Source organism: Lithobates pipiens, unplaced genomic scaffold (assembly GCF_037356315.1).
Source record: "Lithobates pipiens isolate NorthernLeopardFrog02 unplaced genomic scaffold, aLitPip1_a1.2 Scaffold_22, whole genome shotgun sequence".
In the NCBI taxonomy this organism is placed as follows: Eukaryota; Metazoa; Chordata; class Amphibia; order Anura; family Ranidae; genus Lithobates; species Lithobates pipiens.
Window position 1 is genome coordinate 43,650,002 of NW_027507784.1, and position 66,098 is coordinate 43,716,099.

At 43.9% G+C, this 66,098-nt stretch overlaps 1 protein-coding gene across 3 annotated transcripts; it reads left to right on the top strand.

The window, feature by feature from the left end:
* Positions 1 to 315: 315 nt before the first annotated feature.
* LOC143923704 (uncharacterized) lies at positions 316 to 48,939 on the top strand. 3 transcript variants are annotated; one of them, XM_077447506.1, is made up of 8 exons: positions 316 to 425; positions 2,343 to 2,672; positions 13,809 to 13,916; positions 16,069 to 16,431; positions 19,290 to 19,598; positions 30,753 to 31,091; positions 34,525 to 34,836; positions 46,318 to 48,939. In XM_077447506.1, exons 1-8 carry the CDS (start codon positions 383 to 385, stop codon positions 46,539 to 46,541), a joined length of 2,028 nt encoding a protein of 675 aa, XP_077303632.1. In that variant the 5' UTR covers positions 316 to 382; the 3' UTR covers positions 46,542 to 48,939. The 3 variants fall into 3 exon arrangements, with proteins under 3 accessions (XP_077303632.1, XP_077303634.1, XP_077303633.1); XM_077447508.1 differs by lacking the exon at positions 34,525 to 34,836; XM_077447507.1 differs by lacking the exon at positions 13,809 to 13,916.
* Positions 48,940 to 66,098: the final 17,159 nt, after the last annotated feature.

Genomic DNA, 66,098 nt, shown 5'->3' on the forward strand with positions numbered 1-66,098 from the left:
AGCAAAATGGTCCGGTCTGTAAGTGGTTAAGCTTATTTGTTTAAGAGTGCGGCGCTTTATTACCATTTTGTTTAGCAGAGGTGATGATGTCAGTGGGCCCAGGAACACTTCCTTATAGTCCATTGTGAGCGCAGACCAGTAGGGAGGTGGGGAGGGAGGGAGAATTCAACTCAGGTATGGTTCATTTTTAACTGGTTCCAGTGTGAGTGCCTCCTAGAGAAGGACAACTCAAGTTTGGATTTTATGACTTTGTTAGTCATTGTGGCTTTTATTGACTTCTCTTATTGACTTAACATTTTTATATATATTTTCCTTTCAGTTCTAGGCATGTGACGGGTGGATTTGGTGCAGATAAGGTTGCTGTGCTGCACAGGAAAGAGCCATGAAGTTTTCAGCTTTCTTTTTTCTACTGTTGCATTGTTCATGTAAGTAGAACTTGGCACGGCATTCATCGTTTGGCATTCCCAGGGCCACATTCACCATTAGGCTTTAGTAGGGACTTGGCTCATTTTTTATCATGTGTGATATCCTTGTTTTTAAAAAAAACTATGATAGCAAAACTGCAGATAAATACACTATATTGCCTAAAGTATTGGGACGCCTGCCTTTACACGCACATGAACTTTAATGGCACCCCAGTCTTAGTCCATAGGGTTCAATATTGAGTTGGCCCACCCTTTGCAGCTATAACAGCTTCAACTCTTCTGGGAAGGCCGTCCACAAGGTTTAGGAGTGTCTATGGGAATGTTTGACCATTCTTACAGAAGCGCATTTGTGAGGTCAGGCACTGATGTGGATGAGAAGGCCTGGCTTGCAGTTTTCGTTCTTATTAATCCCAAAAGTGTTGTTTCGGATTGAGGCCAGGACTCTGTGCAGGCCAGTCAAGTTCCTCCACCCCAAACTCGCTCATCCACGTCTTTATGGACTTTGCTTTGTGCACTGGTGCACAGTCATGTTGGAACAGGAAGGGGCCGTCCCCAAACTGTTCCCACCAAGTTGGGAGCATGAAATTGTTGAAAAATGTCTTGGTATGCTGACTTAAGAATTCTCTTCACTGGAACTAGGGGGCCAAGCCCAACCCCTGAAAAACAACCTCACACCATAATCCCCCCTCCACCAAATGATTTGGAGGGGTTTCCCAATATTTTTGGCAATATAGTGTAACTAAATGAGCGTTTGAAATCGATGTTTGATTCATGGTTAACCTGAATTGAAATCTTGTTTATCCAGTCTTGTGATTTACATGAATGTCAAGACTGTATTTATAGATATATTGGCATATTGCAAATATTAATAAGTGTATAATAATTGATTTGTACGAAAGTTATAGCATCTACAAACTATGGTATATTTACTGGAATTTACACAGATATGAACGCCGTACTGGTAATGGCAGTGATCAGCGACTTATAGTAGGACTTTGATAGTGTGGTGGGAAATCTGGGGCTAGCTGGTGCTGGCTAGGAGGCACACTAACTGACACTGACATTACTAGTGACAGTGCTAATACTGTACACTGTCACTGTACTGACACTGGGTGGGAAGGAGTTAACATCTAGGGGCAATCAAAATGTTAATTGTGTGTCTAACAATGTGTAATGTGTTTAATATGTGCTGCTTTTACTTTGCTATCTGGTTGTATTTTCTCCCTGTTTTGCAGAGAGAAAAAATGTTGGCAAACATGAGGGAACCATGTTGGCATTCATGGTTCCCTCAATGAACTGTAGCTCCCCAGTGCCGGCAGCACTCAAGCAATCCCAGAGCATGACACTCCCACCACCATGCTTGCCTATAGGCAAGACACACTTGTCTTTGTACTCCTCACCTGGTTGCCACCACACACGCTTGACACCATCTATACCAAATACGTTTATCTTGGTCTCATCAGACCACAGGGATGGTGGGAGCCCCTCGTAATCAGCATAATGAGTCAACTACTGCCATATTGAGAAAGGTATCTTTTGCTTTTTAAATTCATTATAACGAACATTCAAAATTGTTACGAAAAGTTAACGAAAATTCATATTTCGCACAAATCCAAATTGAATTTCGGACACGAATTATGAAATACGAATTAGCGGCTAATACGAAACGAAACAAAACAAATTTATTGATGGCGCACATGTCTAGTATGCAGGGTGGAAGACGACCACATTCACCTAAAGCACCTACAGGGGTACTACTACACATATAAATGAGACCTTACTGTCCCAGAGTGAAAATGCTCACTCCTCCACTGTAATTTAACTTTACATATTTGCTGCTAAAGTTTCTGTTTTGCTCAGAGTCATTCCAGTTTCCTTGGCAAGTCCAGTTTTGATTTTTCTCTTTTGTTGGTTCAGGTTCAGGACTGGATGTTGTGGCACCCAGAACTCACAATGCTTTGGTTGGATCCACCACTGTTATCCCCTGCTCATTCACAGTGAATAGTCCTCCCATAGACCCCCAATTCCTGACCATCTTGTGGCAGTATGAAGAGAAAGAATTAGTAAGATATGACAACAAGGAGATATCTGACACCTTGAGGATTTCCATCGATGAGGAGGAGGCCAGACAGGGTAATGTTTCACTGACCATCCACAATGTGACCATCGATGACCAGGGGACCTACAAGTGTTTAGTCATCTACAGTTCCAACAAGGGGGTGAAGGAGATTCAGTTAAATATTCAAGGTAAGTTAATAAGCATTTTTTTGAAAAGTAAACTCAAGGGAAATGTTCAGTTTTTACATCTCTCCATGTGGGTTTTGACAGGCTGATAGTTAGGACTGTGATTGTACTAGTTGGTTCTGGGACACGGCTAGAATTTTTTATTTTTTTTTGGAACACTGTAATGTACCTGTATATAGCCTTGTAAATAACACAAATAAACACACCATTGGTTGTTACTGTATCACTGGACTGGTATCTGTGCCTGAGTTGCTCATCCCAGGGAGCATTTTACCTGCTACTTGGCCCCAGCTCACATGGGGTGGAGGATGCGGGCAGTAAGAGCAATAAACTAAAGGGCCAGTATCAGGAGTGACTGAACATGGAGGAGTTTATAAAAAACAGTTGGTGTTGTCTAATACTGCACAACACTGCACAACAGCAAGCAAAAGCTGTACAGCAACAAACAAACACTGTACTACAGCAGCAGGTTAGTGCAGTGCAGTTGTAGGCAGATGCAGTCTACAGTTTCCACTGAAGGTGGCGCTCATCCTTACTGGCATTGCAACTGAAGGAGAAAGTCAAGACTTTTTTTCTCTATGGTTTCCTTGGTTTCCAGTGATTCGGTTGGATGTGCTGGATCCAAGTGACCCTGGGAGTCATCTTGGGGCATGCAGAGTCTTTTTAAGTCTCTGCCCCCCCAGTTTTGGTACACATTTTGCAAGGGGCTAGTGAAGGGACAAGATACCCATCTGTCAGGGACAGCACTAGCAGTAGGGAGAGCTTCCAGAGGACTGGAAGAAGAGTAGGGCCTACGTCTGCATCGTCAGGAAGCTCCCTTTGACAGACGCAGTTGGCAGCTCAGGCTTATATGTACCTATCCAACACAGGAACAAACACAGGTGTTGATTCAGCAGATTCAACAGCAGATCAAGGCTGTACAAGAACAAAAACACATGTTGTTTTAAAAGTTAGCAAGTAGTGTGGGAACAGAAAGGCATTCACAGAGGTGGTGCAAACACTTGCACCGGTCTCCTACTAAAGCTGCAGGTGTTCTTGACAGCTCCTCAGCCATCCATAATGGTCGCTTTCTGTTTAAGATGACTGCTGATGAAGACCCTTTCTGGTTAATATGAAACAGCTGCCAAGAGGGAAGAAGCAAGAATGGTGGCCCCTATGCTAACTAGAGAATCACAAAAAAACTATTATGATTTGGAGTTTGGAGCCCTCACACCACTCCTGCGGCTGCACAGCATCCCCCTCATCTCCGTTCTCAACTTGTCTCAGCAGTTGGCGGCAGAGAGGAGGAAAGAACTCAACCAGATCCTGCACTTCTCTGTGTAGCCACAGTACCCCCTGGTCTCAGTATTCAGCAGATTACAGAAGCTGACTCCAGCCCTCCTCTGATCCTCCTCCAGACAATCCACTTTCTGCTTCCCTGCTCTGACCCCAGCTTCTTCCTGGCAGCAGAACAAGATAAAAGGGGATGCATTGTGATGTAAGGAATGTTGGGACTCTTGACATCTGATGGCATGGGAGCTCTGGACATCTAGTCATACAGATACAACTGGCCCTTTGAGGGCAACCATAAAACTGATGTGGCCTGCAATGAAATTGAGTTTGACAACTTTATTCTAGATTATGACAAGGTCAAGTGGGTAATGCTGGCAAAGCTGAATGTTACCTTGTGGGAATGAGTACAGTGGGTCCAGCTGGTCCTTTAACCACTTAAGCCCCGGACCAATTTGCAGCCAAAGGACCAAGCCCCTTTTTGCGATTCGGCACTGCGTTGCTTTAACTGACAATTGCGCGGTCGTGCGACGTGGCTACCAAACAAAATTGGCGTCCTTTTTTTCCCACAAATAGAGCTTTCTTTTGGTGGTATTTGATCACCGCGGTTTTTATTTTATGCGCTATAAACAAAAATAGAGCGACAATTTTGAAAAAATGCAATATTTTTTACATTTTGCTATAATAAATATCCCCAAAAAATATATAAAAAAACATTTTTTCCTCAGTTTACATATTCTTCTACATATTCTTGGTAAAAAAAAAAAATCTTCAATAAGCGATTATTGATTGGTTTGCGCAAAAGTTATAGCGTTTACAAAATAGGGGATAGTTTTATAGCATTTTTATTAATATTTTTTTTTTACTAGTAATGGTGGCGATCAGCGATTTTTACTGTGACTGTGACATTATGGCGGACACATCGGACATTTTTGGGACCATTGTCATTTATACAGCAATCAGTGCTATTTAAATGCACTGATTCCTGTGTAAATGACACTAGCAGTGAAGGAGTTAACCACTAGGGGGCAGTGTAGGTGTTATGTATGACGTTATGTGTTTTTTTTTATTGTAGGGGGCATGGCCTGGCATGTGATGTCACTGATCGTTTTTCCCTATAAAAGGGAAGAGAGGATCAGTGACAGCCACACAGGGAAGCATGGGGAGAGGTTTGTTTACACAGACCTCTCCATGTTTTTCAGCTCTGTGACCTGATCACAGGACACCAGTGGCGATCAGGTCCGCTGGTCCCACGGTCACGGAGCTTAGGACTGGGTCGGGGGCGCCGCCGGCGGCGCGCTCCCGACCCACGGCTGGGCACTTAAAAAGCAGCGTACAGGTACGTGCTTGTGCCCGGCCGTGCCATTCTGCTGAGGTATATGTGAAGGAGGCGGTCCTTAAAGTGGTTGTAAACCCTTACAAACCACTTTGACCTACAGGTAAGCCTAGATTAAGGCTTACCTGTAGGTCCAAGAAATATCTCCTAAACCTATACTGTTTAGGAGATATTTGCCTGAAGACAGGCACCGCTGTCTACGGCGCATGCACCGTAGACAGTGACGCGCAGGCGCACTGAGCGCGGCATTTCCAACAATGGATCTGCCGCGCGTGTCGGCTCCCGTGCGCATGCGCGGGAGTGACGTCATCGCGGCTCCACCGAATGACAGCGGCGGAGCTGCGAGACGCCACCAGCAAGATGGATGCGTCGGACTACAGGGGACAGCGGTGACATCGCTGGCTCCTGTGTCAGGTAAGTGACACATAATGGGCTACTATGCGATTCATAGTAGTCCATTATGCTTTGCCTTTGCAGGGAATGAAAGAGGAAGTAAACTCATCAGGGTTTACTTCCTTTTTAAGTGGTTACATTTGGAACAAATACAGCTGTTCACATTCCAACAGACAACAATGGATATGTTAAAACAGTTGACAATAAAAATAATTATAATAGGATTGCGCTGGAAACTAACATAAAAGTAACCAAATAACAAACCAAATGTATTTTAAATTAGCTAGATCAATGATTGAACTAACACACCAAGTAATCTGGAACACTTTACATAATTATTTAATTCTTTAAAAAACTATTTAAATCAACATCTATGTTTAGACCAGCAGGTTGTAAAGTATCTAAATGATATAGCCATTTAGTTTCATTTTAGGATACTGCTTAAGGATCGTCTCCTGCACATATATGTCGGCAGAATGGCACGGCTGGGCACAAGCACGTACCTGTATGTTGCTCTTTAACCACTTCCCCACCAGCGCACGACAATGTACGTCGACAGAATGGCACGGGCAGGCATATTGGCGTACAGGTACGTCCAATATTCTATGCCGCCCGCGCTGGTCGGGACCCCCGTCAGTCCGGTCGCGGGACCCGCGGACTCGATCGCCGAGGGCATCCCCGCGATCGTCTCACGGAGCGGCCGAATGGAGGAAATGCTGTGTAAACAACATTTCTCCATTCCGCCTAGCAACTAGTGACGCTGATCTCTGCTCCATGTGATTGGAGCAGAGATCAGTGTTCACTAAATGAAAGCCCAACCCCCCCACAGTTAGTAACACACCCCTAGGAACACTTAACCCCTACACTGCCACCCACTGGTTAACCCTTTCACTGCCAGTGTCATTTACACAGGAATCACTGCATTTATATAGCAGTGATTACTGTATAAATGACAATGGTCCCAAAAATGTGTCAAAAAGTCCGACGGGTCCCCCACAATGTCGCAGTCACAATAAAAATCGCTGATCGCCGCCATTACTAGTAAAAAAAATACAAAATTATTAATAAAAATGCTATAAAACTATCCCTATTTTGTAAACGCTATAACTTTTGCGCAAACCAAATCAATAATCGCTTATTGCGATTTTTTTTACCAAAAATATGTAGAAGAATACGTATCCGCCTAAACCGAGGGAAAAAATTTTTTTTTATATATATTTTTTGAGGATATTTATTATAACAAAAAGTAAAAAATAATGCGTTTTTTTCAAAATTGTCGCTCTATTTTTGTTTATAGCGCAAAAAATAAAAACTGCAGGGGTGATCAAATACCACCAAAAGAAAGCTCTATTTGTGGGAAAAAAAGGACGCCAATTTTGTTTGGGAGCCACGTCGCACGACCGCGCAATTGTCAGTTAAAGCGACGCAGTGCCGAATCGCAAAAAGTGGTCTGGTCTTTGACCAGCAAAATGGTCCGGTCTGAAAGTGGTTAAGTGCTCAGCCATGGGTCGGGAGCACGCCACTGGCGGCACGCTCCCGACCCGGTCGTAAGCATCCTAAGCGTAAACAAACCTCTCCTCGTGCTTCCTACTGAGCCTGTCACTGATTGTCTGTTGCCTGTTATAGGGAAAGACGATCAGTGACATCACATGCCAGGCCATGCTCCCCTACAGTTAAAAAAAAACCACACACGCTTAATCCCTCCCCGCCCCCTAGTGGTAAACCCCTTCACTGCCAGTGTCATTTACACTGGAATCAGTGCATTTAAATAGCAGTGATTGCTGTATAAATGACAATGGTCCCAAAAATGTGTCAAAAATGTCTGATGTGTCCGCCATATTGTAGCAGTCACAAGAAAAATCGCTGATTGCCGCCATTACTAGTAAAAAAAAAATATTAATAAAAATGCTATAAAACTATCCCCTATTTTGTAAATGCTATAACTTTTGCACAAGCCAAGCAATAATCGCTAAGTGTGATTTTTTATTTTTTTTTTATACCAAAAATATGTAAAAGATATGTATCGGCCTAAACTGAGGAAAAAAAATGTTTTTTATATATTTTTTGGGGCTATATATTATAGCAAAAAGTAAAAAATATAAAAAAAAATTCAAAATTGTCGCTCTATTTTTGTTTATAGCGCAAAAAATAAAAACCGCAGGGGTGATCAAATACCACCAAAAGAAAGCTCTATTTGTGGGAAAAAAGGGACGCCAATTTTGCTTGGGAGCCACGTCACATGACCACGCCAAATTGGTCCGGGGCTTAAGTGGTTAAAATGGGTCCCTTTCCAGTGTTTTTTTTTCACTTTATCTATTCCAAAGAAGATTGCTAAGGTGGGGGTTACTATTATGGAGTAACCTGAAATGATTCGAAAGGCTATGCTTCGAGGAGCGATTTTTTAATGTTGGCTAAAGGTTCGTTGATTCTAATACGTAATACGTAATACCTACATACTGTTTTGGGCACGGGCATTCTATTACATATGTAACATTTTCTGAATTGTAGGTGATTAATGGTTTAATTTTAAATGATTTAAATAATTTTATTATTAGTTACTACTGAATGGAAACTATAAATTTTTCTTTTTGTCCTCTTAATGGTTTTGCATGCTTTGCACCTAGTGCAATAATGAAAACCTTCCCTGTTAAGGAGGGGGGGGAGGGTGGTTGGAATATTGGGTGCAATTCTGTTTTGTAAAAGCCTGGGGCTCGCTTGTAAATAAATTGTGGTTTTGCAGGCAGTACCTGTTTTAAATCTTTATCTTTTAAAAGAATGGGCCAGAATTGTTTAAAAATCTTTTCTACTTCTCTGTATTGGCGGTTAAAGCCTGTCAAAAAAAGCTAGATCTGCTCTGAAAGGTGCCTTGTGCTTTTTTATTAGAAGATTTTCTCTGTTCATATTGAGAACTTGCGCTTGCCATTTATGTAGTGCATGCAGTGAATAGCCTTTTTCTACAAATCTGTCTGTGAGGATGGAGAATTGTGCTTTGTAGTTCTCTACATTGTCACAATTCCATCTAAGGAATATATACTGGTCCTTGGGGATTGCTGTGAGCCATTTGGGGTGGTGACAATTTTAGACTGGAACATAGCCGTTCCAGTGTTCCGTGTCTTTAAAGAACGTATGTGTAGTAATTTTGTTCGCTGTGATTATTGATACCAAATCTAAATAATTGATGGACGTAGTGTCCCATGTGGCTGAAAACATCAGTCCATATCTGTTGATATTCATCATTTCTAGGAACTTTGTTAGACTGGTGAAAGGACCCTTCCACATTTTTACAATATCATTTACCGTATATACTCGAGTATAGGTCGATCCGAATATAAGCCGAGGCCCCTAATTTACCACAAAAAAACTGGGAAAACTTATTGACTCGTGTATAAGCCGAGGGTGAGACATCCCTGTGTCCATCCCTGTGTCCCGTCCATCCCTGTGTCCATCCCTGTGTCCCGTCCATCCCTGTGTCCCGTCCATCCCTGTGTCCATCCCTGTGTCCCGTCCATCCCTGTGTCCATCCCTGTCTCCCGTCCATCCCTGTGTCCATCCCTGTGTCCATCCCTGTGTCCCGTCCATCCCTGTGTCCATCCCTGTGTCCCGTCCATCCCTGTGTCCATCCCTGTGTCCATCCCTGTGTCCCGTCCATCCCTGTGTCCCGTCCATCCCTGTGTCCATCCCTGTGTCCCGTCCATCCCTGTGTCCATCCCTGTGTCTCGTCCGTCGCTGTGTCCCGTCCGTCGCTGTGTCCCGTCTGTCGCTGTGTCCATCCCTGCCTACCTGTGCCAATCTGCAGCCTCTGTGTGCAGTGCCGCACCTCTCCTCCTCATCTGACAGATGGCGGCCATTCCTCTGTTCAAAAGCCGCGCCTCTCTGTCTGTGATAGGCGGAACACTCAATTTCCCAGCAGTCAGTGTTCCGCCTATCACTGACATCCTCTCATCCTCATCCGTAGTATGACAATGAGCGGATGTCCGTGATAGGCGGAACACTGACTGCTGGGAAATTGAGTGTTCGGCCTATCACAGACAGGGAGGCGCGGCTTTTGAATAGTGGAATGGCCGCCGTCTGTCTGCTCGACACGCTGATCGGGCAGGCAGACGGCGGTGACTCGAGTATAAGCCGAGGGGGGCACTTTCAGCCTAAAAAAAGGGGGTGAAAATCTCGGCTTATACTCGAGTATATACGGTATGTACCTATATATATAATTTGAGGCTAATCCACTGTTGTCCATAGATGTTCTTTTGCTCCCATTTATTTAATACAAATTTTGCCACTCTGGGAGCATAACAAGCTCCCATTGTGACTCTCTTAATTTGGTTGCAGTATGTCCCTTGATACCAAAAATAATTATTCACATAGCTAGTTTTACAGCTAGCTGCAAGACCATCTTTTTGTTTAATATTAGTATATAGGGATTCAACATCTACTGTAACTAATATGGTAACTGCATGAGTTTTTACTGTAGTTTTATGAATTTTTATAAGTTCTCTACTGTCCTTGAGATAAGATTCCCCCTTTAGAACTAGCGGTTGAGGGAATATATCTAAATATTCACCTACCCTAGAAAAAAGGGAACCAATCCCGCTCAGGATTGGCTGCCCTAAGGAATTGTCTATTGTTTTGTGGACTTTTTGGACAATGTAGAGGACAGGGAGTATGGGGGCATGTGGGACAAGGTATTTTGCCTCTTTCTTGTCTAAAAATGTTTCTGTGATGCCCTTTTTAACCCATTCTGTGAGTTCAGCTTTTAATTTTAAAGTGGGGTCACCCTTTGTGCACAAAAATGTTTTTTAATGTTTAGTTTTCTGGCATATTTTTCAATATCTATGTAGGTCTCAAACTTGTCCAGATATTTATCTGGAGAAAATTTGAGTCCCTGGGCTAAAACTTAGTGTGCTTAGCTGAGAAAGGCCCCCCTCCAGATGAAAGGAACAAAAATGTTTGTGAAGACTTCTGGGATGTATGACTTAATTTTGGCCTAGGCCAGAAACCAGAAAGCAACTGAAGAAATGAAACAAAAAAGTTTAAAACAAGTAAATATAATACACCTATACTTCACAAATGCACATCAAAACCTAGGGGCAGGGACTTAAACAGACTCTGCATGACCAAAGATGGCCACCATTCTCATCTGTCTGCAGTGTAGCCAACAAGAATGCTGCTCCAGGGGACCGAAGGAACCTTAGGCCGCGTACACACGGGCGGACTGTTCGCTCAACTTTGTCCGCTGAACAGTGTTTCAGCGGACAGTCCGCTCGTGTGTGGGGCTTCAGCGGACAGTTTCAGCGGACAGTTTGACGAACAAAGTTTTTCGGAAATTCCGAAAAACTGTCCGCTGAAACTTTGTTTGAGCGAACAGTCCGCCCGTGTGTAGGCCACTTTCGAAATGAGCAAACTGTTCCCGCTCGGAGGAAAGTCTGCTCATTTCGAGAGGGTCTCCAGGTAGGCGGGGCCCGCGAAGGAGACGTCGCGGACCCCGCCGCCTGGTATGGACTTAAAGGGGAAACCCAACGGCGAAAAAAATCGGCGTGGGGGTCCCCCCAAAGTCCACAACAGACCCTTGTCCGAGCACGCTACCCGGACGGCCAGGAAAGGGGGGCGAGCGAGCGCGCCCCCCCTCCCGAGCCGTACCAGGCCGCGTGCCCTCAACATGGGGGGTGCCTTGGGGAAGGGGGGGCCGCGCGGCCCCCCCACCCCAAAGCACCTTGTCCCCATGTTGATGAGGACAAGGGCCTCTTCCCGACAACCCTGGCCGTTGGTTGTCGGGGTCTGCGGGCGGGGGGCTTATCGGAATCCGGGAGCCCCCTTTAATAAGGGGGCCCCCGGATACCGGCCCCCCACCCTATGTGAATGAGTATGGGGTACAATGTACCCCTACCCATTCACCTGTGAAATAAAGTACAAAAAAAAAACACAACACAGGGAAAAAATATTTTATTGCACAGCTCCGGGGGTCTTCCGTCTTCGGGGGTCTTCTCGCCAGACTCCTCCGCTATCTTCTTGTAGCTCTTTTGCTAGCGGAGGAGTCCGGCTTTCTTCCTCCCCGCCGCCGGCCTCTTCTCCCGACTTCGGGGGTCTTGTTCCCCTCTTCGGTTCTTCTGCCGGGCCACCGCGCCTTCTTGTAGCTCTTTTGCAGGCGGTGGCCCGGTCTTCTGTCGCCGCCGCCTTCCGTTCTTCGTCTTCGTCTTCTTCTTCTTCTTCTTCTTCTCCAGGAGATGTTGACACGTCGCTCTCTCTGGCCGGAATGCCAGAGCCGCCCTGCGCTGCCACTTATATAGTGACAATGGGGCGGTGTCACATGGTATATGTCACATGGGTTGGTCACATGGGTTGATGTCACATGGGGACTATGACATCGTAAGGGGGCGGGGTCACCATGTGACCAACCCATGTGACATATACCATGTGACACCGCCCCATTGTCACTATATAAGTGGCAGCGCAGGGCGGCTCTGGCATTCCGGCCGGAGAGAGCGACGTGTCAACATCTCCTGGAGAAGAAGAAGAAGAAGACAAAGACGAAGAACGGAAGGCGGCGGCGACAGAAGACCGGGCCACCGCCTGCAAAAGAGCTACAAGAAGGCGCGGTGGCCCGGCAGAAGAACCGAAGAGGGGGACAAGACCCCCGAAGTCGGGAGAAGAGGCCGGCGGCGGGGAGGAAGAAAGCCGGACTCCTCCGCTAGCAAAAGAGCTACAAGAAGATAGCGGAGGAGTCCGGCGAGAAGACCCCCGAAGACGGAAGACCCCCGGAGCTGTGCAATAAAATTTTTTTTCCCTGTGTTGTGTTTTTTTTTGTACTTTATTTCACAGGTGAATGGGTAGGGGTACATTGTACCCCATACTCATTCACATAGGGTGGGGGGCCGGTATCCGGGGGCCCCCTTATTAAAGGGGGCTCCCGGATTCCGATAAGCCCCCCGCCCGCAGACCCCGACAACCAACGGCCAGGGTTGTCGGGAAGAGGCCCTTGTCCTCATCAACATGGGGACAAGGTGCTTTGGGGTGGGGGGGCCGCGCGGCCCCCCTTTCCCCAAGGCACCCCCCATGTTGAGGGCACGCGGCCTGGTACGGCTCGGGAGGGGGGGCGCGCTCGCTCGCCCCCCTTTCCTGGCCGGCCGGGTAGCGTGCTCGGACAAGGGTCTGTTGTGGACTTTGGGGGGACCCCCACGCCGATTTTTTTCGCGTTGGGGTTCCCCTTTAAGTCCATTCCAGGCGGCGGAGCCCGCGACGTCTCCGTCGCGGGCCCCGCCTACCTTGACACGCGCTCGAAATGAGCGGACTGTTGCCTTGTGTGTGGGCGAGTCCGCTCATTTCAAAAGTTGCGCGGACTTAGTACGACGAACAAAGTTTGCCGTATTTGTCCGCTCAAAAAGTGCCGTGTGTGGGCGTGTTCGTTCATTCAAAAGTTTGAGCGGACTGTTTGACGAACTTAGTTTCGGCAAACAGTCCCCGCGTGTGTACGCCACCTTAGAGAAACCAAGTTTCTCTTGACTTCCCCTCTAGCTGCAGTACTGCTCTGGTCCAGCGCCACCTACAGTGGAGAAAAGAGACTGTATGTACCTACATATTTACTTAGGCTAGCAACACAAAGAAAAATAGTTCATGCTGATTGAGAAATTTTAGTTCCACTTTAATCCCCTTGATGTAGAAATGAAATGATTAATTGATGGGAATAGGATGGAGCTTTCCAGGAGGAAGTCAAATGGCACCTATAATAAATGGGACCGGAAATCAGAAGAGGCCAAATAACATCTCTTGTGTGGAGGGTCACAAGACTTTGAATAGTCCACTGATAAAAAAACGTAATAAAACTGGTAAAATCCCAGGTAATTAACAGTATGTAATACAACTACGGTATGTAATTTATCTATCTATCTATCTATCTATCTATCTATCTATCTATCTATCTATCTATCTATCTATTGTCTACATATCTACATGATCTATCACAATATACTGTATTTATTGGCGTATAACACTCACTTTTTCAGCATGAAAATCGGGTGCAAATAGCGTGTGCGTGTTATACGCCAATACAAAAATTTTATTTTTTTCCTGAAACGTCCCTCTTAAAATGAATGTGCGTGTTATACACCTGTGCGTGTTATACGCCGATAAATACGGTATTTTTTTTTCAGATGGGAAGGATTCCCAAACACTAACCATTGCAGCAATAGTAACATCAATACTATTAGTATCTGGGATTTCAGCAGCATTAATTCTCGTTTTCATCTTCAAGAAAAAATGTGAGTCAAGTACTTTTTGCAGAATTATTCTTGTAGATTATAAAGTGTCCTCTTGATAGAAAAATATCATTCGATAGATGGTAAGCTCATATTGGTTCAAGCCCAAGCTTGTTTTAAAGTGGACCTGTGCTTGGTCCACAGTAAAGATGATATAATTTTCTGTGGAACCTCCAGGGGGCCCAGAGTCAGAGTTGCATCATGGGAGAAATAGGGGACTTCAGATACCCCCCCTCCCTTAATTGTAAGTGTCAGGTAGTCAATTTGCACTCCAGTTGGTGAATGGAGGAGAAGGAGAGTAGATGTTTGGAGAACATAAGCACAGGCTCATTTTTTGGCGTGGTATCTTGAAAGCAGAACTGTGGCTAGACCATTGACATTCAAATATATATATACAAATTCTTAACAAACAGGAAAAACATTGTAAAATAGGTCCTCACTGTAGTTGTCAGCACTACAAATCATCCTCAAGCTTACAAGTCCTTCAAGTTTGGTTTTAAACACCTTACTTCTGCTTTGTTTTTTGAGTGATGTTTATACAGTCATAGCTCCCAACTGTCCCTGATTTGGAGGGACTGCCCCCGATTTGGAGCAATGTCCCCCTGTCCCTCTTTCCTCCTCATTTGTCCCTCATTTTGGTCTAATCTACAGAGTTGTATTTAAAATGCACTTTTTATCTATCAAAAAGGTTTCCAGCGCTAAACCTTTCATCTATATTACTGCATTTGTAAATCGCAAAGGCCAGTATAAAGGAATAGTAGTGGTAAAAAAAAAAGCACTTGTGGGTTTAACCAATCTTTCTTTTGTTCACGTCTCCTTTAAGGGGGCGTGGCAAGGGGTGTGTCCTATGCCTGCATACTTTTGCTGATAGATGTCCCTCATTCCTCATTCTCAAAAAGTTAGGAGGTATGATACAGTAAATGTCACTTCAGAAAAAAACCTTGGGCAGCAAGTGTGCTCCTTAATGTCTGTGAACTTGGATTGTAAGCTCTTAGGACCAGAAGCCTCCTAACCCTCTTGTATTGAATTGTATTGCGATTGTACTGTCTCTCTTTATATTGTAAAGCACTGCACAAATTGTTGGTACTATTTAAACAATAGGTTACCCAAACATTTTATACTCTGATGTGAACCGGTTATACCCTGCACTTGTGCTAAAAAAAAGGATCCTGTTCTCTTTGTATTTTTTCTTTTGGATCAAATCCCTGTTGTTCCTGCCAGTCCCTCTGCTCTCTTATTTCAACCTGACCATGCTAAGCATGAGAGAACATCCTATGTTGCATGGTCAGTATTCTAGCTGTGCTGGCCTGTCCTCCAATGATCACACTTGTGCTGACACGCCCCCTGTACAAACATTTTCTGGGAATCAGCTTACTGCTGTTTCTCCACCCCTAGCTACTTATTCAGCTGGGAACAGAGGTTATGCAATCATGGTAATCATATATTTATTGTTCCCTAATATGTATGGTGCAGTCATCTCTTTGTTATGTGTATCCCGTTGACTTCAATACAAAATCATGTCACATTGACTTCAATGCAAAATTGTGTCTCATTTACTTCAATGCAAAAATCGCATCCTATTGACTTCAATGCAAAAGCGCCTGCTAGTGACTTCAGTGCAAAAACATCCCCGAGCGACTTCAATGCAAAATCGAACCCATTCACTTTAATGCAAAAATGCCCCGGATCAATTCTCATCCCAGTCACAGGATGGGATGTCCCCAATGCACAGAAGTGAGCAAGTAGTGAGCACATTTGGTCTCCTGTACTATGTCCGCAGTCTCTGACCGTCTCCTTTAGCATGTCCGCAGTCTCTGACCGTCTCCTTTAGCATGTCCGCAGTCTCTGACTGTCTCCTTTAGCATTTTCACAGTCTCTAACCATCTCGACATGTTTCACTGAATGTTTATACAGCTTCTTCAGGAGTATATACTCCTGAAGAAGCTGTATTAACATCCAGCAAAACATGTCGAGTGAAAGCATTATTTTATTTCAATGAGAGTATGCATCTGTTGAAAAAGTGTTTTTATGAAATGACTTTTTATCAATTTATAATAAATTGTCTATAAATGTTTGTCTAATTAATGTGTGATGTAAAAACTGCAGGGGATGGAGCGTGATTGACTGATAATCCAATGTCCATCTTATTCTGTAGATAACCGAAGGTTCAAGCAACAATTTGAACGCATCTCGCTTGGAAGGGCTAGTAAAGGGTTGAATGTGTCTTGTGACAATTACAACTCCCGGGAAGAATTTCACCTCACCTGGACTGCGGTAGGTGAGAATGGAGAGAAGATCATGGCGACAGATCATCAGACACGGAATGAGAGAGAATGCGGCAAGTTGCTGGACGCTGATTATTTAGTAATCTCTTCCCTATCATTTGGAATACACTGCAAATTAACGTCACTCAACTTCCCACCGAATCCAGCAAAACACCGCAATACGAGGTTCATCTGCAATGTCAGCTCTGATAGTGAATCCAAAAAGGAACACAAGACGCGGAGCTTTGATGCTTGTAAGAAACCCATTAATTCAATTATTATACATGCGCTGTGTAACATATGTATTGTTTGCGATTTATAACCATTACATAAGTGAATTGTTCTCAGTAAATGTTTAACCACTTCCCTACGGGGCCAAATCTGGTACTTCTCACATACATTTATAAATCTACATTTCTTTGCCTGAGCCCTGATTCACATTGGTGCGATCTGACATGTCAAATCGCATGCCAGATTAGCAGCAATTGTCAGCAATGGCACCATCCCGCAGCGACTTCAAAAAGTCGTTTCTGTACTACTTTTTGCGATTTCCGTTGACATCTGTCCAGAATCCTGCACAGATGTCTCTGAAATCGCCGCCAAAATCGGGACAGACATACAGGAGGGAAATCATGTGAGTTCAGCTGAACCTGGGCTGAAACCTACTTAGAATTTACCTTCAAAAATATATATGTAGAGCACTGCTGCCTTGGGAGCTGCAAATGTTGTTCATTACTTTTATGTTAATAGGTCCCATTCTTCCTTCCCATGCAAATTTTCACAAACATCAGACAGTCTTTATATTCTGTAAAGCTTTATTCTTGAACTTGTATTGGTGGAACAAGTAAATAGAAGATATGAGATACCTCCATATTGGTTCTGGTTCCGGTATCTGATCCTGCGTACTCTCCTTTTATGAACCGACCAGCATCACTCTGAATAATGCTGAGGGTGTAGATTCCAAAGTCCCAGGCCTCATCGCCTAATTCCTTGACTCTTGAAATCAGCTCATGTCAGTTATGGGAAGTGTCTCTCACTAGGTCCTTGGACACATAGCAAGTTTAGGGATAAGCACCACTGGGTTGCGTTCCTTTTTCTCACTCCCAATTGACAGTCCATGTTTCCCACAGAAGGTCAATTCCCAGTTTCCTCAGTCCGCTTTACTCCTACTTCTTCCTCCTCATGGTCCGGTGTAACAACATATTCGGCGACCCATCGCAGTTTGCTACGGAAGTGACGTTCCTTCGCCATCATCTTGTCTCACCCCACACTCGTCCACAGTAAGGATACACTAAGAAGGGGGAAAGCGGACATGTTGTTGCACCCACCGGAGTTTTGTATTTTAGACGTATTTATAACAGTAAAGTGAGTTTCTATAGTAAAATACAGGACTTATGCCACGTACACACGATTGAATTGGTCCGGCAAACAATCCGCCGACTCTATAACGAACGGACTTGGCCACACACGGACCCTCTAAAAGTCCGGCGATTTCTAACGCGATGACGTACAGCACGTATGATGGGACTAGAAAAAGGAAGATCAATAGCCAGTAGCCAATAGCTTCAATCTCGTACTTGCTTCAGAGCATGCGTCGTTCTTAGTCCGCTGGACTAGCACACTGACGAACGGATTGTCCAATGAAAGCCAAGTCCGGAGGACAAATTTTGAGTCAAAACTTTCTAAGTCTGCCGTTGAAAAAGTCCACTGGAGCCCACACACGATCGAATTGTCCGGCGTACTGTTTCGATCGTGTGTACGCGGCATTAGAACTCCATCTGGCTGCTTAGAATTTCCGACAACAGATGTTTGAGATCTGGATCTCAAATTTTCCGACAACAAAATCCGTTGTTGTAAATTCCGAGCGTGTGTAGGCAATTCCAACGCACAAAATTTCACACGTGCTCGGAATCGAGCAGAAGAGCCGCACTGGCTATTGAACTTCATTTTTCTCGGCTCGCCGTACGTGTTGTACGCCACCGCGTTCTTGGCGATTGTAATTTCCGATAACATTTGTGTGACCGTGTATATGCAAGACAAGTTTGAGCCAACATCCGTCCGAAATAAATCCATGGTTTGGTTATCTGAAATTCCGAACGTATGTACGCGGCATAAAGCCCCATACACACTATCAGATTTTCTGCAGATTTTTTTCCTTCAGATTTACCAAAACCATATACTATGAGGTCAAACCTTAGGAGTTTCAATGTGTATGCAATCAGGCAGGTCCTTCTACTACATGGTTTTGGTAAATCTGAAGACAAAAATCAGCAGAAAATCTGATAGTGTGTATGGGGCTTTTAGATAACCAAACCGTGGATTTATTTCGGACGGATGTTGGCTCAAACTTGTCTTGCATACACACGGTCACACAAATGTTATCGGAAATTCCAATTGCCAAGAACGCGGTGGCGTACAACATGTACAGCGAGCTGAGAAAAATGAAGTTCAATAGCCAGTGTATATGGGGCTTAAGACTGTAACATTAAAAATTTTGAAAAAGTAAAGTGCTGGGAATACTTTCTGGATGCACTATAATTTAGGACTAATTAATTTTTTTTTTTTGCGCTTTTTCAATGTGAAATGTGTAAATAAATATATATATATATATCATAATTTGTGCACTCTATAACTTTCCCTACTAACTAAAGAATATATACTGATTTGGGTTATTTTCACCAAAGAAATGTAACGGAATACAAAGATTATTTATTTGCAAAATTGTATAGCAGAAATGAAGAAAAATTTGTATTTTTTTCAATTTTTTTCAATTTTTTATTTATTTTGAAAAAACAAAAAAAAAAAAACAGCAGTGTTTGAATATCAAGGAAAGAAAGCTATATTTGTGTGAAAAAATTATAAAAATGTCACGGATACAGTATTTTTCCAGGTACAGTGTAGCATGACCGCACAATTGTCATTCAAATGTGTGACAGATGAAAGCTGAAAATTGGCCTGGGCAGGAAGGGGGTAAAAGTGCCCAGTATGGAAGCGGTTAAGAAACAACAAATGCATTCATATTTTAAATCATATAAATATCCATCTATAAAGTTTGTGATGTGAACCAGGCCATTACATTGGTATATTTCTGCTAATTGTAATTTTCCACCAGCGAGACCTCCTCCCTCAGCCCCGAAGGTGTCGTCCCCGGATAACGCTGGAGAAGGTGTGTGTTCTCTGGTTCTGGAGAAGTTCTGTCCGGACCATAACCAGATAACATGGAACTGCGGAGTTGGAAATTACCAGGAGGCGGACAATGTTCAAACGGAAACATTTGAGAATGATTCGATAAGTACATCTAACTGCACAAGCGAATGTCAAGTTCCCAATCATCTCTTCCAGCTTCCCTTGTCAAAAGTACAACTCTTATGGGAAAATACTCCTCTGGACCAGCCAGAGATCCAGGAAGTGTCTTCAGAAGGTAATATCATTGAGAGCGTTTGATTCTCATTTATAACTTTTTATAGGTTGATCATACAGTGTACCGTACAATACAAATCAGACATGTGCAGAACAACAAAAATGTGTTTGGTTTCAGATCTATTCATTTGTTGCTCATTTTGTTTCATTGCATTCGTAATGAAATTCATTTTGTTTTGTTTTGTATATTCGTTTTGAACTGGATTAAAATGTTTCCAATGGATTCAAAGTATTCCAATCAAAAATATTGAAAGAAACTAAATTGATTATGAAGAATAGCTGGTTCTATTCTATTTGAAGTTCGAATTTCATAAAATGGTTATATTCTTTCTATTTTACTTTATTCTTTTTTATTCTATTCTTTTGCAATCTATTCCTTTATTTTCTATTCTATTTTATTCTATTCTTTTATTTTCTAGTCTATTCTGTGCTGTTCTCTTTTACTATATTATTTTCTATTATTTTTTAATCCATTCATTTATTTTCTATTTGATTTTATTAAATTATTTTATTCCTGTTTCTATTCTATTCTTTGATTTTCTATTCTATTCTATTATTTTCTAATCAATTCCTTTATTTTCTAGTCTATTCTATTCTCTTCTCTTTTAGGCTATTGTTTTCTATTCTATTTTATTCTATTCTATTCTATTATTATTTTTTAATCCATTCATTTATTTTTTAAATAATTTTATTTCCATTTCTATTCTATTTTTTGATTTTCTATTCTATTCTTTTCTAATCTATTCATTTATATTCTATTCGATTTAATTCTATTCTTTTATTTTCTAACCTATTCAATTCTCTTCTCTTTTACTCTATTATTTTCTATTTTATTCTATTCTATTATTATTTTTTAATCCATTCATTTATTTTCTATTTTATTTTATTAAATTATTTTATTTCCATTTCTATTCTATTCTTTGATTTTCTATTCTATTCTATTCCTCTATTTTTATCCTTAACTGTCTTGAAAAAGTATTCATACCCCTTGAAATGTTCCACATTTTGTCATGTTACAACCAAAAATATATATATATGTGTTTTATTGGGATTTTATGTGATAGACCATTCTATTCTATTATTTTTTTAATCCTTTCCTTTATTTTCTATTTAATTTTATTCAATTCTTTTATTTTCGTTTCTGTTCTATTCTTTTCTATTCGATTCTATGCTTTGATTTTCTATTCTATTCTATTCCTCTATTTTCTATTCTACAGTGCCTTGAAAAAGTATTCATACCCTTGAAATGTTCCACATTTTGTCATGTTACAACCAAAAACATAAATGTGTTTTATTGGGATTTTATGTGATAGACCATTCTATTCTATTTTTTAATCCATTCCTTTATTTTCTATTTTATTTTATTATTTTATTTACGTTTCTATTCTATTCTTTGATTTTCTATTCTATTCTTTTCTAATATATTCTTTTATTTTCTGGTCTATTCTATTCTCTTTTGCTTTATTATTTTCTATTCTATATTATTCTATTGTATTATTTTTAATCCATTCATTTATTTTCTATTTTATTGTATTACATTTTTTTATTTTCGTTTCTATTCTATTCTATTCTTTGATTTTCTCTTCTATTCTATTCCTCTATTTTTCTATTCTAAAGTGCCTTGAAAAAGTATTCATACCCCTTGAAATGTTCCACATTTTGTCATGTTACAACCAAAAAATGTTACATTTATTTTATTGGGATTTTATGATAGACCATCCTATTCTATTATTTTTTAATCCATTCCTTTATTTTCTATTTTATTTTATTCAATTATTTTATTTGTGTTTCTATTCTATTCTATGCTTTGAATTTCTATTCTATTCCTCTATTTTCTATTCTACAATGCCTTGGAAAAAGTATTCATACCCCATTGAAATGTTCCACATTTTGTCATGTTACAACCAAAAATGTAAATGTTTTTTATTGAGATTTTCCGTGATAGACCAACACAAAGTGGCACAGACAGTGAGTAGGGATGAGCCCGATGTTTGTGTCGAAATGTAAGTTCAACTCGAAAATCAGGTGTTCGCCAAATTTCTAATATTATGGGGCGTGTGCAGCAAATTTCAAGTGCCGCGGAACTCCCCATAAGGCACTGCGAGATCGCAGTGCAATAATGTCTGTTGATTGGCCAAAACATGCAGCTGACTAGCCAATCACAACATGCAGGGTGCCTTTGGCCAATCATGGCTCAGGGTGTTAAGTCCAGGCCCCCACACTATATAAGGCTGCTTAGATAGCGGCTGTATATAATGTTCTAATGTTAGCTAGATTAGGCAGGTTAGTAGACTTGTGCAATTCGTTTAGTTCCGAATTCATTTTTTAACAAATTTTGACAAATTCGTTAATTCCAAAATTTCAGAATTTGAAAATTTCTGAAATTTCAGAATTTCTGAATTTTCATTTCCACACTTCCGAAAATTCAAAATTTCGTAAATTCGAACTTCGGAAATTCAAAATTTTGGAAATTTGAATTTCGTAAATTTGAAATTTCATAAATTCGAAATTCAGACATTGAATAATCGAAATTTCATAAATTGAAAAATTTGGAAATTTGAAAATCCAAGAATAAGAATTAGAATCTGAAAATTCAAAAGAATGAAAATCTGAAAATTCAAAAACCCGAAAATCTGAAATAACTAACTAATAACAAATATTAAATTATAGGTATTGGAATTTCCTTTCAAATTTGGCTGTTAGTGAACGTAATGAATACGAATTTATCCGAAGTTACGAATTATCTGAAATAACGATATGCCGTATCTAAATGGAACGTATTAATCTAATAATAATAAACAACAATAATAATAATAAAAAAACCTTTTTATTATTATTATTTATTATTAATTTGTTCCATTCCATTTGTTTAGATGCGGCATTTGTTATTTTGAATCATTCGTAACTTCAGATAAATGTGTATTCGTTATGTTCACTAACAGCCAAATTTGAAAGGAAATTCCAATACCTATAATTTAATAGTTAGTTATTTTTTCTAATTTTACTGATTTCTTTTTTTTCAGATTTTTGGATTTTTAAATTTTTGAATTTCAGAAAATTGGGAAATTCGGAATTCAAAAATTTGGAAAGTCGGAAATCTGAAAATTTGAAATTCAGAAATTAGAATTTTCGGAAACCTGAAAATTTGAAATTCAAAAATTTGAAGATTTGAAAAGCAAAATTTTAGTTTTTCCGAATTTTCAAATTTCCAAAGCAAAAAAAACTAATGAAATGAAAACGAACAAATTTTTTGTCAGTGCACATGTCTACAGGTAAGTTAGTGGCGTGCAGGCAATTTAGTGCATATATATACCTACTTAAGGACCGCCTCATGTAGATATACGTCGGTACTTTGAAGAGGGATATCTCAGTAACGGCAGCAGCTGCTGCCACAACCGAGATCTCCCTCTTTACAAGAGGCAGTCCTGTGTGCGATATCGGTGGTCTCCGCAGCGGGTTCACCGCAAGATCACCGTTATCGACGGCGGGAGAGGTGCCACCCCACCCTGCGATTGGGTCCTGCACATTGCTGGGTATGGAGACGAGTGAGGCTAAGATGGCCCCCCACTCGTCTCTATACCATAGGAGGGCGGAAGCAACGTCAAAACGTCACTTCCACCCATACCTCTTAAAGGTATATTTTTTTCAATGTAATTTTTTCAATGACAATTTTTTTTTTTTTTTATTGCATTTAAGTCCAAATATGAGATATGAGGACTTTTTGACCCCCAAATCTCATATTTAAGAGGACCTGTCATGCTTTTTTCTATTACAAGGGATATTTACATTCCTTGTAATATGAATAAAAGTGATCCATTTTTTTTTTTAAACTGTAAAAATAAATAAAATCAAGTAAAATAAATAAGAATTTTTTTTTTAAAACACCCCGTCCCGACGAGCTTGCGCACAGAAGCGAACGCATACGTGAGTAGCGCCCGCATATGAACACGGCGGTCAAACCACACATGTGAGGTATTGCCGCGATCGGTAGAGCGAGAGCAATAATTCTAGCCCTAGGCCTCCTCTGTAACGCAAAACATGCAACCTGTGCAATTTTTAAAATGTCACTTATGGAGATTTTTGAGGGTAAATGTCATTCCACGAGCGGGCGCAATTTTGAAGCGTGACATGTTGGGTATCAACATAATATCTTTCACAATATAAAAAATTGGGCTAATTTTACTGTTGTCTTATTTTTTTATTCAAAAGGGTGCATTTTTTCCAAATAAAGTGCGCAAATACGGTGTGAAAAAAGTATTGCAATGACCGCCATTTTATTCTCTAGGGTGGCAGAAAAAAAACTAAAAAAAAAAAAATGTTTGGGAGTTCTAAGTAATTTTCTAGCAAAAAAATAAAAAAAAAACAGTTTTAAACATATAAACACCAAATCTGAAAAAGAGGCCTGGTCCTTAAGTGGTTAAAGTTGTGCTCAAAAGTTTGCATACCCTGGCAGAAATTGTGCAATTTTGGCATTTATATTGAAAATATGACTGATCATGCCAAAAAACTATTTTATTCAAGGATAGTGATCACATGAAGCCATTTATTATCACATCGTTTTTTGGCTCCTTTTAAATTCATAATGATAACAGATATCACCCAATGGCCCTGATAAAAAGTTTACATACCGTATATACTCGAGTATAGGCCGACCCGAATATAAGCCGAGGCCCCCAATTTACCCCCAAAAAAACTGGCAAACTTATTGACTCGTGTATAAGCCGAGGGTGAGACATGCCTGTCCATCCCTGTGTGTGTGTCCGTCCATCCCTGTGTGTGTGTGTGTCCATCCATCCATCCATCCCTGTGTGTGTGTGTGTCCATCCATCCATCCATCCCTGTGTGTGTGTGTGTCCATCCATCCATCCATCCCTGTGTGTGTGTGTCTCCATCCATCCATCCATCCCTGTGTGTGTGTGTCTCCATCCATCCATCCCTGTGTGTGTGTGTCCATGTGTGTGTGTCCGTGTGTGTGTGTGTGTGTGTGTGTGTGTGTGTGTGTGTGTGTGTGTGTGTGTCCAGCCTACCTGTGTCCCGAGCCTCCGTCCCGTGCCTTGCCTCCTTGCCTCCGTCCCGTGCCGTGCCTTGCCTCCTTGCCTCCGTCCCGTGTCGTGTCGTGCCGTGCCGTGCCTTGCCTTGCCTCCGTCCCGTCCCGTGCCGTGCCTTGCCTTGTCTCCGTCCCGTGCCTTGCCAGGATCGCCTCGGCGGCCATTCTAAAATTCAAAAGCCCCGCCTCCGCCTCCGCCTGTGATAGGCGGAACACTGAATTTCCCAGCAGCCTGTGTTCCGCCTATCACCGATATCGTCTCATCCTCGTACTACGGACGAGGATGAGACGATGTCCGTGATAGGCGGAACACAGGCTGCTGGGAAATTCAGTGTTCCGCCTATCACAGGCGGAGGCGGAGAAGGAGGCGCGGCTTTCAAATTGTAGTATGTCCGCCGTCTGTCTGCTCGATACGCTGATCGAGCAGTCAGACGGCGATGACTCGAGTATAAGCCGTATAAGTATAAGCACTTTCAGCCTCAAAAAAGAGGCTGAAAATCTCGGCTTATACTCGAGTATATACGGTACCCTGGAATGTTTGGCCTTGGTACAGACACAGAAGGTGGCACATGCAGGTTAAAATGGCAATTAAAGTTTCATTTCCCACATTTGTGGCTTTTTAAATCGCAATTAGTGTCTGTATATAAATAGTAGAGCTGCACGATTAATCGTCAAGAATCGTTATTGTGATTTTTTTTCCCCCGTTGCGATCTTGCCAAAAGTGTTTCACGATTCTTTCTATGCAGAGAATTCTCTCTGCTCTTCTGAAGCCAACCGCCATCAAAAGAAAGGAAGAAAAAAAAACGGGACAAGAATCAGAACATTCTTTAGCAGTGGAACTTAAGTATAAACATTGTAACGATTTGTCAAAGGAATAGACTTTGTGTGTAAATGAGGAAAGTTTAACCATTTAAAGAGGAAGTAAACCCTGATGGGTTTTGCTTCCTCTTTTGCTCGCTGCTGCAGCCTGCGAATGAAAAGCATAATGGGCTAGTATGCATCGCATACTAGCCCATTATGTGGCCCTTACCTGCAAAAGTATCCAGCGATGTCCCCTGTGTGGGCAGCGGCCATCTTCTGGCCCTCTTCCTTCTGGGCCACAGACTCCGGCTCAGTGATTTGCCGGAGCCGCGTGATGTCACTCCCACGAATGCGTAAGGGAGCCATGACTAAAGGCATAGGCTAGGGAAGAAGCGGCACTTAGTTTTGTTTCTTCCCCGTGCACGCACCGTTGTAATTTTTGGCGGCCTACAAGTGAAATATCTCCTAAAAAGCGCACCTTTAAGAGATATTTCCACTATCAATAGCAGGGTTTCTCAACTCCAGTCCTCAAGGCGCCCCAACAGGCCATGTTTTCAGGCTCTCCATTATTTTGCACAGGTGATTTGATCAGTTTCACTGCCTTAGTAATTATCACAGCTGTTTCATCTGAGGGAAATCCTGAAAACATGGCCTGTTGGGGCGCCTTGAGGGCTGGAGTTGAGAAACACTGATCTATAGGTAAGCTTTGTGCCCCATACACACGGCCGGACATTCCGACCACAAAATCCGTTGGCTTTTTTCCAACGTATTTTGGCCGAAACTAGTCTTGCATACACACGGTCGCACAAAGTTGTCGGAAAATCCGATCGTTCGGAACGAGGTGACATTCGTAACGTACGACGGAACTACGTAGAGGCCAGTAGCCAATAGCTTTTGTCTCCAAATTTTTTTTCTGAGCATGCGTCGCACTTTGTGCGTCGGAATTCTCTACACGCAATCTGAAAAAGTCAGATCGGATTTTGTAGTTGGAGAATTTTAGATCCAGCTCTCAAACTTTTTCCGTCGGAAATTCCAACAGAAAAAGTCAGATAGAGCCCACACACCATCGGACTTTCCGATAACATAATCCGATCGAACTTTTTCTGTCTGAATTTCCGACTGTGTGTATGGGGCATAATTCTAGGCTTACCGTATATACTCGAGTATAAGCCGAGATTTTCAGCCTCTTTTTTGAGGCTGAAAGTGCCCCCCTCGGCTTATACTCGAGTCATCGCTGTCTGCCTGCTCGATCAGCGTGTCGAGCAGACAGACAGCGGCCATTCTATAATTCAAAAGCCGCGCCTCCGGCTCCGCCTTCGCCTGTGATAGGCGGAACACTGAATTTCCCAGCAGCCTGTGTTCCGCCTATCACGGACATCGTCTCATCCTCGTACTACGGACGAGGATGAGACGATGTCCGTGATAGGCGGAACACAGGCTGCTGGGAAATTCAGTGTTCCGCCTATCACAGGCAAAGGCGGAGGCGCGGCTTTTGAATTTTACAATGGCCGCCGAGGCGCCGACGAAGAGCGGCGATCCTGGCAAGGCACGGGACGGAGGCAAGGCAAGGCAAGGCACGGCACGGGACGGGACGGAGGCAAGGCACGACACGGGACGGAGGCAAGGCACGGCACGGGACGGAGGCAAGGAGGCAAGGCACGGGACGGAGGCTCGGGACACAGGTAGGCTGGACACACACACACACACACACACACACACACACACACACACACACACGGACACACACACACAGGGATGGATGGATGGAGACACACACACACAGGGATGGATGGATACACACACACACAGGGATGGATGGATGGATGGAGACACACACACACAGGGATGGATGGATGGATGGAGACACACACACACAGGGATGGATGGATGGATGGAGACACACACACACAGGGATGGATGGATGGATGGACACACACACACACAGGGATGGATGGATGGATGGACACACACACACACAGGGATGGATGGATGGATGGACACACACACAGGGATGGATGGACGGACACACAGGGATGGACGGACACACAGGGATGGACGGACACACAGGGATGGACGGACACACACACAGGGATGGACAGGCATGTCTCACCCTCGGCTTATACACGAGTCAATAAGTTTGCCAGTTTTTTTGGGGGTAAATTGGGGGCCTCGGCTTATATTCGGGTCGGCCTATACTCGAGTATATACGGTACTTATAGGTAGAAGTCCAAAAAGCAGGTTTACAACCACTTTAAACACGAAACCTTTTTCTGACATTTGTTGGTTTCGAGTTAAAATCTTTTTTTTTGCTAGAAAATGACTTAGAACCCCCAAACATTATATATATATATATATATATATATATATATATATATATATATATATATATATATATATATATATAGTCATGGCCGAAATTGTTGGCACCCCAGCAATCGTTCCAGAAAATCAAGTATTTCTCACAAAATAGTATTGCAGTAACACATGCTTTGCTATACACATGTTTATTCCCTTTGTGTGCATTGGAACAAAACAAAAAAAGGGAGGAAAAAAGCAAATTGGACATAATGTCACACAAAATTCCAGAAATGGGCTGGTCAAAATTCTTGGCACCCTTAACTTAATGTTTGGTTGCCCACCCTTTGGAAAAAATAACTGAAATCAGTCACTTCCTATAACCATCAATAAGCTTCTTACACCTCTCACCCGGCATTGTGGACCACTCTTCCTTTGCAAACTGCTCCACGTCTCTCTTATTGGAAGTGAGCCTTTTGCCAACAGTAAATTTAAGATCTTTCCACAGTTGTTCAATGGGATTTAGATCTGTACTCATTGCTGGCCACTTTAGCGCTTAATTGCCATCTATTTCTGGGTGCTTTCTGACGTATGTTTGGGATCATTGTCCTGCTGGAAGACCCAAGATCTCGGACGCAAACCCAGCTTTCTGACACTGGGCTACAGTGTGACCCAAAATCCTTTGATAATCCTCAGATTTCATGATGCCTTGCAAACATTCAAGGCACCTAGTGCCAGGGGCAGCAAAACAACCCCAAAACATCATTGAACCACCACCATATTCCACTGTAGGTACTGTGTTCTGTTCTTTGTAGGCCTCATTCCATTTTCGGTAAACAGTAGAATGATGTACTTTACCAAAAAGCTCTATCTTGGGCTCATCTGTCCACAAGACGTTTTCCCAGAAGGATTTTGGCTTACTCAAGTACATTTTGACAAACTGTATTCTTGCTTTTTTATGTCTCTGTGTCAGCCGTGGGGTCCTCCTGGGTCTCCTGCCATAGCGTTTCATTTCATTTAAATGTCGACGGATAGTTTGCGCTGACACTGATGCTCCCTGAGCCTGCAGGACAGCTTGAATTTCTTAGGAACTTGTTTGGGGCTGCTTATCCACCATCCGGACTATCCTGCGTTGCAACCTTTCATCAATTTTTCTCTTCCGTCCACGCCCAGAGAGATTACAGTATAGCCTTCTCCAGCTTTGTGAGCGTGAACTATTTTCAGTTTCAGTTTTCTAGACAGCTGCTTAGAAGAACCCATGGTGCTGATTGTTGGGGCAAGGTCAGATGAGTCTGGCCATTTAAAACCTTTGATATTGACATCACCTGGTCTTCCCAGATGATGATTGAGAACAATCCATGACACTGGCAGGTCTCAGCTTTGCAAAGGGGGCAGTGCATGCTATAAATTCTGCAGGGTGCCCAAACTTTTGCAGACACCATTTTTTTGTTTTCTGTAATTTTGAAAGTGTAAATGATGGAAATAAAATCTAACTTTTTTTGACATATTATAAGAATGTCTAATCTGTAATTTGATGCCATTTGGAGATTTTTCCATCTTTCCTTGGCTTCGTTATGCATATTAAAGTGGTTGTAAACCCTTACAAACCACTTTGACCTAGGCCGCGTACACACGGGCGGACTGTTCGCCCAACCTTGTCCGCTGAACAGTGTTTGGGCGGACAGTCCGCTCGTGTGTGGGCTTTCAGCGGACAGTTTCAGCGGACAGTTGGACGAACAAGGTTTTTCGGAAATTCCGTAAAACTGTCCGCTGAAACCTTGTTTCAGCGAACAGTCCGTCCGTGTGTAGGCTTGTTCGACAGACTAAGTTTGGCGCATGCTCAGAAAGGATTTACACGCCAAAAGTTATAATGCAGTGTATAGGACGTCGTATTTTTCGTCCCGTCGTACGTGCCGTTCACGTCATCGCGCACGGTTTCAGCGGACTGTTCGTTCGTCGTGTGTGGCCATGTCCGTCCATGCTAATTTTGAGCGGACTGTTTGCCGAAACTGTTGGACGGACAAAGTTGGGCGAACAGTCCGCCCGTGTGTACGCGGCCTTACAGGTAAGCCTAGATTAAGGCTTACCTGTAGGTCCAAGCAATATCTTCTAAACCTACATGGTTTAGGAGATATTTGCCTGAAAACAGGCACCGCTGTCTACGGCGTGCACTAAGCGCGGCATTTCCAAGAATGGAGCTGCCGCGCTTGTCGACTCCCGTGTGCATGCGCGGGAGTGACGGCTTCACCGAATGACAGCGGCGGGGCTGCGAGGCGCCACCAGCAAGATGGATGCGGCGGACTACAGGGGAAAGCGGCGACTTCGCTGGCTCCTGTGTCAGGTAAGTGACACATAATGGGCTACTATGCGATGCATAGTAGTCCATTATGCTTTGCCTTTGCAGGGAATGAAAGAGGAAGTAACACCCATCAGGGTTTACTTCCTCTTTAATACACATTTTGACCTGGGGTGCCCAAACTTTCGATCCCCACTGTAGCTACAGTGCCACGGGTTGCAAACTTCTTGATAATGTTGTGCACTGGACAACGCCAAATCTAGCTCTCTGGAGATGGACTTTTAACCTTGAGATTGTTGATATTTTTCCACAATTTTTGTTCTCAAGTCCTCAGACAGTTCTCTTCTCCTCTTTCTGTTGTCCATGCTTAGCGTGGCACACACAGACACACAATGCAAAGACTAAGTGAGTCTCGACGAGTTTCGAATTTTCAGATTTTCGTGCTTTTGAATTTTTGTTCTTTTAGAAAATAATTTTTTGAAAAAAAAACGTTAAACGGTCTTTCGTTAATTTGGATATTTCCGAATTGACAAATAAGCAGAGTTTTGATGAAAAACGGATCAAAATCGGAACGAAACGAATTGCACATGACTAACAGGCATTAATATCTTAAAAATACAGAACTTTTCGATCAACTTACATGCATGCTTCTGATATTCTTGCAACAAATGTTTTATAAATAGACCCCTAAGATCTTGCAATTTTATTTTTTTCAGACCTTCCCTGGGGTCCAGTGATGGGAGAGATAATATTCCCGTTTTTCTTACCTTGTCAAATGTACCTAGCGCAATGTTCGTTCGTAAGCTATTTCCCCAACAATCTGGAGGTGAGGTGCTTTTTCAAAGGACCACAAACACCGGAGCTGCATGAAGCGTATTCCAAGGATGAATCTCTCCTTTCTCCATATCTGACTATTAACCTTGGTAGGGGCAATGAGCTTTACACTGAACCACCCAGATTCTACATGTCACTGCACGTCCAAACAGAGAAAAATGTATCATTCACCTGTGCAATGTGTCACCGTATGGAAATCGATCCGAAGACGGCATGGAACGGTAAGTTGAGTCTTGCCAAATTGTTTTATTATTTTTTGCAGTCTTCTTAACCCTTTCATGCCTAAGTCTATTTCTGGCATTTGTTGCTTACAAGTTAAAAAAATTATTTTTTGCTAGAAAATTACTTAGAACTCCCAAAACATTATATATATATATATATATATATATATATATATATATATATATATAATTAGACATGTGCAATTCGTTTAGTTCTGAATTCGTATTTTAATGAATTTTGACAAATTCGTTAATTCCAAAATTTCTGAATTTTTCAATTTCCGAAATGTCCGAATTTCAGAAATTACGAATTTTCAAATTTCTGAAAATTCTGAATTTTGGAAATTCAAAATATCGCAAATTTGGAAATTCGAATGTTCGAAATTTAATAAATTAAAAAATTCAAAAATTTGGAAATTTGAAAATCCAAGAATAAGAATGAAAATGTGAAAATTCAAATTGTATTGAATTGAACGTAACGAATTGTATTTGTTATGTTCACTAACAGCCAAATTTGAAAGGACATTTCAATTCCTATAATTTAATAGTTATTATTTTAAATTTTACTGATGTTCTTCGATTTTTGAATTTTTGGACTTTAGAATTTGTGAATTTCTGAAAATATGAAAATTTGGAAATTTGGAATTCGACAATTCAAAATTCAGAAATTTGAAAATTCGGAAATCTGAAAATTCTAAATCCGAAAATTCAGAAATCCGAAAATTCAAAATTCAGAAATTCAGAAATTTGAAAGTTCGGAAATCCCAACATTCGAAAATTCAGAAATTTGAAAATTTGGAAATCCCAACATTTGAAATCCCAAAATTCATAAATTTGGAAATCTGAAAATTCAAAATTTGGAAACTCGGAAATCTGAATTTTCTTTTTTCGAATTTCCGAAAAGAGCAAAAAAAAACAAACACATTTTTTGTCAGTGAACATGTCTAATATTTTTTTTAAGCACAGAATCTAGAGAATAAAATGGCCATTGTTGCAATATTTTATGTCACACTGTTTTCCCCATATGATCCGCGAGCAGCCAGCTTCAAAAGACACTGTAGCACAACCTAGCACCCCTTGCCATTACATACATTTAGTGCTGAAAAAAAGATGATTGATGGGGAGGAGAAACAGGAAGACATTAACGAATATTAATTTGCTATTGTCACACAACTGGGTGGGCTCAGGGCACAGTGCTCTGTGCCCAAAGCCCACCCTTTTAGAAAGCCAATTAGAGCCTCCGGCTCTAATCGTGTGCTTAAAAAAAAAAAAAAAAACCTTATTGGAATCCATAGTCCGGTGCCCTATATGTAGATTAGGGGCCGGGAGCATGGATTAGGGGAGTGGTGCTGACAGGCTGAGAGGAGACCTTCTATTTATTGGACATGTAGTGTCCGGTACCACATCCTTAAAGATTTATGTATACAAAAAGGCCCAAACTATGGAAAAGGAGGACTTTGAAGGTACCACATATTGCTATAAAAGAATCAATGTTTAATTTTACAAATATTATAAGTAGGGAAGCACCGATACCATTTTTTTACAATGAGTACGAGTACCAATACTTTTTTTATTTTTTTTTAGTACTTTAGTACTCACCGATACCAATTACTGATACCTAACTATTTTGTTTTCACTTCAGCTGTCAGCAATGGTACAAAGCATTAAAAAGTTATTTACAAATTAAATAATTTTTTATTTGAACTTTTTCAATGTGAAATGTGGAAATTTATATGTGTGCGTGTGTGTGTGTAAAAATATTCATTAAAAAAGCAAACAAAAAGGAGAATAGGGAGTTAATTGAGGCTGATTAGAGTAAATTAAGGATTAATAAGGGGTTAAACAGAGGAACATTTGTTCATCCCTTTGATCTGCAGATGAAGAAACAGAAAGATACAAAAAGAAACAATGTTTATTTTTATTTAAGTGTTGTTAGTAAACATTGCTGGCTGCTTTTTTTTTTTTTTTTTTTTTTGTTTGGACAGCTCCAAATACCGAACTTCTTTAACACTTCAGCTGTCAATAGGGGAAACCCATTGACAACTCAAAGAACTGAGCCTGAAAGTATCGGTTTCAGGTATTCAGGTATTGGTGCATTTGAACGAGTACCGATACTTGTGCAAATACTCGGTATCGGCACTGATAAGCATGTATTACGTATTAAGAACTCAACAGTATTACATGTAAGCATTGCAAGTACATAGGATACTTTAACCATTTAAGGACCGCCCCATGCAGATATACTGCGGCAGGGTGGCCCTCCTGCGTGGAAATCATGTACCTGTACGTGATTTAGTGCACAGGATATGGGGTCGCATGCGCATTCCGCCGGCGACCCGCTTGCTCTGTGAATGGACACAGCGGTAGCTGTTTGGTAGATGCGATGTACGCCGGGACCCGCCAATCTTTCACAGGAGAGGCAGAACAGTGGCCTGCTTATGTAAACAAAGGCCGACCACCATTCTGTCAGAGAGGAAGATGGAGATCTTGTGTTTCTGCTAAGCAGAAACACGGATCTCTGTCTTCCTCCAATTAAGCACCCCCCCCCAAACAGTTAGAAATCACTCCCTAGGGGCACACTTAACCCTTTGATCGCACCTGATGTTAACCCCTTCCCAGCCAGTGTCATTAGTACAGTGAGAGTGCATTTTTTTTTAGCACTGATCACTGTATTAGTGCCACTGGTCCCCAAAAAGTGTCACTTAGTGTCCAATTTGTCTGCCACATTGTCGCAGTCCCACTAGAAATCACTGATCGCCCCCATTACTAGTAAAAGAAAAAAAATCCATAAATCTATCCCATAGACATGTGCATGATGAAAAAATGTATTTTGTTTCGATTCGTTAATCTAGTAATTTAGTTTAGATGAATTTGATTGATTTGTTCAATGCGTATTCGGAGTTTGTATTCGGAATTTGTTTTATATCTTTTTCAAATTCTCATTGAATTTACAATTTTTTCCCGATTCGGACAATTTGATCGTGTGTGGGCTCCAGCGGACTTTTTCTTCCCAAATGTCCGGCGGACCTAAAAATAAGACTGGCTTAAAATTTGTCCGCCGGACTCGGCTTTTAGCAGACAATCCGTTTGTCTGTGTGCTGGTCCGACGGACTAAAACCGACGCTAGGGCAGCTATTGGCTACTGGCTATGAACTTCCTTATTCTACGTCATCACGTTAGAATCCGTCGGACTTTTGGAGTGATCGTGTGCGGCCGAGTCCGTTTGTTTGAAAGTCCGGAGAAACCTCAGCTGCAAAGTCTGTCGGATTGTCCACCGGACCAAGTCCAATCGAAAAGTCCGGTCGTGTGCACGCGGCATTAGGATGACAGGCCCCTAGGGTATAGCACCTCTTTGCTAAAAACTGCTTGTCTGATCTTTGAGAGATGAAACAAAATTATCTTCCTTGACTTGATGACTATTTAAACATTCTAGGAAAAGACGGTATACATTGCATTATGTTTAGAGATGAATATATTCATCTGAAAGTTGGTGCCTTTTGTCCACGAGATCTTGTGGTGACCTGGGAAGAATCAGACAAACGGCATGGTCAATATAAAAGGATTGAGGAGGAACGCATCCAGAATGATATGAAAGAGAGCAGAGATGACATATACATTTACTCCAGCGTCTGTCAGTCCGTGACACTGAAGGATCTTATGAACCCGGTGGACAAATACATTAAAGCCACCGTTAAACTTGAAGTTCGGGACTTTGTCAAAAATATTTACTTCTTCTGCAGCAAAGGTAAAGCCAGATTTGTTTTATATTTCGGCCTAGCACAGTAAAGCTTTCTCAGAACAGAAGGTCTTCACCATGGTTGCTAACCAACTGATAATGGGGGTTGATTTACTAAAGGCAAATCCACTTTGCACTACAAGTACACTTGGAAGTGCAGTCGCTTTAGATCTGAGGGGAAGATCTGAAATGATCCTTGCATGTCCCCCTCAGATCTACAGCGACTGCACTTTCGAGTGCACTTGTAGTGCAAAGTGGATTTACCTTTAGTAAATACCCCTCCCCCTTCCCCTTGTCAAAATCTACTGATGGAGCACATTTTTTAGTGACAACCTGGAAGTGGTCAGAAGATCTTGTTTAAAAGTGAAACCGTTAGGGGCATTTACACTGACCACTGATGTAATTTGCACTGATTACCAATGTATTGTCAGTCACCACCAATGCACCCAAGGGAAATAGAGCTGGTGTAACTACACAGTAACATTAGTGTCCGTCGAAAATTCCTCTGTTCGGGCTTCTTTAAACTTAATAATACTGCTGCATCATTCCTGGTTTTAACCTTTGAAAGCCTGAAGCACCGTGCATGCATTGAACACAGTTACAAGGCATATGCTGAGCAACCTATTCGGTTGACTGGGTTTCATTTGGTGGTACTGTCCACCAAACTCAACATAGGGAGCAATTTTAAATAACATTAGGAGGGAGAAATACAGAGGGAAAGCTCAATTTACTTTTATTGAGGTTTAAAGTGGTCGTGAAGGCTCAAAGTTTTTTACCGTCATACATTTTATGCATGAAGTTACAAAACCTTCTGTGTACAGCATCCCCCCCCACTATTTACCTGAGACCCATAGCGATCCAGCAATAAGCATGAGAGCCTTGGATCTTCGGGGACCATCCCTCTTCATTGGCTGAGACAGCAGCGGGAGCTAAGTGTCAATCACAGCCAGTGAGCCAATGAGGAGAGAGAGGGGCGGGGCTGAGCCACAGCTGTGTGTGTGGCTCAGGATCGCACCTGCTTGGGTGCTTGCTGTGGAGGCACTTGGCAGGAGGAGCCAGGAGTGCCAGCAGGGGACCCAAGAAGAGGAGGAATGGGGCTGCTCTGTGCAAAACTATTACACATAGCAGGTATGACATTTTTTTTTTCTTTAAGAAGCCTTTGGTATCATTGAAAGGCTCTTGAGGCGGCTGAGCCTGTTTAGTGTAATTGCAGCTGAATTTCCACCATCCAGGCAGCCCAGGTGCAGTGTACACGTTGCCTACTGTAGTTAGATATTTATGGCTACCCTAGCTAGGGGGAAGAAGTTAATGTTTTTACTACCTTTTTACCGGGCTAAGGCTTTCTTGGGTCTGGCCATCCTGTCCTTGGTGACAGAATCTTGTAAAAAAGCCCCCCTAATGTTTACACTGCTTTGTGCTATATTATTGAAACCTAAGGCTAGAATACCCCTTTAAATATATTATTGCTTCTGTACTCTGTAGAGAGAGAGGAAGTCTTGTACCCGGAAAATAAAACTGAGCAGTGTATGAATTCTGATCTCTGTTGGGTCATTATATATGTTGCTCCCTGTGCAGGTCTGGGTTGGTGGAACGGAGGAATGCCGACACATAAGGTAATGTGATTAGACAGTATTAAAGGTGATAGCTAGTAATAGAGGTGAGGGAGGACCTAGGGTCCTTCACTTGGTGATTATAAAAAGGGACAGGGGTCCTGAGGGTCCAGAGATCAACCGGAGAGTCTCCGGAATGTTATCCACCAAACTTGGCTTGCGGAACTGCATAACGCCACCATGTAAAAGGTTCTGCCGGGACTTGTAGTCTGCTCTGAAGACACCAATTCATTGGGATACCATTATCATGGACTACAGCCACCTTGAACTTGCCAGTATTGGATTTTATGCAGGTATGCTAGGGCAGCCACCGTTTGTCAGTTAGGAACTATTATGCTGAGTTTTACTGTTGTTCTGCCTGGTCTGAATTTATTCTAAGGTGGTTTATGAAAGTAAGCAGCACTCTACACATAGACATTTGAAGATTGGGTCAGTGAAAGCACACTGAGGTATGAAGTAGACATGTGCGATTAGTTTCGTATGAAATGAAAATTCGTACGAATTTCCGAAAATTAGTACATTTGTACGAATCCAAAATACAAATTTTTATGCACACTGTCCACAGTGCTTAGTGTAGCCCAGAAGAACCCAGTCAAGGGTAGGCCTCTGATGTCACTCTACATTTTGGCGATCAACGAGGTAACGTGGAGGAATGCCCAGCTAGCCCCCTCTTACATACCATCTGTCATTTACATGAATGGCTGGGTGCTGCTGTATTCATACCCTGTTTCCCTGAAAATAAGACCTAGCATGATTGTCGGTGATGGCTGCAATGTAAGCCCTACCCCCCCAAAAAAGCCCTAGTTAAAGTCCTTGTAGGTCTTATTTTCGGTGAAACAGGGTATATGCAATAGCACTGCTGTATACAGGAGTACAGCAGCATGCAGAGATTCATGTCAATGACAGTCCACTGTGCATGGGGTGCCTGGACGTACATAGGAAATTCAGCTTCCGTTACACTTAATGGGCTTAGGCAGCCCATGTGCAAGATCCCTTTGTGACACCTGTAACGTTAATGTTAAAGTGTTATGTATATTAAGTTATGTTATGTTACTGCAACATTTCATATTCCCAATATGTGTCTCTTGTACCATGTACTTGTGTTAAAAAGTATCCTCTTTGTTTAACTTCCTTTGTGTGAAATACCTGGTGATCCTGCCAGTTCCCCTGTTTTCCTATATCTAACTGAACACGGTAGACAATAGGGTATATCCATCCCAGCACTGTCAGTTTTCTGGCTGTGCATGCATGTCCTCCAATGGTCAAACGTGTGCTGACATCCCCACCCCCAGTATAGCCATTCACTGGGAAGATCGGTGTGCTGCTGTTTCTCCACTCCCACCTCTCCAAGCCCCTTATGCAGCCAAGAACATGGGTCATAAGATCACAGCTAAAACAAAAGAAAAGAAAAGGTATTTATAATATTTTTGTTAATACCTATACACAGATGGTTTGCCTTTCACTTCTATTTTACACTGAATGGGCTGCTTTACAAGGTGAGCAGGGCCGCTGTTAGAAATCATGGGGCCCTGTACAGCCTTCCTGATGCCATCCCATCCCAACCCTGCCTAACACCCCCCCCCCCCCTCCCCCCATCCGGGTAAAGTAGAACTATGACACTGACTGTCCACCTGCACCCAAAAAAGTCCTTCTTTAGAGGATGAGAAACCATAGAGGTGATCCCTGGTGGCCATCTTGGGTCAGCAAAGCCTTTTTAATTGCCTTCCCCCAGGTTTTGGTGTGAAGTGGATAGTGTAGGCAAAGGGCACCCATCTTTCAAAGAGCATCAGGGAGACAAGTAGGGGCAGGCTAAGTATACACCACCCTGCATTGGAATACTCCCCAGTGGGACTGGGCAGGTCAGGCGGCATTCCACCCTTGGGGACAGACACTGTTGGTGCATCAGAACCTGCTATACTTTCAAGTTGCACAGAACTGTGCATGTTTCCCAGTGTGGTGCTCTCCTGTTGGGCTGTCTGTATAGTTGGGCCTTTCCTTTAATTTTTATCTATAAGCGGACTCTGTGTATTTACTGCTATCATACCATGATACACCTAACCACACGCACAGCGTCAATAGCACCTGAGGGGGCATGCCTGAAATCTGGGAAGCAGAGCCCACCCCAGCACACCTGAGATCTGGCCCTGGCATCTCAATTCTAGAGAGAAGATGCAGACAGATTCTTCAGCTCCCACAACATTTTCGGCCCACACAGGGGTGGATCCAGGGGGGGCAACGGGGCAATTGCACCCCCCGAGAAAATAATGAACGGGTGAGCCGTCGGGTGACTGAACAGGCCAGCTGGTGAGCGAGCGTATGGGCAATCATGCCGGTGGGCTGGCGTGTGACTGAGCAAGCAGACAGGTGTTGTCAGGAAGCCGCTGCTCATCTGAATATGTGACTGAACGGACGTTGCGTCGCGGCCATCTTGGTACTCCCGCACTCGTCGACAGTAAGCAAGAGACACGCTGCGTCTGGTGGCAGGCGACGTGGCAAGTGACACGCTGCATCTGGTGGCAGGCGACGTAGCAAGTGACACGCTGCATCTGGTGGCAGGCGACGAAGCAAGTGACACGCTGCATCTGGTGGCAGGCAACGTGAAAAGTGACACACTCAGGGCTCCCACTGATTCTACATTATGGTGAGCTGAACTATTTAATTTTATATTACAATGTAATAATAGAAATAATGCGCTTCAATCATCCTGACACCATATTAATCATGGCGCTGTGATGATTGAAGCGCTAACACCAGCCATTGCCCCAACAAATTGCTGCAAAATTTTCTGGCAGTGCCCCGCCCGAGACTAGGCTCTGGATCCGCCCCTGGGCCCACAGGAGTTTTTTTTCTCTACGTTTGATGTAAGGGGGGACAGAACTAGTTTCTGCCAACATGGAGAAAACAGGCTCGTTTCTACAGTGTTAGCAACAGAGGAATAGCAGAAAGGCATCAGTGGACAAGATCCTTTTTTCTCAATCTATTTATGTTGTATTGTGACACCAGGAAGGCTTTTGTCAAAGATCCCCAGGGACAGGACCCAGATTTCATGCATACTTTTCTATTAGTGGTAGTCATATTTCTTGCAGAGACTCTGTGACCAGGAGAAAAGAATGCGGGATCTCTTTGCATTCTCTTTGTCCATCCCTCTGCTTGCTTCAACTTTAAAATGTATGTGAACCCTCACCTTCAGGGCCGCTGATAGGGCAATATAACCAATCCTGTTTAGCTGATGGGGCCTGGGCTCAGTGCAACAGGGGGGCCCAGGGCAGCTTTATTGTTAATTTCTGCCTAAATGAATAAATAGATTTTACTAGACCACACCTCCACTCCTACTTGCTTACCAGAGCTTCAATTACATTTCCCTGGGCTAACAAAGGGGCCTAGGAGGTGGGAACAGAAGAGGGACTTTTTCATTTTTTTTGTGTGTAAGCAAATAAAGTCAGTAAAAACAATCCTGTTGCTCCAGGTGAACCAGCAATGATGGTGTCTGCAATCCAGCTATGCATGGGGTGCACTCCCTGTCATTGCTGCAGAGTACATGTGAAGAGAAGAAGATTGGACGGCTGCACACCCATATAATGCAGATAAAAGCTTCTTTATTCACAAAATTATCAATAAAAACAGGCACAAGGCATATTGGCAGGGGAGAAAAGGTTAACCTTTTTTTCCTCTGCCAATATGCCTTGTGCCTGTTTTTATTTATGTCGAGCACCACCTACAGAGAAGAAAGCAGACTGAACAGTGCCATCTTAACAGCGACATAGGTCCCTGGGCAAAGTAATACACTGGGCCCATACAAGGAAGACGGTCTCCTGTGAAGGCCACCGCAGCAAAGAGTAGGCATTGCTAAATGATGCTACATATTGGGCATGGCTTTTTAATCTGATTAGAAACAACATAGAAAAACATTTAAGGGAATTATCTCAAATTAAATTCACCCCCTGTATGCACTGCCTCCCTCCCCCTTATAGACTGACCCACTTTTTCCCTGTACACACTGCTCCCACTCCTTTTTTACACTATCCACCTCCCTGTAAGAAATCCCACAGTCATAAATGCCTCTTCCAGCCCAGGGGAGCAAGAGGGCACAGTACAGGGGGGCAGGTGGGCACAGAACAGGGCAGGCAGTAGGGCACAGTACAAGGTGGGCAGGTGGGCACAGTACTGGGTGGGCAGGAGGGCACATGAATGAATGAATGACCTGTATAGAGCTACAAATGCAACTGAATTGCCTCAAGGAGCTTGATCCATTCTGTGTTGTCTTGGTTCTTAGCCCTTGTATACACGGTCGGAGATTCAGACGGAATGTTTCCGATCGGAGAGTTACATAGTTACATAGTTACATAGTTAGCCAGGTTGAAAAAAGACACAAGTCCATCCAGTTCAACCTTAAAAACAAATAAATAAAATAAAAAATAATCGTACAATCCAGATACCCAATTTTATGCCCACAATTGATCCAGAGGAAGGCGAAGAAAAACCCCAGCAGAGCATGCTCCAATTTACTACAGCAGGGGGAAAAAATTCCTTCCTGATCCCCCAATAGGCGATCGGATTTTCCCTGGATCAACTTTACCTATGTTAGTACCTAGTTATATTATGTACCATCAGGAAAGTATCCAAGCCTTTCTTAAAGCAATCTACTGAACTGGCCAGAACCACCTCTGGTGGGAGTCTATTCCACATTTTCACTGCTCTAACTGTGAAGAAACCTTTCCGTACTTGAAGCTGAAATCTCTTTTCCTCTAGACGTAAAGAGTGCCCCCGTGTCCTCTGGGTTGACCGTACAGAGAACAACTCAACACCAAGTTCACTATATGGACCCCTAATATATTTGAACATGTTAATCATATCCCCCCTTAATCTCCTCTTCTCAAGAGTGAATAAATTTAGTTCCTCTAATCTCTCCTCATAGCTGAGTTCCTCCATGCCTCTTATCAGTTTGGTTGCCCTTCTCTGCACTTTCTCCAGTTCCCCGATATCCTTTTTGAGAACTGGTGCCCAAAACTGAACGGCATATTCCAGGTGAGGTCTTACTAATGATTTGAACAGGGGCAAAATTATATCTCTTTCTCTGGAGTCCATACCTCTCTTAATACAAGAAAGGACTTTGCTCGCTTTGCAAACAGCAGCTTGGCATTGCATGTTGTTATTGAGCTTATGGTCTACCAAAACCCCCAGATCCTTCTCCACTATGGATTCCCCCAGTTGTACTCCCCCTAGCATGTATGATGCATGCATATTCTTAGGCCCCAAGTGCATAACTTTACATTTATCAACATTAAACCTCATCTGCCACATAGTCGCCCGATTAGACAGTGTATTGAGGTCGGCTTGTAAATTGGAGACATCCTGTAAAGACGTTATTCCACTGCATATCTTGGTGTCATCTGCAAAGACAGAAATATTACTTTTGATGCCAGACCCAATATCATTTATAAAGATGTTAAAAAGTAAGGGTCCCAACACTGAACCTTGGGGTACACCACTGATAACCTTAGACCATTCAGAGTAAGAGTCATTAACCACGACTCTTTGAATTCTGTCTTCTAGCCAATTTTCTATCCATTTACAAACTGATATTTCCAAACCTGTAGACTTTACCTTACACATGAGCCGTGTGTGCGGAACTGTATCGAATGCTTTTGCAAAATCCAAGTATACCACGTCCACCGCCACCCCTCTGTCCAAGGTTTTACTTACCTCCTCATAAAAAGAAATCAGATTTGTCTGACAACTTCTGTCTTTCATGAATCCATGCTGTCTGTTGCTTAAAGTGTTATTGTTCAGCAAGAACTCGTCGATGTGGTCTTTTATTAAACGCTCCAGTATCTTCCCAGCTATAGAAGTTAAGCTAACAGGTCTATAGTTACTTGGTAAAGACTTTGATCCCTTTTTAAATATAGGCACCACGTTCGCCCTGCGCCAATCCAGTGGGACTATTCCCGTCATTAATGAGTCCCTAAAAATTAGATACAATGGCTCTGAAATTACAGAGCTCAATTCTTTTAGGATCCGTTCTGGCGGATATTCCGACTGTGTGTGGTCTGCATCGGACTGTTTCCGTCGGAATATCCGACGGACCAACTTTTCCAACTTGCCAGTAAAATTTTCCAATAAAATGCTCCGATCAGACATACTCCAATCATGTGTAGCCTACTTTAGAAGAGGTGGGTCTTGAGTTTTTTCCTGAAGGCCCGATGGTTTTCTTCCATGCGGATGTTAGTGGGTAGAGTGCTCCATAGCCGTGGTCCTTGGACTGCGAATCTTCGTTCCCCCTTTGATTTGTAGAGGGACTTTGGGATGAGGAGGAGGTTTGCTTAGTTGATCAGAGACTGTGATTTGGTGTGTAGTGTTTTATTTTCTCACATAGGTATTGAGGAGCGTTTCCTTGTGTGCATTTGTGGGTGAGGAAGAGGGTCTTGAATGTGATCTGATCCTTTACGGTTAGCCAATGTAGGGTCCTCAGGGATGGGGAGATGGATTCCCAGGTTTTTTTTCCCATTACCAGTCTTGCTGCTGTGTTTTGGACAACTTGTAGGTGTGCAATCTGGTATTTAGGTAGACCTATGTAGAGGGATTTTGCGTAGTCAAGTCGGAAATTGATTATTGTTCCAACCACTACTGCTTTCTCCTCTTCTGGAATGAAGGGGATGAGTCTACGTAGCAGGCGGAGAAGATGGCGAGATCCACTAACTACTGATCCTATTTGTGCATCGACATCTCTGACTCGAAGATGATTCCAAGACTTTTGGCTTTGGTGCTTGGGGAGATGGTCTCTCCAAGGATGGTGGGTGCTGTCCACGGGGTCTTAGTTTTTGTATTTCGTTTTGTGTGGAGGAGAAGAAGCTCTGTTTGAGTCCTCCATTGAGTTTGAGGAAGCTCGTGGTCATCCAGTCATCTATCAATGTGAGACATTTTTCGAATCCCTGTTATTGGTCTTTTTGTCCGGTGATGCAAAAGTAGAGTTGAGTGTCATCAGCGTGTGAGTGGAAGCATAGATCTGATTTGCTGATGATTTTGAGGAGTGGACGGATGTAGATGTTGAAGAGCAGGGGTGATAAGAGTGATCCTTGAGGGACTCCATAAGAAATTGCATGACTTTCAGAGGTGAAGGCTCCTAGTTTCACTGTCTGTGAACTATTTCCTAAGAAGGATGCAAACCATGGTACATCTGAATCTGTGACTCCTGCTACTTCTTTGAGGAGGATGAGAAGAGTATTGTGGTCCACTTTGTCGAATGCTGCACTGAGGTCCAGCAGTACCAGGAGACATGATTCTCTGTCATCTGCTGCTTCGAGGCCTGGGTGGAAGCCTGATTGAAGTGGGTCCAAGAGTTTGTGTGTGTCCAGATGGAGTTGTAGCTGTTGTACTACTGCTTTCTCCATAATCTTGGAAATGGTGTTCAGGCTTGTTACCGGTCTGAGGTAGTTAGGGTCTTTGGGGTCGAGGTTGGGTTTCTTTAGGAGGGGTTTGACTATGCCTTACTTGAGGGTGATTGGAACAATCCCTTCTTTGAACGACTGATTTACGAGATGTGTTATAGTAGGAGCCAAGATGTCGGAACATTCTTTTGTTTTGTGGGAATGATGTAATTTGGTGATGTGCTGTCTCGGAGGCTTCTGATGATGTTTTTGGTGGTGTCAGTGGTGATCGGGATCAGCAAAAATTTGGTGGTTGTGTGATGTTTGTATCGATTTCCTCTTTTTGCTTTAGTTGAACAAGGTTGGTTGTTTTTTTCTGTTGAATTATTTTTTGAATGTTGTCGATTTTGTCGATAAAAAAATCAGATAACTCATTGCAGAATTCTTGAGTTTCGTTTGCTTGGGGCTCTAGACAGGTAGGGTTCATAGTATGAGCAACTAGTTTGAAAAGTTCACGAGGGCGGTTTAAGGCTTTTGAGATGGTGTTTGTAGAAGTTTTCTTTTTTTGCTTTGAAGATTGCTTTGTGATATTTCTTAGTGAGTGCTTTGTAGTTCATGTGGTTTTCCTTTGTAGAGGTGTATGAGGTGGGCAGGAGGGCACAGAACAAGGTGGGCAGTGGGGCACAGTATAAGGTGGGCAGGAGTGCACAGGGCAGGAGGCCACAGAACAGGGTGGGCAGGAGAACACAGTACAGGGGGGCAGGATAACACAGCACAGGGTGGGCAAGAGGACACAGCACAGGGTGGGCAAGTGGAAACAGCACATGGTGAACAGGAAAGAAAAGCACAGGGGGGAGGCGGGCAGGAGGGAATAATACAGGTGGTTAGGAGGGCACACTAAGGGGGGTAGGAGGGCACAGTGCAGGGGGTTAAGAGGGCACAGTAAAGGGAGCAGGAGGGCACAGTACAGGAGGTTAGGAGGGAACAATACAGGGGTCACTGCAGGCAGTGCACTAGTGCAGACCTCTTACTCCCATCCCTGCATTGTTCACAGCCTGTACACAGCCTGAACACAGGCACTAAAAGCTCCTGCTCCCCACTAGGGATGAGCCGAACACCCCCCCGTGCAGACCTCTTACTCCCATCCCTGCATTGTTCACAGCCTGTACACAGCCTGAACACAGGCACTAAAAGCTCCTGCTCCCCACTAGGGATGAGCCGAACACCCCCCCGGTTCGGTTCGCAGCGGAACATGCGAACAGACACAAATTTCATTTGAACGCGCGAACACTGTTAAAGTCTTTGGGACACCAACATGAATAATCAAAAGTGCTTATATGCAAGTTATTGTCATAAAAAGTGTTTGGGGACCCCGGTCCTGCCCCAATATCAATGAAAAAAAATAAGTTTTAAAAATGGCAGTTTTTTTTCGGGAGTAGTGATTTTAATAATGCTTAAAATGAAACAATAAAAGTGAAATATTCCTTTAAATTTCGTCCCCTAGGGGTGTCTATAGTATGCCTGTAAAGTGGCGCATGTTTCCCATAAAACTACTCACGGCTATAATGAATTGTCGGCTCTCTGCAATACAGATAAAAGAAGTTATTGAAAAAAATGTCATGGGATCCCCCCAGTCCCTTTGGGTCTTGTATAAATATTAAGGGGAACCGCCAAACCATAATTAAAAAACAAATTGCATAAGGGGCCCCCCAAATTCCATACCAGGCCCTTCTGGTTTGGTATGCATGTTAAGGGGAACTCCGCACCAAATATTTTTTTTAAATGGCCCTGGGGGTCACCCTCAAAATCCATACCTGATTTTAAGGGGAAAAAATTAAAAAAATCCATACCAGACCCTTATCCGAGCACGCAACCTGGCAGGCCGCAGGAAAAGAGGGGGGACAAGAGAGCATCCCCCCTCCTGAGCTGTACCAGGCCACATGCCCTCAGCATGGGGAGGGTGCTTTGGGGTAGCCCCCCAAAGCACCTTGTCCCCATATTGATGGAGACAAGGTCCTCATCCCCACAACCCTTTGCCCAGTGGTTGTGGGGGTCTGCAGGCGGGGGGCTTATCGGAATCTGTAAGCCCCCTTTAACAAGGAGACCCCCAGATCCCAGCCTCCCCCCTGTGTGAAATGGTAACGGGGTACAAATGTACCCCTACCATTGCACAAAAAAGTGTCAAAATGGTAAAAATAACAAGACACAGCTTGGGACAAGTCCTTTATTAAAAAATTAAAAAATAAAAATGTCCCACGAAGTCCATTCTAACTATATGGCCTCCCTGTAAAGTCTGTGAACCTCATCTACACTCAATGACCTTCCTCTAAAGACCTTTCTCTGAATTCTAGAACCACCCTTTAAAGTAAGTAACCTCTGTGTATGTCTGTTACCTCACTCTAAAGTAGAGGTCCACAAAGATATGTGTATGGTATTAGTAAAGCTCTTATGAAGATAAGTTGTACCGTATTTTGGGTTTACTGGTCATCAACTTGGTTCATTCTTTTTTCATACAGAGTTTTTTCATATATCACATTATTCAAGAAAAAGACTGCTGGATCAGGCTAACTCATTGAAAGTGAGTGGAAATGAAAATTCAGTGGCGTCCCACAAACCTGACTTGAGTGTCAACACCAATAAAACAGATGCTGGAAATCAGAAGACATGCGAGTCTATACATGAGGAATGTGAGCAGACAGAAACATCAATGGAGGCCAGTCCCCTGCTCTATCATAAGTGATCTAGGCTTTACATCAGTCAACAATGAGCAGAAGCCATAGATCCTCCATGGAGAAGCTGAGGCCTCTTGAGGACTGATGGACAACACACAGTCTATATTAGCAGTGTCCTATTGTGGTCGGGTGCGAGGGCAGCACCAAACCACCAATATATTTCTGATTATCAACAAATATTTCCAATGTAGAGTGAAAGATTCCAGACTAACTGAGCTTGATTTGGTAAAAAATGTTCACACAGCAACAGTGGAAGTTCACTTTAGTGTATTGATAAGATGAAGCTGTAGACACTTTGCATAGCCAGACATGTGCAGATCACTAGTGTTAATTTCGTAGACGAAAATATTTTCATCATAACTTTCAACAGCAGCATATTTCCAATGATGAAAACTAAATGAAAATTACCTCAAATTTCCGCCAAGTGACAAAAACTATGACAGAAGTCAATTCCAATTTTTGTCAACAAATGAAAATGCTAGGGAGGGAGGTTTCCTCAGAGCTCCACCTATAAAGCTTGTGAGTGTTTCTCCTCCCAGTAAGCAAGGTAGCGACCATAGCATGCTTAGTGGTGTGGCAGGCTTAGCACTGTGTCGCATTATAGGCCTCCGCAGACCATCCAGAGCACTGTGAATTATTACAGGCCTCTTCAGACGACCGTCCAGAGCACTGTGCATTACAGGCCTTCCGAGTCCTGAGAGTCCAGATCATCTAGAGCACTGTGCACATTACAGTCCTCCTTTAGACCACCGTCCAGAGCACCGACCACTTTACAGGGCTCCTCAGACCACTTTCCAGAGCACTGTGCCGCATTTAGAGGCCTCCACCTTCCAGAACACTGTGCCGCATTTACAGTCTTCCACCTTCCAGAGCACTGTGTGCATTACAGACCTCCCTAAACCACTCTCCGGAGAACTGTGCAGCATCTACAGGCCTCCGCTCCTCAGACCGTCCAGAGCACCGTGCAGCATTTACAGGCCTCCTATGTATACCCCAGGAGTATATAATGGGTTTAGAATCTCTAGAGAAATACTTAAATAATGCATTACAATTTAACTAAACCCATTTGATTTTAGTGGACTAAAATGTACCGGGGATTTTAGTTGACTAACATTTATGATATTTAAGTCGACTAAAATGTACTGCAGGATTTAGTAGACTAAAATATGACTAAAACAATGCAGATGACTAAAATATTACTAAAACTAAAATGCCATTTTAGTCAAAACACTATGACTAAAACTAAATCGAAATTTTACATCATAATGAACACTGATGATCACCCTACTAATTTACAAAATAACAATACTGTAATTCTTTCGTAAACCAACCCTTCTGTCTCATTTCTGGTCAAACAGTGAAAAAGCACATGTTAATTATTGTCATGTTAGATTTGCGATAAGGACCCTGGTGCATTACAGGTGCTAAGCCCCACCCCCAACTCTCCCTGTTGCTGTGACTAAGTAAAGGCAAATGTTAATTACAATAGTTGTAATACAAGCAAATTGTTGTTTTTATTTCTCTTTCTCTCTTTTATCCACTGTGGTTTCTAAGGCCGCGTACACACGGGCGGACTGTTCGCCCAACTTTGTCCGCTGAACAGTGTTTCAGCGGACAGTCCGCTCGTGTGTGGGCTTTAGCGGACAGTTTCAGCAGACAGTCTGACGAACAAAGTTTTTCGGAATTCCCGTTAGACAGTCCGCCGAAACTTGGTTTCAGCGAACAGTCCGCTCATGTGTAGGCTTGTTCGACAAACTAAGTTTCGCGCATGCTCAGAAAGGATTTCCACGTCGAAGGTTGCATTGCAGTGTATTGGACGTCGAATTTTTCGACCCGTCGTACGTGCCGTATACGTCATCGCGCAAGTTTTCAGCAGACTGTTCGTTCGTCGTGTGTAGTCAAGTCCGCTCATGCAAATTTTGAGCGGACTGTTTCTCAAACTGTTTGAGAAACTTAGTTGGGCGAACAGTCCGCCCGTGTGTACGTGGCCTTAGTCTTCAAATTTTTGACAGCTGCATGGGATGACTGTTTTGTTTTTATTATCCTTGATTTGTAAATATTTCTCATTTGAATGATGCCATGTAGCGTATACATATTTTGTAATGATTTTTGTATTGTGTTATTTGTCAGCTATGATATTCTAAAGAGTGGACCCTGAAGAAGCTCTTTTTAAGTGAAACGTGCCAATCCACCACCAATCCATCTTCTCTTACAATTAAGTGATATGTATACCCCTTATACCAAATCATAGCAGATGACGTTTGTTTTTTTATAGTATATTGATATTAATGTGAAAGGAATGTATGTCATTTTATGGATGGCTTTCTTTGATTTATATTTTGACACAATAAAATCTCCATTTCCCAATGTCCTTTGTAGGTACATGGGGAACTTCTCATTTTCTCATATAGTTGTTATAGTATTTTCTATTAGAATATGAATGTGATGATGACTGTTGCCTTCAGGTATGCCATTCTAACACCTCCTTTTAGAGGCAAATTACTATTTAAAAATAAAAATAAAAATAAATAAACATTTCAGCTCTTATTTCTGGGAAAGGTTCCTGGACTTCCACCATATATGTAACTAAGGCACTGGAGTTGACTCATCAATGGACCATGAAGAATATCAAACTAATTTATATGGGGCACAATGGCTCCAGTGAGCCATACAACAGAGTATGCCTTTATACAGGAGACCTCAAGTTTGAAAGCTAAGTATACAAAGTTCAAAAAGAGCACCAGACCAATATGCTCAGAGTCTGACAACTTTTAATACTGGTGTTAATTGCGTTAGACAATATAAAACAGTGCTTCCACCCTGCACTTCATGTATTTCTAGTTGCCTGTTGGATAACACTGTTGTGTCTTCTGTTTATGTTTACATTATATTTACAGAGATATTAATCTGGAAGAACAGTTTGGTAAGGAAATAAAAAAAACTATTAAAACTTAACTCATCTCAAATCAACTAAAAATAAAAAAGACTTAAGAGGTGTGATCCTCTGCTGTCCATGTAGTGCATATGTGTGGTGGCAAAAATGGTGTCAGGACCAGGATCTGAACTCAGAACTTGGGGAGCCCTGACCCATCCCAAATTAGGATTGGCAGGGGGCAGGCCTCCTTGAAATACCCAGGGTCAGTCCAGCTAGGGAGGAGTTGTCGAGTAGAAGAACTGGAGATGGAGCACTAGGTTGTTCCGAGCCTTTGAGGGAACTCCCCGGTCTGGGGCGGGGGGTGACCATGGGCCTGGAGTTCAGGTGCAGGACAGAGCCCTTCAAGAATTAATAAAGGATCTGTACAGGAGGCACAAGAGGAACCAGAAAGGACAACAGGAGCTAGTGTTGCTGGGCAAGTCTTCAGCAGGGAACAACCAGTTGTAGCCAGGAGGGCTGGTTAGTAACATGTGCGGTTTGGAGGACTGGAGAGGCATGCTAGGAAGGACTGGATGGAGCAGTCTATGATGCGTGTGGAGCCAGTCAGGAGGATTGAAATGTTACAGGCAGTGGAGTTGGGCAGCTGCAGCCAGGAGGGCTGGCAGGGCCTTAAGAGGGCTTACTGGGAGCGGTAGTCCATCTATAGGACAGCTAGTACTAAAGACTTTCTATTTTTGTTACACCATAGGGACCCGCGATCCCTGCCTGCAAGGGGACCTTCTGAAGGCCTGGCTGAGCCAGTGTTGGGCCTAAACATGTGCTAGCTGTGCCTGAAGTAAAGTGTTGTACAGGAGAGAGAGAGAGAGAGTAATTAAACTATAATTATAACTATAACTATAACACACTATACAATTTTCTGCAGATTTTTTCCTTCAGATTTACTAAAACCATATCATATGAGGTCAAACCTTAAGAGTTTCAATTTGTATGCAATCAGGCAGGCCCTTGCACTACATGGTTTTGTTAAATCTAAAGGAAATCAGACAACAAAAGTTGTATAGTATGTATGGGGTCTAACAGTCTGCAAGCAAGTGCTGTGCTGGAGGAGACTAGAGTGTATATAATTGTCCCATTGGATTGTTAACCAATCCACCAGTTGTTACTGGGCATCCCATATATCCCTATACCCATCCAAGTTTAAATCCCTCAATAAATGACAAAACAAACATAATGACTCTTCATTGTCTCCAAGGTGATTGGGAAGTGAATGCCGGGCTGAGTAGAGGTGACAGGTGGGCCACACTTTCAGCAGCCCCTACGGGGGTACCGCTACATGGACAGTGCATATCCGGTCGCTCTAGGCCTAGAATAGTCACCTTTAAAGGACTTTGGCAGTATAGTCTCCTGTATCCAGTAAATCAAGCTTTATTACTGCCCACTGATGCACTTTAGATGACCTTGCTACTGTTTATGTTCATCTGGACATCAAGTGTCATCTTATGCCTAGTCTTTACTACTAATCATTTTGTATGCTAATTTGTGTTATTAATGTTGTTAATCCATTTCCATTTCCATTTAATCCATTTCCATTCTTGGCTCATTACTTACCATATCAGGTTTGCCTTTACTAACTGTTCAGTACCTGTTTTCTTGGACTTGGTCGTTACTGAGAACCATTTATTCCTTTCAGGGATTTTCGGTGATATTGCATGCTGTGGGGGACTCAACCTAGTGTGCCAGAGGGGCTGAACTTCTTATGGAGGTTGAGGCAAAGAACAGCGGACCCATCTTAACCAGCAGCTTCTATGGGTAGTCCTATATATATGCGCACACATAGGAGATATTTTGAAAATGTAAGAAGGTGTATCTAAAATAAAGCTGATGAGCACTGTGAGAATATGGGATTATATCTTTCGGTACATTATAATGTTTTTTTTGGCCCTACCTCTCCTGTGAATCGCAGAAGTGGAATTAGTTCTGCACTCCTTTAACCTGTTTTCAGCTGACAGTGGCCTGAAGTCCACTGTCAGCTGATGTCACAGAGCCGATGTTCTGCCGAGAACTGTCCCCCCATGGGATAGTGTCTGCCTCGTACTGCGCAGGCGCAGCACTTACGCAGTATGGAGGACAAGGAGATGCCAAAGATGAACGGCGCCTGCACACTTAATAATACCTTGTGCCCTGAGTCCACGTTCAAGCCCCACCATGCAAGTGGACATACGGTAGATGATGTTAAAGAGCACTTAGTAAGAGGGCCCCTCGCCACGCTTTGGCACAGCCTGGCTTCGCTCGGCAATTTTTTATTCTAACTCTATGTCCACTTGGATGGTGGGGCTTGAACCTGGACTCAGTGCGCAGGCGCTGTTCATCCACGGAGACTTTCAGCATCTCCTTGTCCTCCGTACTAGCAAGCACAGTACAGGGTGGTCACTATCCGATGGGGGACAGTATTCCACAAGACACCGTTTCAGGCTCTGGAAAGATTCCAATCATATTGCTGGAATTTGCCCAGATGCCTGGACTAGCAGCTAGCTCGGCCTCTCAGCGGGCCTCTGAGAGCCTGAGCCAGCTGCCCCCACCCCCTTCACAGCCCAGCACTCCAGTGAGTGCTGGAGGGGCAGAGCAGAGAGCTGGTAACTGCCAGTCAGAGCGGAGGGGAAAGCTGACCAAATATTCGTGTGTTTGATTGCTCAGTTGTCAGTGCAGAGCCAATAGACAGATCCAGCATTGGATTGAGGCTGAATCCACCTAGGTGATTATCATTCCCCACCCCCCCCCCCCAACTCCATACTTCTCTTTTAACCACTGCCAGACCACCACGTGCCAATATACGTCGGCTGTTTGAAGAGGGATATCTTTGTTATGGCAGCAGCTAGCTGCCATAACCCAGGTATCCTCTTCTTCAGCGGGCGGTACGGTTTCCAATAATAGTGGTCTCTGCGGTGGATTCGCTGCAAGATCACTTTTATCGGCGGCAGGAGAGGGCTCCCACTCCCGCCGCTCTACCATGCCCTCCACCGCTTACCAGAGCCGTCAGCAGAGACGGAGGAGATCGGGTCCTTCTGCTGGCTGGGTATGGAGACGAGTGAGGGGAAGATGGCCCCCACCCATCTTTATACCATAGCAGGGCAGAAGCGACGTCAAAACGTAATTTCTGCCAATAGCTCTTAACCACTTAACAACCGCCCATTGCCGATTAACGGCATCAGGGCGGTTGTTTAACTCTAAGAGGCCGTTAATTAACGGCCTCCTAGAATTCTGCTCTCGCGCGCCCCCTGGGGCGTGCACACGAGAGCATCCGTGACCGCTGGGTCCAGTGGACCCGGCGCATCACGAATCACGGTAAACGGCCGCTCATCGCGGCCGTTTACCACGTGATCGCTCCGTCAAATGACGGAGTGATCACTTGTAAACAAGCCGGCGTCATGTTATGACGCCGGTTCCTCCCTCCCCCTCTCTGTACCGATCGGTACAGCGGAGGGGGAAGAGATCGGTGTCAGCAGCGATGTGGGCTGCATCTGCAGTGCCCACATCGCTGCTCACCGAAAATTAACCCCTCAAATCCCTGCAAATACTCTGCATTACTCTGCAATTCCCTGCAAATACTCTGCATTACTCTGCAATTCCCTGCAAATACTCTGCATTACTCTGCAATTCCCTGCAAATACTCTGCATTACTCTGCAATTCCCTGCAATTCCCTGCAAATACTCTGCATTACTCTGCAATTCCCTGCAAATACTCTGCATTACTCTGCAATTCCCTGCAAATACTCTGCAATTCCCTGCAAATACTCTGCAATGCCCTGCAACACTCTGCATTGCCCTGCAACACTCTGCATTGCCCTGCAACACTCCGCAATGCCCTGCAACACTCCGCAATGCCCTGCAACACTCCGCAATGCCCTGCAACACTCCGCAATGCCCTGCAACACTCCGCAATGCCCTGCAACACTCCGCAACGCTCTGCAATACCCTGCAACACTCTGCAACACCCGCCAATACCCTGCAACACTCTGCAATGCTCTGCAACCCCCGCCGATACCCTGCAACACTCTGCAATGCTCTGCAACCCCCGCCGATACCCTGCAACACTCTGCAATGCTCTGCAACCCCCGCCGATACCCTGCAAAACTCTGCAATGCTCTGCAACACCCGCCAATACCCTGCAACACTCTGCAATGCTCTGCAACACCCGCCAATACCCTGCAATGCTCTGCAACGCAGTACTCTGCAACACCATGCTCTGAGATACCCAGCCATAGTCGGTGATACCCTGCAATACCCAGCCATAGACATCTCCCGCCGCCCTCCGCCCTCCGGTGCTTCTACCGAATCGCTAATACGATCAAAGCCAGAATCTTTTTTTTTTTCAGGCTTCCCAGCTTAGAGGTGAGATGTGGGTCTTATTGACCCCACATCTCACTGTAAAGAGGACCTGTCATGCCATATTCCTATTACAAGGGATGTTTACATTCCTTGTAATAGGAATAAAAGTGATCAAAAAAATTATTTTTGGGGAAAAAAATGTCAAACTAAAATAAATAAAGTAAAATGAACAATAAAAAAAAAATGTTTTTTTTAAAGCGCCCCTGTCCCCATGTGCTCGCATGCAGAAGCGAACGCATGCGTAAGTCCCGCCCACATATGAAAACGGTGTTCAAACCACACATGTGAGGTATCGCTGCGAACGTTAGAGCGAGAGAAATAATTCTAGCCCTAGACCTCCTCTGTAACTCAAAACATATAACCAGTAAAAAAAATGTAAATCGTCGCCTATGGGGATTTTTAAGTAGCGACGTTTGCCGCCATTCCACGAGCGTGTGCAATTTTGAAGAGTGACATATTAGGTATCTATTTACTCAGCGTAACTTCATCTTTCACATTATGCAAAAATTGGGCTAACTTTACTGTGTTTTTTTTTTTTTTAAGCACAAAACAGTTTTTTTTCCAAAAAAAAGCATTCGAAAAATTACTGCGCAAATACCGTGCGAGATAAAAAGTTGCAAAGACCACCATTGTATTCTCCAGGGTGTTTGCTAAAAAAACATATATAATGTTTTGGAGTTCTATGTAATTTTCTAGCAAATAAATGATGATTTTTACATGTAGGAGAGAAATGTCAGAATTGTCCTGGGTGCTCCAGAACGCCTGATGGCGCTCCCTGCATGTTGGGCCTCTGTATGTGGCCACGCTGTGTAAAAGTCTCACACATGTGGTATCACCGTACTCGGGAGTAATAGCAGAATGTGTTTTGGGGTGTAATTTGTGGTATGCATATGCTGTGTGTGAGAAATAACCTGATAATATGACAATTTTGTGAAAAAAAAAAAAAAAGTAAAAAGAATCTTGATTTTGCAAAGAATTGTGGGAAAAAATGACAACTTCAAAAAACTCATCATGCCTCTTACTAAATACCTTGGAATGTCTTCTTTCCAAAAAGGGGTCATTTGGGGGGTATTTGTACTTTTCTGGCATGTTAGGGTCTCAAGAATTGAAATAGGCCGTCAGTCCTTCAGGTGTGATCAATTTTCAGATATTGGCACCATAGCTTGTGGACTCTATAACTTTCACAAAGACCAAATAATATCCACCAATTTGTACTTATTTTTACCAAAGATATGTAGTAGTATAAATTTTGGCCAAAATTTATGAAGAAAAAATTTCTAATCTGCTAAATTTTCTAACAGAAACAAAGAAAAATTCGTTTTTTTACAGAATTTTCGGTATTTTTTCTTTTATAGCACAAAAAAAAAAAAACCCAGCGGTGATTAAATACCACCAAAAGAAAGCTCTATTTGTGTGAAAAAAAGGACAAAAATTTCATATAGGTCCAGTGTTGCATGACTGAGTAATTGTCATTCAAAATGCGAGAGCACCGAAAGCTGAAAATTGGTCTGGTTATTAAGGGTGTTTAAGTGCCCAGTGGTCAAGTGGTTAAAGGGCCATTTATTTATTTTAAAAAAAAAAATGTATTGCATATTAGTGTAAATATGAGATCTGGGGTCTTTATGACCCCAGATCTCATATTTAAGAGGTCCTGTCATGCTTTTTTTCTATTACAAGGGATTTTTACATTCCTTGTAATAGGAATAAAAGTGACACAATTTTTTTTAAAAAGAACAGTGTAAAAGATAAAAATAAAAAGGTATAATAAATAATTAAAAAAAGAAGATTTTTTTTTAAACGCGCCCCGTCCCACCGAGCTTGTGTGCAAAAGCAAACGTATACGTGAGCAGCACCCACATATGAAAGCAGTGTTTAACCACTTGCCGCCCGCCCTATAGGCAATTGACGGCGGCAAAGTGGTTTCATAATCCTGACCGGACGTCATATGACGTGATCAGGATTATGAGCCGCTGCGCGCCCCCGGGGGCGCGCATCGCGGCGATCCTTGTTGCGGGGTGTCAGTCTGACACCCGGCAACTACGATCTCGGTAAAGAGTCTCCGACGGAGACTCTTTACCATGTGATCAGCCGTGTCCAATCACGGCTGATCACAGTGTAAATGGGAAGAGCCGGTGATCGGCTTTCCCTCACTCGCGTCTGTCAGACGCGAGTAGAGGAGAGCCGATCGGCTGCTCCTCTGACAGGGGGGGTCTGTGCTGATCGATTATCAGCACAGCCCCCCCGAGGATGCCCACACTGGACCACCAGGGACGCCACCAGACCACCAGAGAAAAGGTAATAAAGGTCATAATCCTCCCTAGACCACCAGGGATGCCAGTCAGCACAATGGGTGCCAATTAGTGCCCATAATGGATGCCAATCAGTGCCCACAATGGGCATCACTGATTGGCATGCATTATTGTTTGGCACTGATTGGCATCCATTACTATAGTATAACACCGATGCCGCCTACGAGTGCCCACCTGTGCCGCCTACGAGTGCCCACCTGTGCCGCCTATGAGTGCCCACCTGTGCCGCCTATGAGTGCCCGCCTGTGCCGCCTATCCATGCCCACCTGTGCCGCCTAACCATGCCCACCTGTGCCGCCTATCCATGCCCACCTGTGCCGCCTATCCATGCCCATCCGTGCCACCCATCCGTGCCGCCCATCCGTGCCAGCTATCAGTGCCAATTTGTGCCACCTATCAGTGTCCGTCCGTGTCGCCCATCCGTGTCGCCCATCAGTGCCGCCTATCAGTGCCACTTCATTGGTGCCATATTGGTGCCCATCAGTGCCGCCTTATCAGTGCCCATCAATGTAGCCCCATCAGTGCCCATCAGTGAAGGAGAAAATGTACTTATTTACAAAGTTTTGAAACTGAAACAAAAAAAAACATTTTTTTTTTCAAAATTTTAGGTATTTTTTTATTTGTAGCGCAAAAAATAAAAATCGTAGAGGTGATCAAATACCACCAAAAGAAAGCTCTATTTGTGGGAAAAAAATGATAAAAATTTCATTTGGGTACAGTGTAGCATGACCGCGCAATTGTCATTCAAAGTGCGACAGCGCTGAAAGCTGAAAATTGGTCTGGGCAGGAAGATGTTTAAGTGCCCTGTATTGAAGTGGTTAAACCACACATGTGAGGCAGGGGTGGACTGACAACATCCAGGGCCCCCGGACCAAATTAAGCAAGGGCCCCCTGTCAGGCCCTGCCCATGACCCGCCCCTAGCCCCGCTCCTTCATTTTGCATAAAGTACAACTTCTGCCTTTTTAAAAAAAAAAAAACACCATTTAACAGAGTCTAATGGGATCTGGAGGGAGGTCTTTCTCTGACAATGTCCATTGGACAGTCTGTTAGAAAGTGTCCCCTCCAGGCCCCATTAGAGACTACAACAGAGTCTAATAGGATCTGGAGGGGGTCTCTCTAACAGTGTGCATCAGAAAGTCTCTGTTAGAGAGCGAGACCACCTCCAGGACCCATTGGAGAATTCAAAAGAGTCTAATGGGACCTGGAGGGGGGTCTCTCTAACAGAGACCCTTTCAGTGTCCATTGTAGAATCTGAGTCACCCCTTTAGGTCCAATTATAGACTGAAAAGGAGTATAATGGGACCTGGAGGGGGTCTCTTTCTAATAGACTGAACAGTTAACACCTTCATTCATTCTGGTCCTCACGGGATCCCCTCCTTGTGCCATGACTCTCAGCCATGCCCATAGGTGTGCGTGGCCTACTGTATTGGAGTGTGCACCTCAAAGCTCCAACATATATGCATTTGTGACATATTAACCGGCCTTGTCCCCACTCGTCATCCTAAAACAATGGGGGGGAGGAGGAGCAGGTGAGCACACAAGGGGACCTGGGCAGCAGAAAGAAAATGAACTGGGACAAGAGGGGTGGCATACATTGGTACCAATCCCCTGTATTTTCCCCAATGGGGTAGGTGCCAGGCAGATAGCAGGTGGGCAGGCACAGCGGCTGCATATTATGGGCACAAAGCCTGCAATTGATGGAGCACAGTTGGCTGCATTTGCTGTGATTATAGGGGGGTGTATGAAGAATGCATGGAGTGTGCTGTGAGTATAGGAGGTGTATGAGGAATGCATGGAGTGTGCTGTGAGTATAGGGGGTGTATGAGGAATGCATGGAGTGTGCTGTGAGTATAGGGGGTGTATGAAGAATGCATGGAGTGTGCTGTGAGTGTAGGGGGTGTATGAAGAATGCATGGAGTGTGCTGTGAGTGTAGGGGGTGTATGAAGAATCCATGGAGTGTGCTGTGAGTGTAGGAGGTGTATGAAGAATGCATGGAGTGTGCTGTGAGTGTAGGGGGTGTATGAAGAATGCATGGAGTGTGCTGTGAGTATAGGGGGTGTATGAAGAATGCATGGAGTGTGCTGTGAGTGTAGGGGGTGTATGATGAATGCATGGAGTATGCTGTGAGTATAGGGGGTGTATGATGAATGCATGGAATGTGCTGTGAGTATAGGGTGTGTATGAAGAATTCATGGAGTGTGCTGTGAGTATAGGGGGTGTATGAAGAATGCTTGGAGTGTGCTGTGAGTATAGGGGGTGTGGTGAATGGGTGGGTGTGGTGAATGCATGGAGTGTCTTTTTATATATATATATATATATATATATATATATATATATATATCTTTTAGATCATTTTCTGCTGTTTAAAAAAAAAAAAAAAATTTTTTAAGGGGGTGGGGGTTGGGCTTGCCCAGGGCACAGTATAGTCTAGCACTGGATCTGTTTGGGTACTGTAAATCAGGCACTCCTGATCTGGGAGGGCAATCTAATGATTGCAGTGCCAGTGCCCAAGGCAAATCAGAGTGCCAAGATCACAGGGCAGAATTCCTCTAGCAGCAGATCAGGCTGCCTGCTGCTGACATAAATCAAATGACAGGACCACAGAGTGGAGTTTCCCTCCCCAGGCTCAGCAACAGCTCCCTTATAAAAACAACAGCCATCAACCATCCTAATTCCTCCTCTTCACCACAGCCAGCCTCCCTCTCCTGTCAGATGAGGAAGCACTGCAGACTCAGTCAGCTCTCTGCCTACAGCAGCTCTGCTCCCTCCCCCGCGCTCTAGCAAGGAAACAGCTCAGCAATCATCATCTTACCTTCCTTGCATCTGGGCTCTCACTCTTTCTGCTACACCCTCTCTTCTCTCTTCTTCTTTCTCGCGCCAGATACAGAGGCACCATGTGACACAGGGGGGCTTTTAAAAGGTAGCACCTCTGCACAACATTCTGAATCAATCCGCCCCCCTCTCAGCCGGGACTAACTAAACATCAGCGGCTTATGCGGCTGTATCCCTCCTCTACAAAAAAAGAGTCCCCAGCCAAGTAGCAGACAGGATTCACAGCAGGTACAATATTATTTAAAAGAAGTCATATGAATTGTATGCCAATACCTCAGTGCAATTTTTGAGGGTGCTATGAGGTGCAACCCCTGTGGGCCACTCATGGGGCCCCCCTAACTACGGGCCCTCGGTCCATGCACGAGTGACCAACTGGTCAGTCCGCCCCTGATGTGAGGTATTGCTGTGATTGGTAGAACGAGAGCAATAATTCTAGCCATAGATATCCTCTGTAACTCAAAACATGCAACCTGTAGAATTTTTTAAACGTCACCTATGGAGATTTTTAAGGGTAAAAGTTTGTTGCCATTCCACGAGCGGGCACAATTGTGACATGTTGGGTATCGGTTTACTCAGTGTAACATTATCTTTCACGATATAATACAAAATCGGGCTAGCTTTACTGTTGTCTTTTTTTTTTATTCAAAAAAGTGTATTTTTTCCCCAAAAAGCAGTGTGAAATGCAGTAAAGTATTGCAACAACTGCCATTTTATTCTCTAGGGTGTTAGAAAAAATGTATAATGTTTGGGGGTTCTAAGTAATTTTTTAGCAAAAAAAACCCATGTTTTTAACTTGTAAACAACAAATCTCTGAAAGAGCCTCTTAAGTGTCAGTTCACACTGAGGCAGCACGACTTGCAGCGCGACTGCCTCAGGCGACCTGGACACAACCGCTGCGGCGACTTGCAAAACGACTTCTCTATAGAATGGTTCCATTGTACAGGACGGGACACGACTTGTCAGGCGGCTAAGTCGTTTGACAAGTCGTCCCAGTGTGAACCGATCCTAAGTGGTTAAAATGTCTATGTTGTGGCATACTGTATGTATACACTTTTATGTATGTATGGAGCAAATTATTCTTCACTGGCAATAACATTGTCAGGAAAATATGACGGCCAAAAGTATTCTACATTCCACTGACCCAATTTAGGTCCTGGTGAAAGTTTTACTCTTCACACCAAGGTCGAGTAATGTGACTTGGTGGTCCAATATTGGAAATTATGATGCCTCTCCAATGCTTCCCATTGTATTAAATTTTCCATCTTGTATCTCTTTTTTGTTTCTTTTTCTCCTTCCAATTTTGGTTAGCTTCCATAACCCAGATCTCTTGATCATACATCACGGGACACAGGAGCTTCATTACATAGTGGGTTATATAGGCACCTCTGGTGATTGGACACTGGTTGACCCCAATTAAGGAGAATTCCTCCCCTATATAACCCCTCCCATATGGGAGGCACCTCAGTTTTTTCGCCAGTGTCTATGGTGGTTGGTCACGTAAAACATTAGCTCTATGCAGGTCCCTGCGAGGGCCTAAGGGCTACAACAAAACTGGATCCATACCTCGGGCCGATATTTGACTCCCAAGATGGTATGGTACCCGGGCCTCGTCAGCCGAAGAAGCGAGGTTTGGCCTGTAAGTCCTCTCCATTGGAAGACTGGGCTCTGGGAAAACCAGACTTGGTGTACTGTTTATACAGAGCGCACGAAAGTTTCTGGCAGAGCTTTTTACATGGTCCAGGTAAGGAGGCTCTTCCGAGAAAGAGCCCCAGATAAACCTGAAGGTTGGCTAACAATACCCGCTGTGATGGATGAAGGCTGGAATTTATCTGGTCAGCAATTCCTGCGGCGAGGACAGGTAAGGGAAGTTAATCCTATATATATATATACAATTATATGATGGATTTCTTCATTGTGAGTAGTTGTATGTCTTACCTGGTTTCCACCACTAGAGGAGGGAGTAAGAGCAGCCTGATGCATACTTACATGCCTTTCAGTACACATGCTCAGTGAAGCCTGGTTCTCCAGCTGACTCACGTCTCCATTACAGTCCCTGCCACATCAAGGTAAACAGGGGTCCCACGTAGTCTGGGGGTCCCACGCAGCTCCGGTGGGGTTCTCCTCTCCTCCCCTGGATCCCGCCGTCCTCGTGCATGCGTGCCGGGCGCGTTCCCGGCCTAATGGAGGAGGGAGGAGTGTGGTTGTGAGCCGTGCACGGCGCTGTACTGCGCAGGCGCCAGGCGGCAGATTTAAAAAGCCCAGAGCGTCAGGGGGCTGTAATTGGAGACACAGGAGCTGTGGGCAGTAAGCATCCATGGGGATTGGATCCAGGCAAACCTTAGACACCTACTCAGCATCAGGTTGTGCAGTTTAAGCATATATATTTATTGTGAGACTTTAAGCACTACAGTGATTGCACTTGTACTAGTACCTCTGCTTTGTAGCTTAGGACTATGTCTCCTTGTAAGAGGGTCTCAGGGGGAGGTAACAAGGGCACTGGTAAATCACCGCCTAGGTCCAGGGGTTCTAAAAGTGCCTGTAAGTCACCATCCCCCCCCTACAAGACTGGAGCCAGCCTCTCAAGACGAGTCAGTGCCCCTGTCAGGTTTTGCAGCCTCTCCTGATTTCCCAGCCCCGGTTTATGTCACTGAGGACTCCCTTAGGGCTACATTGCAGGGTTTTGAAGGGAGAATCATGAATTTTATTTCCGCTTCCCTGAAAGATAGCAGGAAAAGGGGTAGATCCCCTCCCTCTGCTGAAATCCCTCTCTCAGATGATTCTTCTGAAAATGAGGAGAGATCCCTATCTTGGGATAGGGATCATGAGCAGTCGGATGAATCAGAGGAAGAGGAGAGAGTCCCCCCTCCCAGGTGCTCAGAAAGCAGGTGCAGTATTATACTGAATTGGTGCGTACCACATTCAGAATGCCTGATAATGAAGTCGCTACTTCCTCTGTTTCTTCCCTGGGATTCAGGAAAGCCCCACAGACTGCCTATTCCTTCCCAATTCATCCTTTAATGGATGAATTGTTGTATGAGGATTGGGGACATCCCGATAAACTGTTTGCTCCTCCTAAAAGGTTTTCTATGCATTATCCTCTGGAAGAAAGTTTCACCAAGAAGTGGGGGGTCCCATCTGTCGATGCGGCTGTTTCTTGAGTGAATAAAAGCCTGACTTGTCCCTTGGATAATGCGCAGGTATTTAAAGATCCAACTGATAAAAAGCTGGAAACCTTATTAAAAGCCTCCTTTTCCATGACTGGCACTGTGGTGCAACCTACAGTCGCAGCCGTGGGGTTGTGTCAGTTCCTCAAGGAACAGGTTAAGCAGATGCTTGGGCTCCTTCCCACTGAGGAAGTAGAAAATTATGCAGAATTGCCTCACATTCTGTGTTTTATGATTGATGCAATTTTGGATTCTGTCCAGCAAGCATCACGTTTGTCTCTCATGTTGGTACACATGCGAAGGGCACTATGGCTAAAGAATTGGGCAGCTGAGCTGTCATGCAAGAAGCATTTGATTGAGTTCCTGTTCAAAGGGGAACGTTTGTTTGGAGAAGAATTAGATAAATTCGTCCAAAAAATCTCAGGAGATAAATCTACTCTCCTTCCAGTCAAAAGGAGCAAGCGTCCTTCATTCAGGCGTGCTCTCTCTCCCGGAGCATCAAGCTCTATGCAGTGGCGACGGCCTTCTCAGCCCTCCTCTACAGGAAAGGCTCAGGGCCGAGCCCAGGGGCAGAAGAAGAAGACTTGGGGGCGAAAGCCTGCCAAGCAGAGCCCAAAAGCTTCCTTGTGAAGGGGCGCCCCCGCTCGGCCGAGTGGGGGGAAGGCTCCTGCAGTTTGCAGGAGCCTGGCGGGAAGAGATCCGGGACAAGTGGGTGATCTCTTTGGTATCTCTGGGCTACAGGCTAGAGTTTCAGGAGATTCCACCTTCTCGTTTCCTAAGGTCAAGGATCCCCAGGGATCCAGTAAAGCAAAAAACCGCTATTTCTGGCCTTAGATCACTTACTATCCCAAGGGGTGATAGTAGAAGTGGACCCAAAAGAACAGGGTTCAGGATTTTACTCAAATCTCTTCACCGTTCTGAAGCCAAATGGAAGTGTCAGACCTAACCTAGATCTGAAGGATCTGAACCGGTTTTTACGCATCCGGTCCTTCCGAATGCAGTCAATTCGCACTGTGGTCTCCTCCCTGCAAGGGGGAGAATTTATGGCATCAATAGATATCAAAGATGCATATCTCCATGTGCCAATTTTTCCCGCACACCAAAAATTTCTAAGGTTCGCGGTAGAGCGGTGCCAATTTCAATTTGTGGCCTTGCCGTTCCGGCTTGCTACGGCCCCTCGAGTGTTCACAAAGATTCTGGACCCTCTCTTGGCAAACCTAAGAGCTCAGGGTATAGCCGTCATGGCTTATCTAGACGATTTGCTCCTCATGGAGAAAACAGCAGCGTTCCTGAACCACAGTGTCTCCAGAACGCTAGAACACCTGGAACGCCTAGGTTGGATCATAAACCTAGAAAAGTCGTCCCTACAGCCTGCCACCAGGTTGGAATACCTGGGCATGGTCATCGACACTGCTCAGGGCAAGGTGTTTCTTCCAAGGCCAAAGGCCTTGGCCATTGGGGATCTGGTGCACCTAATTCTGGGCAGAAGATCTTCCCCCATTCGGTTGTGCATGAGACTGTTAGGAAAAATGGTCACCTCCTTCGAGGCTGTCCCATTCGCCCAGTTCCACTCAAGGCCTCTGCAAAGATGCATCCTTGTGGCTTGGAACAGGAAGCCCCAAGCCTTGGATCTTGCTATGCGTCTATCCCCAGGGACACGCAAGAGTGTCGTCTGGTGGTTACAAACCAAGAATTTGCTGAAGGGCAAAACTTTTCTTCCTCTTCCATGGAAGATTATCACAACAGATGCCAGCCTGACAGGCTGGGGAGCAGTATTGGAGGAGACGTGCTCGCAGGGGAAATGGTCTGCGATCGAGAAGCTATTGCCCATAAATGTCTTGGAGATCCGGGCAGTTTATATGGCTCTCATAAGGTGGTCTTACAGACTGCGAGGTCTCCCGGTTCAGGTTCAGTCCGACAATGCCACAGCAGTGGCTTATATCAATCACCAGGGCGGTACCAGAAGTCTGGGGGCCCAAAAAGAGGTGAATCGCATTCTTGTCTGGGCAGAAAAGCATGTTCCGTGTCTTTCTGCAGTCTTCATTCCAGGAGTGGAAAATTGGCAGGCAGATTTTCTGAGCCGCCAGCAGTTGTGCCCCGGAGAGTGGGCTCTGCACCCCAACGTGTTTCGGAACATATGTCACAGGTGGGGTACTCCAGACGTAGATCTGTTTGCATCCAGGTTCAACAGGAAACTGGACAATTTTGTGTCAAGGACAAGAGATGCACTTGCTCAGGGGTCAGATGCTCTGACAGTTCCCTGGGATCAGTACAATCTGATCTATGCCTTTCCCCCGAGCCCGCTTCTGTCGCGGTTCTTGGGAAGAGTCAAGAGGGAGACAAAGTCGGTCCTTTTGGTGGCTCCGGCTTGGCCCAGGCGACCTTGGTACGCGGAGATCATGAAGTTGGCAGTAGGCAGGCCATGGACCCACCCTCTCCGGCCAGACCTGCTCTCACAGGGTCCAATCTACCATCCTGCTTTACGCAGTCTGAATTTGACGGTTTGGCTGCTGAGACCCACATTCTGGGAGACTGTGGCCTCTCGGGGCCAGTCCTTTCTACTCTGGTCAATGCCAGAAAGCCGGCCTCCAGGCTTATTTATTACAAAATCTGGAGGGCATATGTTTCCTGGTGTGAACTCAGGAAATGGCATCCTAGAATGTATGTCATTAGCAGGATCTTGGCCTTTCTCCAGTCAGGCCTAGAAGTTAATTTGGCCATAAGCACTATCAAGGTGCAGATTTCGGCCCTGTCAGTGTTTTTTCAAAAGCCACTTGCATCGCATTCCCTGGTGCGGGCTTTTATCCAGGGGGCCATGCGGATAAGACCGCCAGTCAAACCTCTGGTATGCCCTTGGGATCTGAATTTGGTTCTCTCGGCTTTGCAGGGGCAGCCATTTGAACCTTTGCATCTTGCTTCATTAGTTCTCCTGACTAAAAAATTGGTCTTCTTGGTAGCCATTTCTACGGCTAGAAGAGTGTCAGAGCTAGCAGCTCTTTCCAGCAAGGAGCCGTATTTAATTATTCATAAGGACCGGGTGGTCATGCGTCCCAACAGGTCTTTTCTACCTAAGGTGGTTTCAGGATTCCATTTGAATCAAGATGTAATCCTACCATCCTTTTTTCCGGACCCACAGTCCGCAGAAGAAGAATCTTTGCATACTTTGGATGTGGTTAGAGCAATCAGTATTTATCTTCAGGCAACTGCTCAGATAAGAAAGACTGATTGTTTATTTATTTTGCCGGAAGGCCCTAGGAAGGGCCAGGCACGTCAAAATCCACTCTCTCAAGGTGGATTAGACAGGTTATTTCTCAGGCCTATAGTGTAAAGGGGAAGCGCACTCTACTAGGGCTGTAAGTGCTTCTTGGGCAGTGCATCACCAGGCCTCCCTGGCTCAGATCTGTAAGGCTGCAACTTGGTCATCAGTCCACACATTCACCAGATTCTATCAGGTGGATGTCAGAGGGCAAGAGGATATCGCCTTCGGGCACAGCGTACTGCAGGCTGCAGTTTAGGTCCTCTGGTCCCTGGCGGTCTATAATTATGATCTGTGTCTCCCTCCCCTCAATCTGAGCATTGCTATGGGACATCCCACTATGTAATGAAGCTCCTGTGTCCCGTGATGTATGATCAAGAAAATGGGATTTTTATATACAGCTTACCTGTAAAATCCTTTTCTTGAGAGTACATCACGGGACACAGGGCTCCCGCCTCTCTTGGGTTTTACGTGGTTTCTTATTGCTTTGCTACAAAACTGAGGTGCCTCCCATATGGGAGGGGTTATATAGGGGAGGAATTCTCCTTAATTGGGGTCAACCAGTGTCCAATCACCAGAGGTGCCTATATAACCCACTATGTAATGAAGCTCCTGTGTCCCGTGATGTACTCTCAAGAAAAGGATTTTACAGGTAAGCTGTATATAAAAATCCCATTATCTTCTTGTTCAGCGGGCGGTCTGATAATAGTGGTCTCTGCAGCATATTCAAGTTACAGGAGG

Bases quoted from the DNA above. Each gene is read 5' to 3' on its own strand.
- LOC143923704 (XM_077447506.1), top strand. From the start codon at position 383: ATGAAGTTTTCAGCTTTCTTTTTTCTACTGTTGCATTGTTCAT. The intron at 13,917-16,068 runs GTGAGTCAAGTA...CTTATTCTGTAG, and splicing joins TTTCATCTTCAAGAAAAAAT to ATAACCGAAGGTTCAAGCAA. The intron at 31,092-34,524 runs GTAAGTTGAGTC...TAAACATTCTAG, and splicing joins TCCGAAGACGGCATGGAACG to GAAAAGACGGTATACATTGC.